Here is a 60,948-nt window from a genome sequence, read left to right as displayed (position 1 = left end):
TTGTTCCACCATGGAAAGAGGAGAACTTTATTCTAGTTTAGTGGATGAACATAGAGGGACTACACCTGGATCTCTGTGTTTAACAAACAATTGTGTTAAACATCAGGAGTCATGAGTTTGCTCAAAACTAATGACTTGGAGTGAGTTCAATGAGTTTATAGCCAACAATTCTCCATCAGCAAGCACATCCTGCAAAAGCAATGATGACAATTTTCCTTTTAAAATGCAGGAACGTTGTGCAGATCCAGGATCAGTGGGAACGGCTGTTTGCTTTAAACGGTTGGGGGGAAAGAGTCGATTTATTGTCGAGTCAATGTTATTTGTATTGTGCCGAATCACAACAAAAGTTATCTCAAGACACTTGACAGGTAAAGCAGGTCTAGAACCACACTCCTTCAATGAATTCACGTATGTGAAGATATTCAACTTATGTGACAAATTCTCATGACAATGAGTCCAGAGAACCTGTCAGCGTTGACATTCCCCTGGTGTCAGTGAAGTCATGTCAACGGACCTGGGGCCTGTAGTTGGTGTCCATCCTTGATATCCTCCAAACAGGTCATCAAACTTGGCCCTCGTCAGCTTGAAGGACAGCTGGAAACGGCCTTTGTCCAGGCACAGTTTTTGGAGAAAGCGAGTTAAGAAGTTTAGAGTTCCAAGAAGCTTCTTCAGTTCGTTCAGTTTGGTCCTGTAGAACTGTTCAATGTGTCATGACTTCAGAGGCTCAAATCCTCTCTAAGTTCTAGTGAGAGTGGAAGAGATTATAAAATGAGAGAAGCAGGGCCCTCACTCAGAGCTGAAACAGCTCAGTTGGGAGAGCGTTAGACTGAAGATCTAAAGGTCCCTGGTCCGATCCCAGGTTTCAGCAGAGGAACAGCATTGACTTTACTTTACAGTGGAGGAACTGCAGACATGAAGGAAACGAACATCTTGTCCTGTGCATTCTTGTGACATTAGAGATGTTTTTGGAGCCTCTTGTTGGATTTTGCCACAGAGAATCAGAGCCAATCAAAAGCCTGGTGGACTTTAACATGGAGGATTGAACAAGTCAAGAAAGCAGCAGTTTGACCTTCACAGGTGTTTGTTTTCCTGTCTAAATGCTGTAGAAAGAGCCTGAGTAGCTCAGACGGTAGAGCATCAGACTTTTAATCTGAGGGTCCAGGGTTCAATTCCCTGTTCAGGTGCTATGGATGTTCCAGTGTTTGACAACATGGTACTGGATGAAATTTAGTGTTGAACAAACTGTCATCATCAAAAGTAGAAGTGTTCTTGTCTTTCCACTGTGAGACTGTTGCTCGAAAAGTGACCAATAATAATTTCATGATGCATGCAATTAACAAAACACCTACATTAATGGTTGCAGGGGGGCTGGAGCCTATACCGGCATCTACAGGTGAGAGGCAGGGTTCACCCTGGACAGGTTGCCAGTCCATCACAGGGCCAACAATACAGAGATGAAAAACCATTCACATTCATACCTATGCGCAATTTAGAGTGTCCAATCAGCCTCTTCCCAAATTACATGTCTTTGGACGGTGGGAAGAAGCCGGAGTACCTGGAGAGAACCCATGAATGTACGGGGAGAACATGCAGACTCTACACAGAAAGATTCTGCACCCGAGCCTGGACTCAAACCCAGAACCTTCTTGCTGTGAGGCAACAGTGCTAACCACTGCATCATCATGCCGCCGTGGTCTTATATACTTTTCTCAATTGTGTTTCTGTCATGTCCTCCTGAGATCAAAGACAGAATTCTAGTTACTCTCAAAACCCTGATGACATCATCAGGAATTCTGACTTTGATCTGGAGACTCTTGCTTTAATCTGAATTTGATCTGACTAATGATTTGGTTTCGGCCACCTAATTTCTCCTGATGGACTGGTGACCTGTCCAGGGTGAACCCTGCCTCTTGCCCAATGTCACCTGGGATCGCCCCCCCCCCCCCCCCCCGTGACCCTTCAAGGATAAGAATAGAAAGTGGATGGAGGGATGGACTTAACACTGAAATCAGCTGATCTGATCCACATTCTAATTCTTCCTTTCCCTCTTTAGGAGTCAATGAGAATAGTAGTGTATATAATAATGTATATACAACCTTGTAATATCTTTCCAAAGCTTTGAGTATTTCATCTTGTTTCTACTTGTAGTTTTAGTGTCTGGATCTTTTCTTTTTATATCCTGCTGTCTGCTCTTTGCTTTTGGAGCTTCCTTCAACAACTACCAAGCCTCCTGGGTACTGTAGGAAACACGGTCAAGTTCTTCTTACTTTTGCAGTAACGTCCTGCTCACATTGATCGGTCTTCATTTTGACTCCTCCCACTGCCACAATGACCAGCCTTTATACACTTGGTGACTGGGGCCCTGGTTGCTGCAGGCCTCAACACCAGCCTGTGGTTGTGAGCAGGGCAGAACAGAACTGACAGTATCTCACATGCAGGACCTGGGTCAGCGCCTGGTGCCAGCTGGGGCACCGCTTTAACCTCGACGCCCTTGAAGATCTTCTCCAGGAACTCGCCTTTTTGGTTCCATCAAGGCCTGTGAGGATGGTGAAGAGTGATCCACCACCAGGCAGCACAGTCAGCAGCAGCCATTTTGTTCCACTAGACTCAAATATGATAGTGAAAGCCTGGTGAGTGCTTGCTAACTAACACTTCCTGTTTTTATTGCTATTCTTCCATGAATGTGCTCATGTTGGCTTGTCCCCAACCACAGTTTCAAAGCCATGATGACATCTTTCATTGACAATCAGACTTATTTTTTTGCTATTTTGACAAATAAGGTTTCAACTGACACGACTGGCCAACGTCCTGGAGTTAATTCAGCCTGTAGAACCAGGTGCTGGTGTAGCTGAGTAGATAACCAATTAAAAAAAAGAAATTGTTTCACATTATATTATTTTGGTGAACCTTCTCAAAACCTGTCTTGCAAGAGTAACTCTTTCAATGTGCCTTTATCCTGTCATGTGATAGATTTTTGGTTATAGATTATTTAGTTCCGCATCACTTGTTACTGGCAGTGTTGCATGTACTGGGAGGAGCCTGCGGCTCTGGTTACACTGTGCCCATGTTGTTGGCTTGAAGGCAGCTCAGCGTTACTGCACATTGTTGTTTTGGAGAGTTCAAGATGAGGAGAACTCCTCAAGTTCAGGACATTTTCTTCCCACGAGTGATAAAAGCAGCCAACCCCTCCAGCACAGAGAGGATGTGAGAGACTGCCACACCTCTCCAGTGACCTAGGATACGATGGCAGTGGTGGGATTTGAACCCACACCTCCTCAGAGACTAGAGCCTTAATCCAGCGCCTTAGATCGCTCAGCCACACTACCTCACTGTGCTATTCAGTGAGTTGTCTTCAATCCCCCTGTCCCTCTGTCTTTCTCTCTGCTTGTCTTTCACCCTCATCTTGTTCCCCATCTTTTTGTCATTCTCTCCCTCCTGCATTTGAAGCTGTCCTTTATTAGTCACAACTGTCTTGACCTCAGGAGCCAAACTCACCAAAAACATATGCAAGTGGCTTTGGACAAAAGCGTCTGCTCAATGAAATTGTAGGATTGTAGACTTCTATAAATGTATAATATAATTGTAGAAATGCTCTCTATCACCACCCCCAACGTCTGTGCCAGGGTCTCTGGCCAGTGGTCAATGGCTCCTATCACCTGCCCAGGATGGATCCAGCTTGCTTGTCTTTGTAATTCTGCACTTATTAGAGACCTGGAAATAAAGGAATGCTGAAAAAGAGAAAATAGGACCTCACACAAATGGGCTTGTGACACAATTTTAAAGAATTGTGTAAATGTGAATCTTTTACAAATGTGTGTGTGAATGTGGTTGTTGTGGCCGCACCTGCCAGCGACTGGTCTGCAAACTGATTCCTAACAGGTCCTAACAACTCCTATCCAAAGTCCTAACACATCCTCACAGTCTTAACAACTCCTACCTGTCAGTGCTAACAGGTCCAAACGGGGGGAGGCAATCGGCTCTCTGGGGCCAGGGGGAAGACAGCCAATCAGCTCCAGGAGGCTGATTGGCTGTGCGGAGGAGGGGGAGGGGGGGCTGTGTTCAGTGGCATTGGCCCTACTGAGAGAACTGAAATTAAAAAAAAACTTTACGAGTGTCGTGCATCGTCCACCCTCGGAGGATTTTATCGTCGGGAGAGAACCATCCTACAAAAGAGTCAGAATCCTTCGTTTCTATTGCCGTTGTCTTGAGGGAAAAAATAACAACATGGAAAAATGTGCGTGTTTCGTTTCAAAAGAAAACGTGCTGATTTTTAGCGCAGAAGAGCTCCATTGTTAGATCTGCATGTGTTGACAGCTGACGTCCAACAGCGATAATATAATATAAACTCTAACATGAATCTGTTGGTCACTGTTAGCGTCAGAAATGCTCTCTCTCTCTCTCTCTCTCTCTCTCCCTCTCTCTCCTCTGCTTATTTGAATAAAGTTCACAACAAACAAATCACTGCGTACTGTAGTCGGTAGGCCGACCAAGACACTACATGTAGCTCTACATATAAAAGTTGGAGAGAAGAGAGGAACACAGCTCCATGTGGCAGGATCACAACATTCACATGGCAGCATCAGAAACAGAGACCAGACACTGAAAACACCTCCAGGTTGAGAGAACGTTGGTGTTTTCTCCTGATGGTAACAGATCCTATTCACCATTGGGGGACATTTACTATGCAAGCTTCCGCCCCTTGATAAGCAGGTGAACATACATCAGTGCTATTAGCATCAAGTTGACATGTAGCATTTGGTTAACAAGGTAGTGGTGTTGATGTGTGGCTTCAGATTAAGTGAGAGCAGGAAGTAGGAGGGCACTTCATTTTCACTCCAATGAACAGTCAGTAAAACAGTCAATCAAACGTGTTGAGAGCCTGCATATTCATAAATCTCAGTATCCCAGTATGGATGGCTAATGTATGGATAGCCACTTCAGTCTCCTTTGTACCTTAATTTCAGCTGAAGGCCTGACTCCAGGCTGCCCCATCCCCCCTTTTATCCTTTTACTTTGACATTTCACCCTTTCATCTGTAGTGCCTAAGCTGGGACATACGGATGGGGAGTGGAGAGGAATCTTGGAGCGGTACGCTGTCAGGGCTCTTAAGTTTTCCACGGGACAGCGTCCAAGAAACAAAAAATGGAAGGCAGCATTGAAGCTAATTGAAGAACATTCCTGTCCACTATACAGACATCTTTGGAGAACCAATCAAGTGCACTTGTGGATATCACAGGGTGAGAAAAATGGAATGATCCAGTTGTAAAGTATCCTGATAACTACATGGTAACTTCTCACTCAAGAAAAGGGTCCGTATGTAAAGTAGCCAGCCTGTGCAAAACGTGTGTCAGTGGAAGAATCAAAGGACTGGCCACACCCAGGGGAGAGGTAAATGGTACTGTCCAGCATCTGGGCTCACCATTGCAGAGTGAAGAGTGCTCTTTAGTTCAGTATTTTATTTTAGAGGTGAGTGAGTAAACAGTTCCATCCCTTATCACCCATGGGTGATACTGATCCTGTGTTGTTACATCCTGGGGGTGACACTGTTTTTCTTGTGTGTTGTATTTTACTTTTGAAAAAACAAAAAGAAAACAACAACAACTTTGTGTGGGGAAAAACAATCATCATCATCATCATCATCATCATCATCATCTACAGGCGAGGGCAGGGTTCACCCTGGACAGGTCACCAGTCCATCACAGGGCCAGCACATACAGACAGACAACCATTCACTCTCACAGTCACACCTACAGTCAATTTAGAGTATCAATCAGCCTCGTCCCCTCTTGATGTCTTTGGACTGTGGGAGGAAGCTGGAGTCATGTGACACCTCTTTGTGGTGAATTTAAAATGTGATGGAATGACAACAATAAGCTTTTATTCCACTCTAACATGCATCACATTTGTGTGTGAAGAGAGAGATGAAGCAGCACCCACTTCTACGATATCATTGTGTAGCAGATTAAATGTATTTACATATTTCAGAGAGCTTCATGAACTTATTGAACTTCTTCCTGATCTGGCCAACATTGGTTTGTCCTTAATGACCTGTTTATTTCAACCCAAACACAACTAGAAACAGTTTGGTCAGTATGTCCCAGCCTGGATTTGAACTCACAGCCTTGCGTTTTCAGCTCCCTGTCTCATCCTTTCCCTTTTCTTTCATCAAGGACAGCAAACATGAGCAGGTCTAGATTCACCTCCATCTTTGGAGGTTGTTGGATTTCCTCCTGAGGACCGTCAGGCTGTTTCCTCACTTTGCTGTGACACAACAGCAGACAGCAACAAGGACTGCTGCAGCGCACTTGGTAAAATCACCATCTGTAGACTGGACCAATATGCTGATGTGATCCTTTGATTAGTTTAGGATCAGTCAGAGATCAAAGACTGAAGGAGGAGATCAATGCTCAGAACCCAGAGATCAAAGACAGAATTCAGACATCAGCAACAGAATTCAGACATCAAACACATACCTGATGGAGGCTCCACCCCCCCCAGAAAGTTTCCATGTAAGTTTTATTGTTAAAGCGCCAAATCAAAAGAGTCAAATTTCTTTCAATTCACATTTTGTCCATTAACTTCATAATCACTCTTCTCAGTCGCCATCTCATCACATGACTAAAGTTTGGGTTCTGTATTGGTGGTAAAATATCCTTCCATGCCCCTCACTAGTTTGCACACAGAAAAGCATATTTTACTGGTTTCAAATCTCTTAGTGTGTTCTCTCACTTAAACCAGCTGTGGCAGCTTTCATTGTGTGATTGATTTTAAAATATAAATATGGAACAGAACCATTGGAATAAGATGTCAGGACATTTGAAGGAATGTAAATCTCCTGTTGAAATGTTGCAGTGTGCAGCTGAGGCTCTCTGGCAGTGGCACAAGGAGCCACAATGGCAGAACCTGGACCCTCCTGGAGGAGAACCACAGGTGAGGGCCTTCTTGGCTCCAGATTGATGGAAATCAAGTGTCTGAGGCTGTTAGCAGCCATGAAGTTGATCTGGTTGGGCACTGGTATTTTTTCTTGCTGCAGCTCAGGAGTGATTCAGGAGAAGAGTTTCAGAACAGCCAAGGTTGGGGACGGGAATTTTAAAATTTCCCCTGGAACCAGACAACCTTGGGAGGTAAAACCTCCAATCATAGCCACTCAGATGCAGCAGCAGAAAGAAGCTGTCATCTACCCTGACAGTCAGAGCATCAAGTCAAGAAAACATCAACCATCTTGGAGTTCCAAACCTTCACCTGTCAGATTCAGCTACTTCTTATTGTGGGACTTGAAATTTGAACACAATGGAATTTGGACAAGGAGTTTTCCTTCATGTCCAAACATCATCGTCCAGCCTCCAACCAGAGGTCCATCAGTTATCATGGGAGCCACATGTGGAGTCTGGATTCTTTTCTAGAATGGGACGGCAATGACAGTCCTGCCAAGTGACATCACTGACATGAATGGATGACTTCAGTCACATGACTGGATGACTTCAGTCACATGACTGGATGACAGTGTAGATGCCAATGTAGAGGTTTGGGAAATAGTCTCTGAGAATCCAGCTTGAACCAACGCCCTCCTTGTTTTTCAAAAACCCAAACAGTGACCATCAGTCTCCCTCCAATCCTGTAATTGGGTTCAATTTTGCTGTTCCATTTTGCAGCAGTAGGTGTCGCTGTGATACCTGGTTCAGTTCAAGAGTCCCAACTCCAGCTCATGTTGGTGACCTCAGTGGCAGGGTAAAATGGCGCTTCAGTGGATCATGTGGATCAACTCATGTCTGTCCTCACTGCTCCACAGGTCTGTCAAATGTTCTGTAAAATAGTTTGAGCCACAGCAGAGATGCTAGATTAGGAGTTGATGGGAGTTGTTGCAGATACCAGTGTCCAAAGTCCAGCTTGAACCTAGTTTGTGCCACTTATTTGTCAAGCTAGCAGAGATTCTTTTCAATGCCAAGCTAAAGTGACTTCTGTCTACAAAGGTAAACATATGTAGAAGGGAGCTGTACAAATTGAGTCCTTTTACCATTTCTTTCCCAGCTGCTTCTGGCGGCGCTGTTGTCACTTCCTGTGACCGTGGGAGGAAAGGGGTCCCCCTTCAGAATATGTTTTATGTCATGTTACTTCCTCTTCAACATGACTTTAGCAGACCAACTCCCTAAATAGCACAGTGAGGTAGTGTGGCCGAGCGGTCTAAGGCGCTTGATTAAGGCTCCAGTCTCTGAGGAGGCGTGGGTTCAAATCCCACCACTGCCATCATATCCCAGGTCACTGGAGAGGTGTGGTAGGTCGGTCATGGCCTCTCTGTGCTGGAGGGTTTGGCTGCTTTTATCATTTGTGAGAATAAAATATCCTGAACTTGAGGTGTTCTCCTCATCTTGAACTCTCCAAAACAACAATGTGCAGTAACGCTGAGTTGCCTTCAAGCCAGCAACATGGGCACAGTGTGTCCAGAGCCACAGGCTCATCCCAATATATGCAACACCGCCAGTGACATCTGCTTCAGTGTAACGGTGACTCTCCAAACTGAAGCTGATCCAGGACCAGCTCAGGAGGAGACATGGAGAACACAGGCTCTCTGATTTAATGCTGCTGTCTATTGAGAGGAACATCCCAGTTGACTCAAACAAGGCTGCTGATGTCTTCAAACCCAGGACCAGAAGAAGAATCCTCCTCTGAGTCCACAGACCTGAGCATCGCTGCTCTGACTACCACGTTACCTCCTGGTTATCAGTGTGAAGTCAATGGTGAGGTAGTCAGTTGTTCCTTGTGTTTTATTCCAGAGGCCTGGTAGTTAAACACTGAATTCAATAATTTTAATTATTTACTTGAAGTTTCATGCTGTTTTGCTGGAAATGTTTGACAACTTCTTGCATGTTGGTGCCCCATCACACACAACAGGTGCACTTGTACTCTTTTCACCTCTGACCCACAAACATTCATAGTCTTCCAGTGAACGTCCAATTATCTTCTGAAATCAGTGATGAATCTTTCCCTGCTGAGACTCATTATCTCTGACTGTGACTAGCATGTGCTAGCAGAATACAGCAGTCCTTCTTCATTATCTGTCTTTGTCTCTGACCAGCTCTCCTGCTCTCTTTCCTCCTACCAGTCAAAGCAGACATCTTCACCTACTGATCTTGGATCTTCTGCCTGTTCCTGCCTGGTAAAAGAAGGAACCAGCACCTGGTTCTACAGGCTGAATTAACTCCAGGACGTTGGCCAGCCGTGTCAGTTGAAACCTTATTTGTCCAAATAGAGAAAAAATAAGTCTGATTGTTAATGAAAGATGTCATCATGGCTTTGAAACTGAGGTTGGGGACAAACCAACAAGAGCACATTCATGGAAGAATAGCAATAAAAACAGGAAGTGTTAGTTAGCAAGAACTCACCAGTCTTTCACTATCATACTTGATTCTAGTGGAACAAAATGGCTGCTGCTGACTGTGCTGCCTGGTGGTGGATCACTCTTCACCATCCTCACAGTCCTTGATGGAACCAAAAAGGCGAGTTCCTCAAGAAGATCTTCCAGGGGGTCCAGGTTAAAGCGGTGCCCCAGCTGGCACCAGGCGCTGACCCAGGTCCTGCATGTGAGATACTGTCAGTTCTGTTCTGCCCTGCTCACAACCACAGGCTGGTGTTGAGGCCTGCAGCAACCAGGGCCCCAGTCACCAAGTGTATAAAGGCTGGTCATTGTGGCAGTGGGAAGAGTCAAAATGAAGACTGACCAATGTGAGCAGGACGTGACTGGAAAAGTAGGAAGAACTTGACCATGTTTCCTACAGTACCCAGGAGGCTTGGTAGTTGTTGAAGGAAGCTCCAAAAGCAAAGAGCAGACAGCAGGATATAAAAAGAAAAGATCCAGACACTAAAACTACAAGTAGAAACAAGATGAAATACTCAAAGCTTTGGAAAGATACTACAAGGTTGTATATACATTATTATATACACTACTATTCTCATTGACTCCTAAAGAGGGACAGGAACAATTAGAATGTGGATCATATCAACTGATTTTAGTGTTAAGTCCAGTGACATTGGGCAAGAGGCAGGGTTCACCCTGGACAGGTCACCAGTCCATCAGGAGAAATGAGGTGGTTGGTATCATGCAACCTAAACTAAAACTTCAGTTAGATCAAATTCAGGTTATAGTAAGAGTTCAACACTAAACTTCATCCAGTACCGTGTTGTCAAACACTGGAGCATCCACAGCACCTGAACAGGGACTTGAACCCTGGACCCTCAGATTAAAAGTCTGATGCTCTACCATCTGAGCTACTCAGGCTCTTTCGACAGCATTTAGACAGGAAAACAAACACCTGTGAAGGTCAAACTGCTGCTTTCTTGACTTGTTCAATCCTCCATGTTCAAGTCCACCATGCTTTTGATTGGCTCTGATTCTCTGTGGCAAAATCCAACAAGAGGCTCCTCTAAGAATGAAGAAAGAAGGCTAAGAATGCACAGGACAAGATGTTAGTTTCCTTCATGTCTGCAGTTCCTCCACTGGAAAGTAAAGTCAATGCTGTTCCTCTGCTGAAACCTGGGATCGGACCAGGGACCTTTAGATCTTCAGTCTAACACTCTCCCAACTGAGCTATTTCAGCTCTGAGTGAGTGCCCTGCTTCTCTCATTTTATAATCTCTTCCACTCTCACTAGAACTGAGAGAAGATTTGAGCTTCTGAAGTCATGACACATTGAACAGTTCTACAGGACCAAACTGAATGAACTGAAGAAGCTTCTTGGAACTCTAAACTTCTTAACTCGCTTTCTCCAAAAACTGTGCCTGGACGAAGGCCGTTTCCAGCTGTCCTTCAAGCTGACGAGGGCCAAGTTTGATGACCTTTTTGGAGGATATCAAGGATGGACACCAACTACAGGCCCCAGGTTCGTTGACATGACTTCACTGACACCAGGGGAATGTCAACGCTGACAGGCTCTCTGGACTCATTGTCATGAGAATTTGTCACATCAGTTGAATATCTTCACATACGTGAATTCATTGAAGGAGTGTGGTTCTAGACCTGCTTTACCTGTCAAGTGTCTTGAGAGAACTTTTTTTGTGATTTGTCACAATATAAATAACATTGACTCGACAATAAATCGACTCTTCCCCCCCAACCGTTTAAAGCAAACAGCCATTCCCACTGATCCTGGATCTGCGCAACGTTCCTGCTTTTTAAAAGGAAAATTGTCATCATTGCTTTTGCAGGATGTGCTTGCTGATGGAGAATTGTTGGCTATAAACTCATTGAACTCACTCCAAGTCATTATTTTTGAGCAAACTCATGACTCCTGATGTTTAGCCACGTTACCGGTCTTCCCCATGACGGGTCGGTGGCAGCACTCGTCTACGTTCTCCCGCAGACTTTCTGCGGTTCCATCTTCCAGATTTTATTGATGAGGATTGTTGGTGGATGAGAGAATTGAAAATTTCTTACTGCAGTTTGAGGTTTGTATGATTGAAACTGTGTAGATTAGTGTTAAGAAGTTAGCTGGTTTGGATAAATTCAGGTATGAGCCACCACACTGAATCAGGCACAGGTATGACGTTCACCCTGACATAGAACATCAACAGCTTAACATTGTTGGCAGGACTCCAACCTGAGCAGGGAGACCCTAATGGATTTCTAGTCCATCGCCTTCACCACTCAGCCACAACCACATTGACACACATTTGTAGAGGATGGATATTCACAAAATTATCTTAATTTCTGTCACAAGCCCATTTGTGTGAGGTCCTATTTTCTCTTTTTCAGCATTCCTTTGTTTCCAGGTCTCTAATAAGTGCAGAATTACAAAGACAAGCAAGCTTGATCCATCCTGGGCAGGTGATATGAGCCATTGACAACTGGCCAGAGACCCTGGCACAGACGTTGGGGTGGTGATAGAGAGCATTTATACAATTATATTCTATATTTATAGAATTCTAATATCCTACAATTTCATTGAGCAAATGCTTTTGTCCAAAGCCATGTACGTATATCACATATATAGAATATATATGTTACTCTTTTATCTACGTATTAACCACAAAATGCAGTCAAATGCCAGTAAATTCTGAGTATTTATTCATTATTTATTGTTATTTATTATTTTTGAATCCATTTTCACTGTCACTCTTCTGTTCATTTTCAGTTTGATTCATAAAAATGAACAAACTTTGATGTGTTTTCTTCTCTTGTGTGTCAACAATTTTGGATTTGGAATCTCCTGACAAACAGACCACATGACCAAGATGAAGTGTTTTTGGTGAGTTTGGCTCCTGAGCTCAAGACAGTTGTGACTAATAAAGGACAGCTTCAAATGCAGCTGTGAAGCCTCATTGTCAGCTGGGAGGAACGACAGGTGTCTCCCTCTAGTGGCTCCTCACAGCAACACGAGCCTCATTTCATTCACATGCATCCACCACCTCATTACCAAAGGCCAGTTGGGCCTCCACAGACAGGTGAGTTTCAAGTGTTGGACAAAGGTCTTTAAGATGTTCTTATTAATTCTATAACATCTGAGATTAAAATCTATGGAATTACGACCAACAAGCAGTCAAACACCTGATCAGATGCTCCTTCATGAGGCTGAGAAGAATCAATCTAAACTGGGATGAAGAAAATTAATTGAGAAGAGAAACCTACTGATTGGATGACATGGACCCACCTGATCCATGTCAGCCTTGTTGGAGCAGAAAGAGGTGGATCAGAGGAATCAGTGGATCAAGACTCAGGTGTCAGATGAAGAATCTCTTTATTCACAATGGAGTCAGAGAAATCTTCCAACGTGAACGTGACAGACCATTTTATACCAAAGACAGGCTGTGTGTGTGTGTGTGGGGGGGGGGGGGGGAGACGGGACAATGGCTTAAGGGAGCTCCAGGTAACTGGTTTGAACTGGTCCCTCATCTCTGTGAGTAGAAACCATCTGAGGTGGAGGGTGAAGATCTGCTTTGTCCTCCTGATCTCCCAGGAAAGCCAGTATAGATGTTGAGCTTGGAGGAGTTGATGGCCTCCTTCATCTTCTTGTTGGAGATGTTTGCTAAACTCAGCACCACCACAGATCAGAGGAAAGTCCACTTGTCAGCTGGACACTGGAGTTTCTAGTGACCTGCAGGATCTTAGTTGTGGTGGCAGCAGGCCTGTTCTAAGAGCTTTGCTCACATTCATGATCAGGCTTCATAATGGTTCTGGACCACTGAGTGATAGGAGCTGATCCTGGAGCAGCAGAAGACAAATATAGAGAAGAAAAGACAAAAGACAGAGAGAAATGAGGGAGAGAATGACAAAAAGATGGGGAACAAGATGAGGGTGAAAGACAAGCAGAGAGAAAGACAGAGGGACAGGGGGATGGAAGACAGACAGACAACCAACAACAGCAACAGCAACAGCAGCAATAATAGTTTTGATATTGTCCTGTTATTGATGTTTTCATGTGAAAGTGGCATATTTAAGATAAAAGACACTGTTAGAACAGAAAGATCCATAGAACCCACCAACCAGAGGTGTGTCTGGTACAGATGTGGAATTATTGGCTCACACAATGTTGAGGCAACTGGGAAGAAGACAAACAAAAAAGGCTTGTGTGATTCAGACATTCATCAAAAATGGTCCTGTCGAACTGTTCAATGTGTCATGACTTCAGAAGCTCAAATCCTCTCTAAGTTCTAGTGAGAGTGGAAGAGATTATAAAATGAGAGAAGCAGGGCCCTCCCTCAGAGCTGAAACAGCTCAGTTGGGAGAGCGTTAGACTGAAGATCTAAAGGTCCCTGGTCCGATCCCAGGTTTCAGCAGAGGAACAGCATTGACTTTACTTTCCAGTGGAGGAACTGCAGACATGAAGGAGACTAACATCTTGTCCTGTGCATTCTTATGACATTCAAGACATTTTTGGAGCCTCTTGTTGGATTTTGCCACAGAGAATCAGAGCCAATCAAGAGCATGTTGGACTTTAACATGGAGGATTGAACAAGTCAAGAAAGCAGCAGTTTGACCTTCACAGGTGTTTGTTTTCCTGTCTAAATGCTGAAGAAAGAGCCTGAGTAGCTCAGACGGTAGAGCATCAGACTTTTAATCTGAGGATCCAGGGTTCAAGTCCCTGTTCAGGTGATGTGGATGTTCCAGTGTTTGACAACATGGTACTGGATGAAGTTTAGTGTTGAACGAACTGTCATCATTAAAAGTAGAAGTGTTCTTGTCTTGCCACTGTGAGACTGTTGCAAGAAAAGTGACCAATAATAATTTCATGTGGCATGAAATTAACAAAAGACCACAAATAACACTGGTCAAGTTAATTTTATTTATTTTGCGCCAAATCACAACAAAAGTTATCTCATGACTCTTTACAGGTAGAGCAGGTCCAGTACCAAACTCCTTCAATGAATCTACACCAACAATTCTCCATCAGCAAGCACATCCTGCAACAGTGGTGACAAAACCTTTTAACAGGCAGGAACATCAAGCATCAAGGTGATACCTTCCAGGGTACCGATCTCATGAGATAAACTTGTAAAGTGTCATGAGATAACTTCTGTTGTGATTTGGCACTTTATAAATAAAATTGACTTGACTTGACTTGGAAGTTAGAATTAAATTTAAAGTAGAAAAATCTTCCCTCTTCAATCCTGTCACTCAGTGTTGTAAACTGTTTCAAACAAATTCTACTGTTCAACGGTTCAAGAGTTTCTAATGAAGCTGAATGTGCTCTCTTTTACTTTCCTCAATTGTGTTTCTTTCATGTCCACCTGAGATCAAAGACAGAATTCTAGGTACTGTCAAAGCCCTGATGACATCATCAGGAATTCTGACTTTGATCTGGAGACTCTAGCTTTAACCTGAATTTGATCTGACTAATGTTTTAGTTTAGGTTGCATGATACCGACCACCTCATTTCTCCTGATGGACTGGTGACCTGTCCAGGGTGAACCCTGCCTCTTGCCCAATTTCACCTGGGACCCCCCCCCCCCCCTCGTGACCCTTAAAGGATAAGAATAGAAAGAGGATGGAGGGATGGACTTAACACTGAAATCAGCTGATCTGATCCACATTCTAATTCTTCCTTTCCCTCTTTAGGAGTCAATGAGAATAGTAGTGTATATAATAATGTATATACAACCTTGTAGTATCTTTCCAAAGCTTTGAGTATTTCATCTTGTTTCTACTTGTAGTTTTAGTGTCTGGATCTTTTCTTTTTATATCCTGCTGTCTGCTCTTTGCTTTTGGAGCTTCCTTCAACAACTACCAAGCCTCCTGGGTACTGTAGGAAACATGGTCAAGTTCTTCCTACTTTTGCAGTCACGTCCTGCTCACATTGGTCTGTCTTCATTTTGACTCCTCCCACTGCCACAATGACCAGCCTTTATACACTTGGTGACTGGGGTCCTGGTTGCTGCAGGCCTCAACACCAGCCTGTGGTTGTGAGCAGGGCAGAACAGAACTGACAGTATCTCACATGCAGGACCTGGGTCAGTGCCTGGTGCCAGCTGGGGCACCGCTTTAACCTGGACCCCCTGGAAGATCTTCTCCAGGAACTCGCCTTTTTCAGTCGAAACAGCATGAAACTTCAAGTAAAGAATTAAAATTATTTCATTAACAATGAGGTCTCTGTAATAAAACAAAAGGGACAACTGACTACATCACCATTTCTACCTCTTTTTAACAGACTCACATTTCAAAACAATCAGGTTTATTTTGCTCCTTTCTTTCAGCAGAGAATGGTTTTGTTCCATCAACCTCTGGGCTCTGGGCCCAGCACACTTCCTCTGCTCCACTCTGCTCTACCATTCATTGAACAGGCCTTGATTGAGGAGAGCAGGATTGTGACAAGAACAGGAATGTGAGTGTTGAAGGTTTCACAATTTTCTCTGAAGCAGGCCTCAGCAGGTAAAGATTCATCTCTTATTTCAGAGGAGGATTTGAAGAATTCATTGTTGCTGAACTGTTTATGCTTCAATTTCTGGACGTTCACTGGTGGAATGTTTGTGGGTCAGAGGTGAAAAGAGTACAAGTGCACCTGTTGTGTGTGATGGGGCACCAACATGCAAGAAGTTGTGTCTCCTCAGAGACTGGAGTCTTCATCCAGCACCTTAAACCGCTCGGCCACACCACCTCACTGTGCTATTCAGGGAGTTGGTCTGCTAAAGGCATGTTGAAGAGGAAGTAACATAATGATATTAAACTTATTCTGAAGGGGGACCCCTTTCCTCCCACTGTCACAGGAAGTGACGACAGCGCTGCCAGAAGCAGCCAGGAAAGAAATGGTAAAAGGACTCAATTTGTACAGCTCCTTTCTACCTCAGCAGGCCACGCTAGCAAACCCCCTTTTGTTTGGTTTGGTTGTTGTTTAGTGACTGTGGATGAACACACAGGAGAAGTTGTGCATGAATTGGTGTTCCCTGTTCACTTGAATATATGCAGGAGTATGAGGTGGAAACAATACTGTTTATTTTTGTTCTTATTTCAGAACTGTTGACACAACGGTGTCAGATTAAAGCATCTTCCCCTTCCAGATGCTGGTCTCCTTCTGGTGTCCTGACTGACACCCATCTTGTGTTCTGGATCCACCTGAACGAAGCAGCTCCAGATCCCTGAACTCCCTTACAGGGAGAAGAAAATGGATGGCTGGATGGAAGTCCCCCAACTGTGGCTGTTCTGAAACTCTTCTCCTCAATCACTCCTGAGTTGACACTCTGAGATGGGAAACTCTGAGTATCTGGTTCCAGAACAGCTGATCTGAGTTGCTTCCATCAACTGTGAGTACGTTCACCTTGAGTTGCACACGTGCACAACCACGACAAAATGCCATCATCAATGGAGCCCCGACACCACGAGTCACCATGACAACCACGAACAAAATAACAAGTTATTTCACACCAATTCATTGAAACAAGACCTTCCTATATTTATGGATCCATCACAAATATGAGCCTTCCCAGTCTGTCAGGTGGTAGAATTCAGTCAGCACCAATAACAGGAGAGTCAGAGTTTAGAAACCAAAGACAGACATTAAAGTCTCTCTGATAAAACAAAAATATAGTGAAGTATACTGGAAAAGAATATTGCAATATATTAAATATGATATTTCCATGGAGGGGCAGTTTTACATTTTTATTCTTGGATGCATTTATATTTTAGAATCAGAAAGGCAGTTACAATGACATCATCAAGAAAAAACCTGGTGCTGACAAAGGTGAGGTGAACAATTTTCACAATCAATCCCAAATTTAGGCCTGAAGTTAGAAAATAATATTAGCTAGCTAGCTAACGTTAGCTAGTTAACGTTAGCAAGCTGGCAATATTTAGCACCATCAAATAGTTCAAACAAGGTCAACAGCTGTTATAATGATGGTCACATGATTTCACCTTCCTCCTGTGTGACCTGTTTGGAGGTTTTAAATGCATCAAAGAAGCACATCAATTTGTTTATTGCTTTTTGACTTTGTCAGGAACCTCCAGTTCAACAAAATAAAGCAAAAACATTTTTGTCACTAAATTATAAAAGAGTAAGTATCGGTTTTGACCCAGTGATCAAAATAAGACCACAAAGCAACAATTCGAGCCAAACCTGAAGTCAGAAGTGCACTGTCAGCAACCCACTGACAGCAGCTCCTCTCCCAGTCATGGGAGCTTCAGGGGATTCTCATTTGGCCTCGTTTTCCCATCGACCTGCACAACAACAAAACAAACAAAGACGGCCATGTCCAGTGTGGTCCTGGATATGACGACTGGACTGCAGGGTCCCAGTATCACTGTGACAATTCTTTTACCAGCTATGACCTTGGACAAGAACTTCTCAGGAGGAAACTTATCATGGTGGCACAGTGAAGAAAACTAGACCTGAGCTGCCTGCTGAAATCTTGCAGGTGAAGGACAGAGCTCCACCTCTTTGACAGACACCACCACTGTTGGCTCATGTTGTCAAAAAATGAAGTGTGTCACACACATCTAAACACACACACATACACATGCATGTTCTTTCACACAGAGACTTTTCCTCTGTTTTTGTTTTTTACTGGTTTTGAACCAGTAGTTGGTTTCTGTTGGTTTGATCTGCTTGACTGGTTGTTGTTTGTTTGACCTTGCAAATCCATATTTTGGGTTCTGGCTTGTTCTGCTTTTCATTTTGTGTTTGTATTAAAGTTCATTTGCTGAAAAAGAGACTTTTTTCCTTTTTGTTGAGGTCAATATATGAGGGTCGAAACTGACCCATAACACCATGGATGTTACAATAGTTAATAATATTAAAATGAATAATAAATAAAACCAATCCATGTCAGAGATGTGTTCTAACACCCCTGAGTAATGGTCAGGAAACACAACAACCTTTTGTTTATTTCTATGATTTTCTTGAGGTTCATTTTATCATTTTTTTAACTGAAATCGAGGGTTTACTGACTAAAAAAAGGTCTCTCTATGTTGGCCCTGCGATGGACTGGCGACCTGTCCAGGGTGAACCCCGCCTCTCGCCCGTTGACGCTGGGATAGGCTCCAGCCCCCCCGCTACCCTTAATGTGTAGGAATAAGTGGAAGATGACAGTGGATGGACTATACTATACTAATAAGTACTGACAATGAAAATTAAAACAAAATCGCTGTTCACTATAAGCTGACGAGTAAAAACGTGATGAAAAGGATGACGGCGGCCGGTCGGACTCTCAGGGTTACAACCATCCTTAATGCCTTGATTTCTTTTCTTTTGAACCAATAAATCATCTCAAAACAAATTTGAACTCTCAGTCCGACTTTTTGATTGGCGGCCCCGACCCCACACCCGCCCCGCCCTCCGTGGTGTTTCAGTGCACGTTGCAGAGACGCTGTGTAGACGAGCAGCAGACCTTCACCTGTGGCGGCAGCGTGGAAAGTTGGAAGAAAAAGACGAGCGGATTTATGGACGCATTTCTGTTATCATCCTGCTGAACAGAAGACGGAGTGTGTTGTTCCTGACAAGGATGGGGAGCGTTGTGGATCTTAGATTAGTGGAAAAAACACGACCAGTTTGAAAAGACACATGAAGGCCCGCCATCCCGCAGCTGGAGCTTTACTCTTGTGGCTTGTCAGTCAAATACAGAAAATAAACAAGAACTTGCACTTTTTCTAACAGGCTTCTGACGTTTCATTATTATGATCATGATCCTTATTGACAAGAGCAATGTGCTTCAATCTCAGTTTAAATGACAGTTTCATGTTTGCTTTGTATGGAGTTTTATAGAACATCACATATCCCTTTGCAACATCTCAGGAAAATGAAACATTGCTTCAGACTAAAATGAGACTAAAACTTAAGACAAAAGACTGAATTTAAACTAAAACTTTTCTAAACTAAAAGGCTAAGATGGGAATTTAACTGAATCCAGTCTTCGATGACTGACGATAACTAAAACGAAAGGAAAAATTCTTGTCAAAAAGAATCTCTGCTAGCTTGACAAATAAGTGCACAAACTGGGTTCAAGCTGGACTTTGGACACTGGTATCTGCAACAACTCCCATCAACTCCTAATCTAGCATCTCTGCTGTGGTCAAACTATTTTACAGAACATTTGACAGACCTGTGGAGCAGTGAGGACAGACATGAGTTGATCCACATGATCCACTGAAGCGCCATTTTACCCTGCCACTGAGGTCACCAACATGAGCTGGAGTTGGGACTCTTGAACTGAACCTGGTATCACAGCGACACCTACTGCTGCAAAATGGAACAGCAACATTGAACCCAAGTACAGGATTAGAGGGAGACTGATGGTCGCTGTTTGGGTTTTTGAAGAACAAGGAGGGTGTTGATTCAAGCTGGATTCTCAGAGACTATTTCCCCAACCTCTACATTGGCATCTACATTATCATCCAGTCATGTGACTGAAGTCATCCAGTCATGTGACTGAAGTCATCCAGTCATGTGACTGAAGTCATCCATTCATGTCAGTGATGTCACTTGGCAGGACTGTCATTGCCGTCACATTCTAGAAAAGAACCCAGACTCCACATGTGGCTCCCATGATAACTGATGGACCTCTGGTTGGAGGCTGGACGATGATGTTTGGACTTGAAGGAAAACTCCTTGTCCAAATTCCATTGTGTTCAAATTTCAAGTCCCACAACAAGAAGTAGCTGAATCTGACAGGTGAAGGTTTGGAACTCCAAGATGGTTGATGTTTTCTTGACTTGATGCCCTGACTGTCAGGGTAGATGACAGCTTCTTTCTGCTGCTGCATCTGAGTGGCTATGATTGGAGGTTTTACCTCCCAAGGTTGTCTGGTTCCAGGGGAAATTTGAAAATTTCAGTCCCCAACCTTGGCTGTTCTGAAACTCTTCTCCTGAATCACTCCTGAGCTGCAGCAAGAAAAAATACCAGTGCCCAACCAGATCAACTTCATGGCTGCTAACAGCCTCAGACACTTGATTTCCATCAATCTGGAGCCAAGAAGGCCCTCACCTGTGGTTCTCCTCCAGGAGGGTCCAGGTTCTGCCATTGTGGCTCCTTGTGCCACTGCCAGAGAGCCTCAGCTGCACACTGCAACATTTCAACAGGAGATTTACATTCCTTCAAATGTCCTGACATCTTATTCCAATGATTCTGTTCCATATTTATATTTTAAAATCAATCACACAATGAAAGCTGCCACAGCTGGTTTAAGTGAGAGAACACACTAAGAGATTAGAAACCAGTAAAATATGCTTTTCTGTGTGCAAACTAGTGAGGGGCATGGAAGGATATTTTACCACCAATACAGAACCCAAACTTTAGTCATGTGATGAGATGGTGACTCTGATTATGAAATTAATGGACAAAATGTGAATTGAAAGAAAATGCATTTCTTCAGTAGACTTTGATCCAACATTTGTAGTTAGATTTTGGTGGCTGCTCCATGTTGGAGGAAACCAGGCCAATGTTGGAACGTCACAGGGAAACTCGTTTGCCTCCTCTGCTGCCAGTTCAACCCACTTTGGCAGACGACCACTCACTCCCATCAGTGGAGAGCAGCTTCAACTTGGTTTGGAATTTTCCATTGTGGATGCATAGGAATGTGGAGAAAACATCCTTTGTTAAAAGTGGGATTTGAACCCACGCCTCCAGGAGAGACTGCGACCTGAACGCAGCACCTTAGACCGCTCGGCCATCCTGACAGAAACTTAAAATCGCAGACTTCAATATCAAATGAATTAATTCATTGACAAAGTAGAATTTTTCCACAGGAGCGACTGGCTCCTGAGTTGTTGCATTTATTGTTAACATAAAACACACAGTCTGTGTTCATGGCAGTAAGAAATGAATTTCATTTTTCTAAAGGACAAGAAATGAACCAGAACATTAGAACCTCATAATATCTCTTTATCAGTTTGTTCCATGGGACACATTCCAGACAGGAAGGTCCCCCTGAGACTTGAACTCTGATCACTGATTCAGAGTCCAGAGTGCTCACCATTTCACCATGGAACCAAACACAAGGAGGAGTTTCCTCAAAATACAACTTGACATCACCTGCAATCCAAACTGTTGATATTTGGAGGTTCATCTTGCTCTTGTTCCAGACTACATTGCTAAAAGAAACATGAACCACAAGGAAATCATGGAACTCCAGATTTATTCAGGACTTTCTAACGACATCGTATGACCTGTGAGCAAAGACTGGCCACGCCTTCCTTAATTTATCAGTTAATTACTGCTTCAACAAACATGCCACTTAATTAAGTTACCAGAATTTCTCTCATTGAAAAACCCACCAGCCTGATTTCTTGACATGACATGAAAAATTCTCAAAAACACACAGTTGGGGTCCACAGATACAAGGTTAACCAGGAGGAATCCTGCTCCTGAACCATGGATGGAACAAAATCCACTGGAAAACTCAGCAATTCCTGAGTGCCACATCCATCCAGGAGCTTGGGTCTCCACTTGACTGTGATGATCCATGAGATCCAAGGAGGACAGAGGAAAGAAGGATCTTGTTGGAGATCTCCTACCTTCTTCCTACAAGTCAGAGGTTCATAACCTCACTTGTTGGTGGTGCCCTCAACCTGCTGAGAGCATCACTTAGTTAACTACAGAGAAACATAGCAGCTCTTCTGAAGGTTGCAGGAAACCTGCTGGAACAGAGACTTGGACTCAGGTCACTGGATTCAAAGTCCAGGGTGCTAACAGGTCCACCATGGCATCTGGGCTTTACTTACCGTGTAAAAAGGACCACAGTGGTCGTCTGGTTTTAATTTTCACAAACAAATACGGTTTAAAACTTGTAGACAGTGACACAGGGCTCTTATTCGAAGGGCCATGGGATGTGAAATATCCCAAACCTCTGAGATCAGAGCGCTCACTTTGAACTCAGGGTCCTGACTTTGGGGGTTCTTCCTTTGGTCTTCAAATACTTGCGGTTTTTATTGGCATAACTTTCAACTTGCATGCAAAAAGAGAATCACAGTCAACTTAAACCCAGCAGACAGTGTTTATTTCTAATGAATCAGACAATCGCACAAATGAGAATTAAAGGAAAAACAAAAAAAAAGGTTTAAAAAAAATCATTCTCCACTCTGAAGCTTTTGAAAGTTCATTTGAAGGTTTAAAGGTGGTGGTGAGGAGGACACCCTGATCCTCCCTGTCGTCACTGCCAGGATTCTTTCTTCTGGTGCTGTGGTTCTTCTGATGAAGGGCGGCATGATGTTTGCTGTCTCAGGCTCCACCAAATGTCCTCTTCAGGACGCCACAATGTGTCCTCTTCAGTGCTCCATCTTCCCTGCATCGGAGACACAAGGGTTTCTCCTGGTGCCGACCCTATCATCCTTCTACCGAATGGTGAGGCGATGGATCCTCAGAGGACGCTGGGATCCTTCTTCTCATCAGTGCCACAGTTTTTCATGGAGGGAACAACAGGAGCTTTTTAGTCATGTTTTGCTTGGTGTTTCCTGCACAGATCATCAGGATCTGTGACGCCATCTTGTGATAGTGGGTCATCATCTTGTTGTGTGATAGTGGATTCATTTATCTGCTATTTCAACACATTCAAGTTCATTATCCCTACATGTCAAAATACATTTGGTGTGGAGTTTTACTTTCTGGCCTCAATCATAATGTGTGCATTTATTCTTCATGAACATTTCTCAGCTTTGTAAGTTTATGATATTTTTTCTTCCTCTGTTTTCTATTCCATTGTTGTTGATGATTCTATTGCAGGTTTGAGTTCCCTGTTGACTGAAGCAGAAACAGGAACCAAAACCTGGAGGTGGTCAGAGCTCCAAGTTGGGACGCTGATATTAAAGTAGGAGATGAACACATCCAGGTTAGCCATCACTCTCAGAACCTGCTACTTTACCTCTTCAGAATGTAGCAGCATAGCATAGCTTCCTCTCACCAGTTAGTGGCCCACTTTGATGTCTGGTATATGAGGTTAAAGGTTCTTTACAGCTCTGAATGAAGGGTTTATAAAGTGTTAACAATTCCATGAATAACACAAGCATTCAGTAATCCTTGATAAAAGGAGACTCACCATCAAGTTGGACAAGTTGAAGAACAAAAGGACTTCTCCACGATCACATTTATCCTCTCTCTCTCTCTCTCTGCGTGGACACAACAAATGAGCTGGTTCAGAGACACGAGGCAAAAAAAGCTGGATGAACTCTTCTTCATTCCAAAAATGACTTCACCCTTGAACACTGACGTCAGGTCATTTTATAGGGTCCTCCATTTTTTCATTCATGTGACGTTGCACATTGGGAAATAATTAATGATAAAAAAATAATATTTTGATGAAAACTATATTTGATCAGGAAAACTACATTGGGTCAAATAAATCCATCGTTAGTGACAGTGTTACTAATTTTAACTTTAGTGCTCTGGTGCTGATTGCCTCATTAAGATCTTCATGAAGAAATAAACTGAGATTTGTAAAAAAAAATTTTTTTTTTACAGAGTTGGCAGTTGTCTGAGCATTGAATCTTTCTTTGTGTTGAGAACAAACCCTCAAAGCCTTCATGTTTCAGTTTGCTTCACAGCTAACAGACAAACACCTCTTAGCCTGGTTCTGGTAGTCCAGGTTTAAACACCAACACAAGGATTTTATGCTGATTTCTTCACATGCAGCTGAAATCTAGACTTCAAGTGTTCATGTGAGGTTACAGCTTCATGCCTATTTAGTTTTCAACAAATATTAAGTCACTTTAATGCATTGAGCTCACTAACGAACTTTAGTCTCAGTAGCTGAATCTGTTAGGGGGAAGGCAGTGTGGACCGGCAGGAGCCTCCTACAAAATGCAATGGAGAGAAGAAATCCTGAGGAGTCGCTATGAGATTGAAGTGTTAAAGACGTGGCTCCTTTGGTGGTGATAGGATTTGAGCTATTGACTCTATTTTTAGTTTATTTCAATGTTATTGCAAACATCAGCTGCTCACTTATCAGCTAGCAAGTAAACAACAGTATTGTTCAGTGTGCTAGCTGAAGTAGACCGAGCGGTCAGTTGAGTCTTTATTTCCATGTGTGCTCATGGTAGCAGGGGTTTAGATTTCTAAATGTAACCCTTTTACCACCGGCTCCAATATTAAAACCCACCTTAGGCTTACAGGGAACACTTTAACTCATTTCAAATATCTTGTATGGTAAAAGTCCCATCTGGAATAATTAAAATCAATCTAGGGCAATGTATGATTCTCACTCTTAAATATTCAAATGCAGGCTATGGGGAGTACACTTGACCTTTAAACTCTGCTGTAAAGCTTCAGTAACAACACACAAATTCAATGAAACAACACAAGATTTCAGTTTAGAAAATGTATTAAAGGCTCGCAGAAAAACACATTCAAACCTTGAATAAACAAGACTATAGAAAATAAAAAGAATCCCGGGGTATATTGTTTGTCTTTTTTTCAACTGTCTAATTTTATTTCGAGTGCAGTCTGTTTACTTTCGTTGGCCCGCTTTAGTTGGAGCTCATGATGGAAACCTTTACCAGATCCCCCCCCCGTGTGTCGGTGACGTCAACAATACCGGACCGCAGCCGATGAATCCCTCGCTCGTTGTGGCAGCAACCGTCCCGCTCGCAGCAGCCCGCAGCAACAGACCTCCGTGACTCGGCAGCAGCGGCACATCCTCCGTTAACGACTCTCTCCCAAGGCGACTATCCGAAGCTCCTGTCCCGTCCGTGCAGCGGCGTCTCCCTTCAGCGTGGACAGCGTTAGCCTAGCTCCCGCTAGCTTCTGTAACTGGACTTGCCTGGTGCTCAAAACACAATCGGTGGCGGAGAATCCGACTCACGCACTCCGATCACGTCGGTCAATTACAGTTCACAGTCCGTTACCGATAAAAACTCCTCTCCGACGACACACAGTCTCCAAACTCCAATAACGTTACGCAATTCACACGATTCCTCGCGCGCGTTTCTCCCGGAAGTGTAAACACTAAAGGTCATGAACTCACGCACATAACCTAATTTAATAGAATTACTTTAACATTTTTTAACGACATTCACACCCCATGAAATTATGTTTTTTTTTGAAAGTTACTAATTTTAAACAAACAAATATTTATGTAAATTTTAGCTTAACCATGAACTGGCATTTTGTTTTTAACTTATTCGTATGAAAATCATGACATAAATACCACTGATTTATCAGAGTATTACATAAACCTAGGATTAAATTAAAGCTGCAGTCAGCGTTGTTTGGGCCTGAGCCTCCTCCCGCCCACCGGGGCCGAGTAGCAGGGGTCGTCCTGAATCCAGTGATGAATTTTATGAAAGCGGTGGGACTTGTACATTTACAGCAATTGCTTGCAGTGTACTACCAGATTTCAACAGTATCACCCTGTTTATAAAAATACAGTACTTTGCCGTTAATTCTAATAGGAATCTGTTAAATTACACCCCATGACTGTTTAACAGAACTATGCTGTAATGCTAAAATACAGTACTTCACTGTAAATAAAACAGTATCATGCAGTATCTTTGCCTTATGGACGCAAGGAGAATCTCCTGAGCTGCACGTGAGGCCAGAGCCTTGGTTTTCGTCATCCATCTCAATCTCAGTCATTTGGTGAGTAGCGATTGCATTTATTGTAGACACTGGCGCAAAGTCTGTAGGCCAGTGGAGGCTAAGTGAAGTTTCCAGTTTGTGTGGCGACACACACGAGTGGGGGGAGCACTTATTAAAATATAATATAGTGACCAAAGCCGGACAACGGCACCTTGGGAATTTTGACCAAGGAAATAGTTAACGTAGCGACCAAAAGGCACTCACAGGTTCATTTACTAATTGGCAGGAGACGTGGTTCCATGACAAAAATATTTTATTGTAAACAGGCCAGCAGATTAAAAAGAACAAGAATAAATCTAAACAAGTCTGGAGCTTACCAGTGGGGGTGAGGGATCCCAAGGCAGAGGACACCCTGATCAATTGGGACATCACATTTAAAAACATGATTAAAGCAAAACAGGGGTGCACAGCACACAAGAGGCAAAGCGACGCCAGGACCGTGAGCTTCCAGTACCTGAAACGAAATGACAAGAATTATAATTTAACTCCAAAACTAAAAAAAACAAAAAACAAACTCAAACCACAATTTACAAATTAATTTGAGAAACAATATTTAATTATTAAACACAAATTAGCAAGGAAAAATAATACAATCCAAAATAACCAGAAACGAGTTCATTTCTCCATTGCTAGACCAGGGAGCTAACAGATAGCCGTTCAGCAGCTTGCTGCACCCTGAAGCCCAAGCGGAGGAATGGGAAACAATGCAGATCCAAACCTTCAGAGCACCATGAAGTACAGTTTAGTGGCGCCACACGGTGGACATCAGGATCTGGCAGACTCTGGTTAAACAAGGTGAATTACTGAAACAACCTCCAGTTCAACACACAGCAGATTCCACTTCGTTAACACAGAAGTAGAGCACTCCAGTGAACACAGTAAACAGTGAACAAACAAACAAGCAAAACGTGTAGATGGCCAGTAGGTCGCAGAACAGGCTAGTAGCAGAGCAGGTTAATAGCAGAGCAGGAGCCTGTCACAAAGCAGGGTAGTCTGTAGCAAAACAGCCAGAGCAAAGCAGGGTAGTCTGCAGCAAAACAGCCAGAGCAAAGCAGGGTAGTCTGCAGCAAAACAGCCAGAGCAAAGCAGGGTAGTCTGCAGCAAAACAGCCAGAGCAAAGCAGGGTAGTCTGTAGCAAAACAGCCAGAGCAAAGCAGGGTAGTCTGTAGCAAAACAGCCAGAGCAAAGCAGGGTAGTCTGTAGCAAAACAGCCAGAGCAAAGCAGGGTAGTCTGTAACAAAACAGCCAGAGCAAAGCAGGGTAGTCTGTAGCAAAACAGCAGCCAGAGCAAAGCAGGGTAGTCTGCAGCAACGTGCATGATCAGCATGCAACACGAGCTACAGGGAGCTACTGCTACATACCAACACAGACGTTGGTGAGAAGGCAGACGTGAGGCGGTCAGAGGCGGAAGCGAGGTGACCAGGAAGTGGGAGGACCCCGGACCCCAAGAGCAAGAGATTGACCAGGTAGATGCTGCCCCTATTTATAGAGCAGCGCCACACACTGGTTGGCTAATGATGGTACAAGCCAAGTCAGGCATCACCAACCAGTCTCACTGCGAGGATGGGACCTCTCATCCTGCCACATTTGCATTGATAATTACACTCCTGCACATCATGCTAGCCAGATTTAGCAGCTAGCCAAAATGTTGAAAATGCTTGCAAATTCATCCAAAAAACACAGAGAGTTGACTTTACTTTTTACATCTCAAGCCTCCACAAATTAATGTGTGCGACATCTGTATTTTGCCTGTGAATTCATGAAGCTTTCTGATAGTCTGAACCATTTTACAGTACACACAATATACGTGTCACACAACAGTTAAGTCGGTTCATATTAAGATGAGTGCACACTGACTGTGTTTACATGCAATTACGTTCCTCCATCTTGTGCTAGGCTACTGCTCTGGCATGAGTCTGTCTGATGGCATGATTACAGTGTAGTTAAGGCCATAGATCAGAAGCTGTGGTTGTATTTGTTTAAAAAAGAGTGGTTTTAGCATCGTTCAAGTGCCTGCTCATTTGTGTTGATTTTTCTTTGTCTCTGATATTGCCTACAGATGCAGGAGCCTATTTTCCAGCTGCCCTGATCCTAGTAAGTACTTGCCTGTCCATCACATTTCACAGTTAATCAGTTATTTTTTCAGACCTCAAACATTGAAATAGACAACTATGTTATCTGGTCAAAGAAGCTGTTTTTTTCTTCTTCTTCTTCTTCTCTTCTCTTTTCTCCCTCTTTTCTTGGATCTCCAACACTACACCTACATGTATATATTTGATGGCTTATAATGTCTCATTCATCTGAGTGAGTTCCAACACTCCTTTTTTAGGCGCTTCATTGGAATAAATCCTGAGAGTGTCTGCATGTTTTCCCTGTGCTGGTTCTCTCCAGGTACTCCAGCTTCCTTCCACAGTCCAAAGACATGCAAATGGAAATGCAACTCTAAATTGACCGTAGGTATGGCTGTGAGTGTGAATGGTTGTCTGTCAATATTTGTTGGCTGCGGTGGACTGCGATGGACTGCTTACCTGTCCAAGGTAATGTCCCTTCTGGGATAGGCTCCAGCCCCACCCTGTGACCCTTAACAGGATAAGCGGAAAAAATGGATGGATGGATGGATGGATGGATGGATGGATGGATGGATGGATGGATGGATGGATGGATGGATGGATGGATGGATGGATGGATGGGTGGGTGATCACTCACAGGACTGTGAGTCTCTCACTCTGACCGCTTCATGCTATGGGACTTACACTGACGTAACCTGATTAGCTCAGTCAGTCGAGCGTGAGACTCTTAGTCTCAGGGTTGTTGGTTCAAGCCCCATGTTGGGTGTTGATCTTAAACACCACTGCTTGTCCTCTCAGTTTTGAAAGCTTTGTTTGTAAATTGTCAGAAAAATCAGTGAATAAACAATACAAACTTAGGCTTTGTCAGAAATTCCATGCTTCCAAACTAACCAATATGAAAAAAACAAAAGGTGAGACTTTTTCGTGCGTTCGAAAAATTTGTATGCGCTTCATTGTATCCGCTTTCTATACTTCCATGCATCCCAGCTTATTTCTGTTAAGGGTTGCAGGGGGAGGCTGGAGCCTTTCCCAGTGGCTTTCAGGTGAGAGGCAGGTTTCACCCTGGACAGGGAGCCAGTCCATTGCAGACAGAATACCCACGCAGGCACGGAGAGAACATGCACACACCACACAGAAAGAACCTGTGCTCGAGCCAGGACTTGAACTTGCTTTGAGGCGACACTGTTAACCACGGTACCAACGTGCCACCCATTGACTGTAACACATTGTAAACAATATACACTCTTGTTATCATACGACATGTAGCCGTGTACAAAAATCAAATAAATTACATAGCATAAAAAGCATAAAAAGATGTGTTAAAAAGTTCAAAAATAAATAGAGTTCATAATCGTTAAAATTGGTTATAATGTGAGCAGGTTAAAAGCATAAATATAATATGTAACATTTAAAAAGTAAAACTATTTACAGTTAAAAAATAAATTCATCAAAAGGTCTTTAAGTTCTCTGAGTCTGTAAAAGATCAGTGATCTGAGAATAAGGAGAGGGGAAGAAGCCGAGTTTATATGTAACCTCAATTGTTTCCTGTCAATCATTTCATTCCTGTTTTATCTTTGGGTGTATTAAGACCGCAAAAGCCAATCAGAGGAAAGCTACTGTGTAAGGGGTGGGACTAGTGGCGCAGGTTTGTGAGGTGAGTAGTTAGCGCGCATGGGGAGAGAAACAGAGGCAATAATCAGAGAGCTGAGAGGGGAGGCATCGTTTGTGTGGAGAGCATTTAAGTTTATTTTGGAGGTCGACGACTGGTGGTCCTGATGTAAACTTCTGTGTGACCTTCGAGAGGTGAATATTTATGCCTGTATTTGCGCTTTATCTCACTGTTATAGTGAAAAGAGACTGGGTGTGTACATGGTTAGCGACGTGCTAGCTAGGGATAGCATTCCATGTTAATGTGCCTGCAAATCGTAGCTTTAGCGTTGTAATATTTTTGGAGCGAAAGTAAAGGTAATGCGAATTCGACACGAGATAATGTGAATTCGACACGAGATAATGTTTGATAATTGTGGCTAAATTAAGATAATATGCTTGAAGGAGACGGACACTGGAGAGAGAGAGACGGGTTTCCATCAGATGGCTCTGCTGTTCTGCTGTGCCCTGTCCTGCTGTGTTTTCTTCTTCGTGACTTTCGCTGTCCCGCCATTGCGTGTGAGTGTTTGGATTGTGACTGCCACCACCATTGCCATTACCATTCAGACTGTCATCCTCCATTCCCGTTCTCCCCCTTCTAATAAAACCCTGGATTTGTGAGGACTAACATACACATGCACTTGCTTTTATTGTGTGCTCAGCTGCGAGTGAAGCGGCCATTACAGTTGTGAAGCCCCGACCGCACACGAGCTTCAATAAACAGGCCTGAAACAGGTAAAAATCAAATTAAAGGTTTTTCATATGAATGTGTGTGTGCCCACAGGTAAAATATTGAGTTTTAGTTGTTGTAAATTAAAGAATACCGTTTTAGAAAGTAACTTAAGGATTCTGAAAGGGATTAAATATGATGTATATTAAAAAAAAGAAAAGGGTTATCTTTTGTAGAGGAAACTGTTTTTTCCTTACAATTGAGGTGTTAAGGATGAATTGAGGGTATTTTATGTGAAACTATCTAACTAAAAAAGATTTTTATTTTCAGTGGAACGAAAGCTCAGAACCAAGAAAGACACTGTTTGTTTTGTTTTGAAAATCCTCTTCCTCATTGTTAATAATTTTGTTCATTGTATTTTTATAATACGAGAATATATTCAATTTTTATTTCATCCATCTCCGTGAACAAGTACCTGTGAAGGATTAATTTGCAATTCTTTTAACTTCAGCTTGAGGAAAGGGCAGCTTTGAGTCTTTAGGGACCAGCATGAACGAGCTTCCCTCACACACCTTTTCTTGAAGCGCCTTTCTGCAGCTTTGAAATTGAATTTCATGCAGCGTGTAATTTGAAGTAGACAGATGGCAGATGCAGTACTTTTCTCTCGATGACATCAACATTCTTTTCTTTGTATTGACAGGACACCTATTTGGCGTGTGAAAAGACCGTGAGGCTGTTGCACATCACTTTTTTTCTGAGATTGTAAAGTGAGTGAAATGGATATAGAACCCATGTGTGTAAGAGTCAAGGGCTTACGGCCATCCCGCTCTGAACACGCCCGATCTCGTCTGATCTCGGAAGCTAAGCAGGGTCGGGCCTGGTTAGTACTTGGATGGGAGACCGCCTGGGAATACCAGGCGCTGTAAGCTTTTTTGTTTCTTTGTGAGGAAAGGGCAGCTTTGAATCTTTGGGGACCAGCATGAACGAGCTTCCCTCACACACCTTTTCTTGAAGCGCCCTCCGCAGCTTTGGAATGGAATTTCATGCAGTGTGTAATTTGAAGTAGACAGATGGCAGATGCAGTACTTTTCTCTCGATGACATCAACATTCTTTTCTTTGTATTGACAGGACACCTATTTGGCATGTGAAAAGACCGTGAGGCTGTTGCACATCAGTTTTTTTCTGAAATTGTAAAGTGAGTGAAATGGATATAGAGCCCATGTGTGTAAGAGTCAAGGGCTTGCGGCCATACTGCTCTGAACACGCCCGATTTCGTCTGATCTTGGAAGCTAAGCAGGGTTGGGCCTGGTTAGTACTTGGATGGGAGTCCGCCAGGGAATACCAGGTGCTGTGAGCTTTTTATGTTTCATTGTGAGGAAAGGGCAGCTTTGAATCTTTGGGGACCAGCATGAACGAGCTTCCCTCACACACCTTTTCTTGAAGCGCCCTCCGCAGCTTTGGAATGGAATTTCATGCAGTGTGTAATTTGAAGTAGACAGATGGCAGATGCAGTACTTTTCTCTCGATGACATCAACATTCTTTTCTTTGTATTGACAGGACACCTATTTGGCGTGTGAAAAGACCGTGAGGCTGTTGCACATCACTTTTTTTCTGAGATTGTAAAGTGAGTGAAATGGATATAGAGCCCATGTGTGTCAGAGTCAAGAGCTTACGGCCATGCCACTCTGAACACGCCCGATCTCGTCTGATCTCGGAAGCTCAGCAGGATCGGGCCTGGTTAGTACTTGGATGGGAGACCGCCTGGAAATACCAGGTGCTGTAAGCTTTTTTGTTTCTTTGTGAGGAAAGGGCAGCTTTGAGACTTTTGGGACCAGCATGAGCGAGCTTCCCTCACACACCTTTTGTTGAAGCGCCTTTCTGCAGCTTTGAAATGGAATGTCATGCAGCGTGAAATTTGAAGTAGACAGATGGCAGATGCAGTACTTTTCTCTCGATGACATTAACATTCTTTTCGTTGTATTGACAGGACACCTATTTGGCGTGTGAAAAGACCCTGAGGCTTTTGCGCATCACTTTTTTTCTGAGGTTGTAAAGTGAGTGAAATGGATATAGAACCCTTGTGTGTAAGAGTCAAGGGCTTACGGCCATACCACTCTGAACACGCCCGATCTCGTCTGATGTTGGAAGCTAAGCAGGGTCGGGCCTGGTTAGTACTTGGATGGGAGACCGCCTGGGAATACAAGGTGCTGTAAGCTTTTTTGTTTCTTTGTGAGGAAAGGGCAGCTTTGAGTCTTTCGGGACCACCATGAGCGAGCTTCCCTCACACACCTTTTCTTGAAGCGCCCTCTGCAGCTTTGGAATGGAATGTCATGCAGTGTGTAATTTGAAGTAGACAGATGGCAGATGCAGTACTTTTCTCTAGATGACATCAACATTCTTTTCGTTGTATTGACAGGACACCTATTTGCCGTGTGAAAAGACCCTGAGGCTGTTGCGCATCACTTTTTTTCTGATGTTGTAAAGTGAGTGAAATGGATATAGAGCCCATGTGTGTGAGAGTCAAGGGCTTACGGCCATCCCACTCTGAACACGCCCGATCTCGTCTGATCTCGGAAGCTTAGCAGGGTTGGGCCTGGTTAGTACTTGGATGGGAGACTGCCTGGGAATACCAGGTGCTCTAAGCTTTTTTTGTTTCTTTGTGAGGAAAGGGCAGCTTTGAGTCTTTAGGGACCAGCATGAGCGAGCTTCCCTCACACACCTTTTCTTGAAGCGCCCTCCGCAGCTTTGGAATGGAATGTCATGCAGTGTGTAATTTGAAGTAGACAGATGGCAGATGCAGTACTTTTCTCTCGATGACATCAACATTCTTTTCTTTGTATTGACAGGACACCTATTTGGCGTGTGAAATAACCCTGAGGCTTTTGCGCATCACTTTTTTTCTGAGGTTGTAAAGTGTGTGAAATGGATATAGTGCCAATGTGTTTCAGAGTCAAGGGCTTACGGCCATACCACTCTGAACATGCCCGAACTTGTCTGATCTTGGAAGATAAGCAGGGTTGGGCCTTGTTAGTACTTGGATGGGAGACCGCTCGGGAATACCAGGTGCTGTAAGCTTTTTTGTTTCTTTGTGAGGAAAGGGCAGCTTTGAGTCTTTGGGGACCAGCATGAGCGAGCTTCCCTCACACACCTTTTCTTGAAGCGTCTTTCCTTTGCTTTGAAATTGAATGTCATGCAGCGTGTAATTTGAAGTAGACAGATGGCAGATGCAGTGCACTGGACTTCTCTCTACTCCTCTCTCTCCTCCTATATGTGTCATACATAAATTATACTCATAGGTATTACTAACTTGTCTCCTTCTCAGGATCCTTTTAGGCTCCTCTCATTCCAGATCTGGGTGCTGCTGGAGGAGGCTGCAGAGCTGAAGAGGCTCAAGCTGCCACCCGTAGCTCCACCTACTCACATCACCGTCTGTCCATCAGTCTCTCTCTCTCTTTTTCTCTGTCCCTCTCTTTCCTTCTACATATCCGTCTTCCTCCATTATCTGTTTTGTTCCTGTTCTCTTTCCCCCCAACCGGTCAAAGCAGAAGGCCGTCCCCATTGAACCTGGATCTGCTCGATGTTCCTGCCTGTTAAAAGGAAGGTTTTTGTCGCCGCTGTTGCAGGATGTGCTTGCTGATGGAGAATTGTTGGGTGTAGATTCATTGAAGGAGTTTGGTACTGGACCTGCTCTACCTGTGAAGTGTCATGAGATAAGTTTTGTTGTGATTTGGTGCAATATAAATAAGATTAACTTGACCAGTGTTATTTGTGGTCTTCCGTTAATTGCATGCCACATGAAATTATTATTAGTCACTTTTATCTCACATTTGACCTGCAGCTACAGTCTCACAGTGGCAAGACGAGAACACTTCTACTTCTGATGATAACAGTTTGTTCAACACTAAACTTCATCCAGTACCATGTTGTCAAACACTGGAACACCAGCACAGCACCTGAACAAGGACTTGAACCCTGGACCCTCAGATTAAAAGTCTGATGCTCTACCGTCTGAGCTACTCAGGCTCTTCCTACAGCATTTAGACAGGAAAAGAAACACCTGTGAAGGTCAAACTGCTGCTTTCTTGACTTGTTCAATCCTCCATGTTAAAGTCCACCATGCTTTTGATTGGCTCTGATTCTCTGTGGCAAAATCCAACAAGAGAATCCAAAAATGTCTTGAATGTCATAAGAATGCACAGGACAAGATGTTAGTCTCCTTCATGTCTGCAGTTCCTCCACTGGAAAGTAAAGTCAATGCTGTTCCTCTGCTGAAACCTGGGATCGGACCAGGGACCTTTAGATCTTCAGTCTAACGCTCTCCCAACTGAGCTGTTTCAGCTCTGAGTGAGGGCCCTGCTTCTCTCATTTTATAATCTCTTCCACTCTCACTAGAACTTAGAGAGGATTTGAGCTTCTGAAGTCATGACACATTGAACAGTTCTACAGGACCATTTTTGATGAATGTCTGAATCAAACAAGCCTTTTTTGTTTGTCTTCTTCCCAGTTGCCTCAACATTGTGTGAGCCAATAATTCCACATCTGTACCAGACACACCTCTTGTTGGTGGGTTTTCTGGATCTTTCTGTTCTAACAGTGTCTTTTATCTTAAATATGCCACTTTCACATGAAAACATCAATAACAGGACAATATCAAAACTATTATTGCTGCTGTTGCTGTTGTTGGTTTTTGTGTCTGTCTTCCATCCCCCTGTCCCCCTGTCTTTCTCTCTGCTTGTCTTTCACCCTCATCTTGTTCCCCATCTTTTTGTCATTCTCTCCCTCATTTCTCTCTGTCTTTTGTCTTTTCTTCTCTATATTTGTCTTCTGCTGCTCCAGGATCAGCTCCTATCACACAGTGGTCCAGAACCATTATGAAGCCTGATCATGAATGTGAGCAAAGCTCTTGGAACAGGCCTGCTGCCACCACAACTAAGATCCTGCAGGTCACTAGAAACTCCAGTGTCCAGCTGACAAGTGGACTTTCTTCTGATCAATGGTGGTGCTGAGTTTAGCAAACATCTCCAACAAGAAGATGAAGGAGGCCATCAACTCCTCCAAGCTCAACATCTATACTGGCTTTACTGGGAGATAAGGAGGTCAAAGCAGATCTTCACCCTCCACCTCAGATGGTTTCTACTCACAGAGATGAGGGACCAGTTCAAACCAGCTACCTGGAGCTCCCTTAAGCCATTGTCCCCATCAGCTAACATCTGGATCTGGACCTGCACCGGTGCTGATTTGTGTCTTGAGTTCCCAGAGTTTGTTGAACCAGAGAGGCTTCAACTGGTGACGGTCGTGCAACCAAGTGTGAAGGTGAGCCTGCATTGTCTGATCTGGAGCTAACAGGGGAATTAGCAAGTGCTCTGACTGTTCTAGAGTTGCTGCTTAGTTGAATTTGAATTTATTTGTTGAAATGTTCCAGTTTCTATGAGGTCAGGGAAGATTGGTGTGGATCTAAAGGTCCCTGGTTGGATCCCAGGACATTGTTTTGGCTCATTTGAACATTTTCAAACCCTCGTTGCTCAGATTTTACATGAATTTGATCATGACTTTTGGACAAATGTTTTATGTATGAATTAAATAATCACTTCAGTTATGAATTTAGTGAGTCACCCAGACTTGGTCAATAACAAAAGTTAGTCTGGTTATTATTCAGTTTCCAGTCAGTAGGGACACACACACACGCACACACACACACACACACACACACACACACACACACACACACACACAGCCTGTCTTTGGTATAAAATGGTCTGTCACGTTCACGTTGGAAGATTTCTCTGAAAGAGAGATTCTTCATCTGACACCTGAGTCTTGATCCACTGATTCCTCTGATCCACCTCTTTCTGCTCCAACAAGGCTGACATGGATCAGGTGGGTCCATGTCATCCAATCAGTAGGTTTCTCCTCTCAATTAATTTTCTTCATCCCAGTTTAGATTGATTCTTCTCAGCCTCATGAAGGAGCATCTGATCAGGTGTTTGGCTGCTTGTTAGTTGTAATTCCATAGATTTTTATCTCAGATGTTATAGAATTAATAAGAACATCTTAAAGACCTTTGTCCAACACTTGAAACTCACCTGTCTGTGGAGGCCCAACTGGCCTTTGGTAGTGAGGTGGTGGATGCATGTGAATGAAATGAGGCTCGTGTTGCTGTGAGGAGCCACTAGAGGGAGACACCTGTCGGTCCTCCCAGCTGACAATGAGGCTTCACAGCTGCATTTGAAGCTGTCCTTTATGAGTCACAACTGTCTTGAGTTCAGGAGCCAAACTCACCGAAAACATATGCAAGTGGCTTTGGACAAAAGCATCTGCTCAATGAAATTGTAGGATTATAGAATTCTATAAATGTAGAATATAATTGTAGAAATGCTCTCTATCACCACCCCCAACGTCTGTGCCAGGGTCTCTGGCCAGTGGTCAATGGCTCCTATCACCTGCCCAGGATGGATCAAGCTTGCTTGTCTTTGTAATTCAGCACTTATTAGAGACCTGGAAACAAAGGAATGCTGAAAAAGAGAAAATAGGACCTCACACAAATGGGCTTGGAACATAATTTTAAAGAATTGTGTAAATGTGAATCTTTTACAAATGTGTGTGTGAATGTGGTTGTTGTGGCCGAGTGGTGAAGGCGATGGACTAGAAATCCATTGGGGTCTCCCTGCTCAGGTTGGAGTCCTGCCAACAACGTTAAAGTGTTGATGTTCTGGAGGAGACAACATCTGATCTTTTTAGATCCACGAGTCAAAGGTTTTCTTTAAAGTGCTGCAGCAGCTGAGGATGAGGGAGAGACAGAATTTCAAACCATCTTTGTGAGGACATTTTGAAAAATGATGACATTTTGCCACAGTTATTATTGACTTGGAACACTGCAAAAATATCCCTTCTCCAAAAACCCTTCGCTTCAACTTTGTACCCAAGTTGTCTCCTCATCAGGCACCACAGTGTCCAGGATGTTCAGTCAAAAAGTCATTAATGATTTTAAAAATGTCCATCAAACACAAAATAAGGCTTCAAATAGGTAAAATCACCATCTGTAGACTGAACCAATATGCTGATGTGATCCTTTGATTAGTTTAGGATCAGTCAGAGATCAAAGACTGAAGCAGGAGATCAATGCTCAGAACCCAGAGATCAAAGACAGAATTCAGACATCAAACACATACCTGATGGAGGCTCCACCCCCCCCCAGACAGTTTCCATGTAAGTCGTAAGTTTTATTTTTAAAGCGCCAAATCACAACAAGTGTTATCTTCTTTTTATTCTTTTTATTAAAGATTGAAGCTCCATACAAGACAGAGTTTGTAGACAAGAACATCACAGCCTGGGAAGCTTTCACTTCTTTTGATGGACAGCTTTGATTTCAGGTTCTACCTCTGTAAAATTGAAAGTAAAGTAAATGAAGCACCTGTGAAGGTAAAACTGATGATGTCATGACTTGTTCAGTCCTCCAACGTTAAAGTCCAGCAAGCTTTTGATTGTCTCTGATTCTCTGTGGCAAAATCCAACAAGAGGAAACAGAAAATCTTGAGGTTGTCTCACTTTTTTTTTTAAAGAAACTCTGCATAGGACAGTGATAGGATGCTTGTTTCCTTGGATGAAAAAGTCTGGTACTCTCATCTTCTTAAACATTTACTTGTTCAATCAGGACAAGAGAATCTGAGCTTGGATGTCATTTTGTAGTAAGAGGTGAATTAAACTTGTAAACATCAGCTGGTGTTCACTCTGATGATGTATCGATGGTTTGTATTCTGCCTTCTGTAGCACGATGCTGCTGGGAAGAAGCCTGATTATGTCAGAGTTGTGTTCAGTGGCTCCTGCTGGGTCCATTTCTGAAAAATAGGCTCCAAAGAGTTCAGGTGTTTAAAAGCTCAGGGTTGCTGTCAGCAGACGAGGTGGCCGAGTGGTTAAGGCGATGGACTGCTAATCCATTGTGCGCTGCACGCATGGGTTCGAATCCCATCCTCGTCGTGAGCGACTCTGGTTTCTACTCCAACATTATGGAATTACTGTGAGGCTTTTAACTGACACAGATACCAGTTGGGTCAACTTCCCTTTCACAACCTGACCAAAACAACTCTGACACCCAGAGCTCACATGTGTCAATCACCTCTGTAGAAGGTCCCGCCCCCACAGAGCTATAAATCCTCCCATTAGTGAAGAAAACTGAAGACACCTCTTGGATGAGAGCTGAAGCATCTTCAAGAAACCTGAAACAGTTCACTTGGTATGTTTAAATAATTCTACAATTTCTATAAGCTTTTGTCCAAAGCCACGTGCATGTATCACATGTATATAATATATATGTGATACTCTTTCATCTACTCATGAACCAAAAATGCAGTCTAATACCAGTAAATTTGTGCAGAAAAATGTCATTTGTGCTCCTTCTTTTATTTATTTGTTTATTTAGTATTTTTTTAATGTATTTTCTTTCAATTCACATTTTGTCCATTAACTTCATAATCACTCTTCACAGTCGCCATCTCATCACATGACTAAAGTTTGGGTTCTGTATTGGTGGTAAAATATCCTTCCATGCCCCTCACTAGTTTGCACACAGAAAAGCATATTTTACTGGTTTCAAATCTCTTAGCGTGTTCTCTCTCTTAAACCAGCTGTGGCAGCTTTCATTGTGTGATTGATTTTAAAATATAAAGATAGAACAGAACCATTGGAAGAAGATGTCAGGACATTTGAAGGAATGTAAATCTCCTCTTGAAATGTTGCAGTGTGCAGCTGAGACTCTCTGGCAGTGGCACAAGGAGCCACAATGGCAGAACCTGGACCCTCCTGGAGGAGAACCACAGGTGAGGGCCTTCTTGGCTCCAGATTGATGGAAATCAAGTGTCTGAGGCTGTTAGCAGCCATGAAGTTGATCTGGTTGGGCACTGGTATTTTTTCTTGCTGCAGCTCAGGAGTGATTCAGGAGAAGAGTTTCAGAACAGCCAAGGTTGGGGACTGAAATTTTCAAATTTCCTCTGGAACCAGACAACCTTGGGAGGTAAAACCTCACATCATAGCCACTCAGATGCAGCAGCAGAAAGAAGCTGTCATCTACCCTGACAGTCAGAGCATCAAGTCAAGAAAACATCAACCATCTTGTAGTTCCAAACCTTCACCTGTCAGATTCAGCTACTTCTTATTGTGGGACTTTAAATTTGAACACAATGGAATTTGGACAAGGAGTTTTCCTTCAAGTCAGAACATCATCGTCCAGCCTCCAACCAGAGGTCCATCAGTTATCATGGGAGCCACATGTGGAGTCTGGATTCTTTTCTAGAATGTGACGGCAATGACAGTCCTGCCAAGTGACATCACTGACATGAATGGATGGCTTCAGTCACGTGAATGGATGACTTCAGTCACATGAATGGATGACTTCAGTCACGTGACTGGATGACTTCAGTCACATGACTGGATGATTTGAAAATTTTGTTGTTGGCCTCTGGACCTTTTTTAAATCAGTAGTTGACCACAGGTAGCTTAGCCAACTGTTAACTAATTAACTTTTAGTCCAGACAAAGAATGTGGGTTGACAGTTATTCATACACAGTCTTTGGTTTCAGATGCAGCCTCAACTGAGACTCCTGGTTCAGAGGATGGGTTTGTTTGCTGTCAGGTTGCCACCTTTCAGAAATGAAAATCAGGGACGCCCACCACGGCTCCTGGGGGCCATGACCACCAGGGGCCTGACTCCCATGAGGTGGGTGCCCACAGCAGTGGTGTGTTTTATTTTGTAGGTGTTATTAGTCAAGGGGTGATCAAGAAAGCAATTCCTCCTACTTAAAGCTTGAAATGCTTTATCACCAATAAACACATTCTTTATTGTTCAACACTGAACTGCACAATTAAGTTTTAAAATACAAACTCAATAAATGGAGAACTTTATGTGACTTAAGTTCATAACACATCAGCAGGTTTCCCTCCCTTCTTTTTCCAAGTCTCCTTCTTGTTCCTCCTTGCAGCTCTGGGGAACTCTTGGTCTCTCAAAGCCCTGTTGGAAAACTCTGAACAGGACTGCTCAAAGTTGAGAGTGATCACTCCTTTGAGCTCCATGGAGCTCCTGTTCCTGCAGTCACTCCATTTCTGCTTTTTATTTTGTGTTTGTATTAAAGTTCTATTGCTGAAAAAAAAGAGAATTTTTTGCCTTTTTGTTGAAGTAAATATATGAGGGTTGAAACTGACCCATAACACCATGGATGTTACAATAGTTAATAATATTAAAATGAATAATAAATCAAACCAATCCATGTCAGAGATGTGTTCTAACACCCCTCAGTAATGGTCAGGAAACACAACAACATTTTGTTTATTTCTATGATTTTCTGGAGGTTCATTTGATCATTTTTTTAACTGAAATCGAGGGTTTACTGACTAAAAAAAGGTCCAGAGGCCCACAACAAAATATTCCAATCAATATTTCCATGGATAAGGAAGCCTAACAAGGTAACCGGGAGATGGGAAACAACTTGGATGATAGAAAATTGTTTTTAGTTTATTTTACAGCTGATTGAAGACGAGGGTCAAAACTGACCTGTTAACATCAGAGATGGGAACAGAAAGCTAACACAAGAGGAAGGTTGAAGCTATGAAAAAGGAGTTTGATAAAAATCTTGAACTGACAGTAGAAATATCCTTTTGTGTGTTTACCTTTGTTGACAGAAGTCACTTTAGCTTGGCAGTGAAAAGAATCTCTGCTAGCTTGACAAATAAGTGCACAAACTGGGTTCAAGCTGGACTTTGGACACTGGTATCTGCAACAACTCCCATCAACTCCTAATCTAGCATCTCTGCTGTGCTCAAACTATTTTACAGAACATTTGACAGACCTGTGGAGCAGTGAGGACAGACATGAGTTGATCCACATGATCCACTGAAGCGCCATTTTACCCTGCCACTGAGGTCACCAACATGAGCTGGAGTTGGGACTCTTGAACTGAACCTGGTATCACAGCGACACCTACTGCTGCAAAATGGAACAGCAACATTGAACCTAAGTACAGGATTGGAGGGAGACTGATGGTCGCTGTTTGGGTTTTTGAAGAACAAGGAGGGCGTTGGTTCAAGCTGGATTCTCAGAGACTATTTCCCCAACCTCTACATTGGAATCTACACTGTCATCCAGTCATGTGACTGAAGTCATCCAGTCATGTGACTGAAGTCATCCATTCATGTCAGTGATGTCACTTGGCAGGACTGTCATTGCCTTCACTTTCTAGAAAAGAACCCAGACTCCACATTTCCTCCTATCTATTATTGTGTCCCATCCTCCTGGTCCTTACTCTGAATTCTCAGAGTTTATATCCAGTTCAGTCCTCAAAACAGATGAAGTCATGAGTGTTGATAAATTTCCTTTTCTCCACTGATTATATGTCAAGGTTTGTGTGTGGGGGTGGAGCCTATCCAAGCAGCCTTCGGACAAGAGGTGGGGTTCATCCTGGACATGTCACCAGTCCATCACAGGGCCAACACATACAGGCAGACAACCATTCACACTCACAGCCACACCTACGGTCAATTTAGAGTATCAATCAGCCTCGTCGCCTCTTGATGTCTTTGGACTGTGGGAGGAAGCTGGAGTACCAGAGAGAACCCACACAGACACAGGGAGAACATGCAGACTCCACACAGCTGGGGCTCGAATCTGGAACCTTCTTGCTGTGAGGCCACAGTGCTGACCACTGCACCATTGTGTCCCCTGAAAATGCCACCAAATCGTTTGGATTGTCTATAAAATGAAGTACACATGAACATGAAGCGGTTTTCACAGGGCTGGTGGTGCAATGGATAGCATGACTGACTACTGTCAGAAGATTCCAGGTTCAACTCCTGGCTCGCTCACTTAAAATTTTATACTCAGAAGCTTTCACACCTGAAGTTTGAACCACTGCTAAAAGTCCCTGAAATCCTCCAAGGTTTCCTCCTTGTCTGCTGTAAACATGAACACATGCATGGATCCTGCTACCTCTCACATGTTAAGCTGGCACTTGACAGTGACAGCAGGAGAACAAGAAATCCCAGTGTGTCATCAACATTTCCTGGAAACTAAATGACAGAAGCCAGTGGCGGCTGGTGAAAAAAATTCTTGGTGGGGCTGGTGTGCCAAAAACATTTCCGTGCCTAGTCTAGTATAATCATTCAAAAAGAGCAGCCGGACAATTATTAAATGTTTTAAAATAGTATTTACTTTCCTTCTTAAAATTGACAGTTTCAAAGACAAAAAAAACAACAACAATTTACAACTACAGTCAATTTTATGAGATCAAATATTATACAATGATGTTAACTTTACAGAAGGTGATTTGAGCTTAATCTATACAATACAAATCAACAATGTGTGTGTGTCTCTCTCTCTGTCTCTCTCTTTGTTCATCTGTGTCTGTCTCTGTCTCCTTCTCTGTGTCTCCGTCTTTGTGTCCTTTTCTCTGTGTCTCTATCTCTGTTTGTTTGTCTCTTAGTGTGTCTGTCTCTCTCTGTCTCTCTCTCTTTGTGTCCGTCTCTCTTTCGCTCTTCGTCTACCTGTCTCTCTCCCTCTGTCTCTCTGTCTATTTGTTTCAGTCTTTCTGGGTGTGTGTTCGAATTCAGCAGTCATTTGTACAGGAACTTTGCTCGTCTCTCTTTCTGGGAGGCAAATTTCTCAATGACCCTGGTGTTGAAACCAGGAATGTTTCGTGTCAGTTTTTTCTCAGTGGAGAGCATAGCCAGAGCGTTGAGCCGATCTTGTGCCATGGTATTTGTAAGAAAAGTTTTTATCCTCTTCAAAGTGGAGAAGCACCTCTCAGATTCTGACGTTGTCATTGGTGTGGTGATGAGGATGTTGAGCAGACTTACAGTTTCAGTGAACGTGTCTTGAAGGTTATTTTCCATCAAAACCTGATAGAGAGCCAGTGCACCACTGCAACTCTGAAACTCTTCGTTCCCGTAGATCAGAGACAGCTCTGTTTAAAGTCTGGCCTTGTCCAATGAGGGATAGGCTTCCACTGTGGTTTTCAGTGCTGAATCTGGGAACTTTCGGCTGTGCTGTGGGAACAGGTCTCCTTGCAGGAGTGTGGCGCTGACAAGATGCTTGGTGAAACTAAATCTCTCCTTGGCATGGCTCACAATGGTGTCACATACCTATGCAATGATATAATTATACAAAATAGGAATTATTGCATCTTCACTTGTCTTAATACATTGACCTGATGAGCTAGCCTACATTATGTAATAAACATACTGTAATGATTCACATCATCATAAAACAATATACATTTAAGTCTGGACCACTGTATCATATGGCCAACATCTTATTTTGATTTTATTTAATAATGTGATTCAAATCACACTAAAAAGCAAGTTCTTACCTCCAGTGCCAAATGGTGCAGTGTGTCTTCTCCCAAGGTTCTGCGTCTCTTTGCGGGTGGCTCCTGAGCAGGTCCCCTGAACTCCTCATCCTCAGCCAGAGTAGGCACATCCTCCCTGACCCAACACATAAGTTTCATGAGTAAGTTCTAAAAACTGGTTAGGGATACATTAACAAAACCAAAGGTGGATGTCATTACTGTCAGTTATATTATACAGATAAATCAATTCTTTAAATAAGATGATATATAAGCATTTAAGTCTACATATACAGAGAAATTGAGGTTAGGCTACAAATTAATTAATTTAGCATACCTGATAGCCTGCATGTGGTCAATGAATGTCTGGGTGACTCCTGCCATGTAGACAGCATCAATGTTTCTCTTCTGCAGCTGGTTGTAAAGGATGTCCACATGTGGCATGATTTTGTGGAACAGGGCCAGTAAAAAACAAAAAGTTTCATCTTCCAGCATTCTCACATAGCCACCAGCTTCTCTCTTTGTCTGGCTATCAAACCCTTCACTGTTCCGGATAGCCTGAAAGCAATTCACCAGATCCTTCTTGTGCTCATAAACTGTGTTAACACGACTGTTGAAGTTCCAACGTGTTGATGATGCACTTGGAAGTCGGTGCGCAAACTTCTCATCAAGCACTGCAGTTCTCTTGCTTGACTTAGAGAAAAGAGAAGCAAATCCCCCCATGTCAGAAAAAAAGTGACTGATCTGAGGGATGTGGGAGGTTGCTTGCTGCAGTATCAGGTTTAACTGATGGGCATAGCAGTGAACATAGTGAGCGTTTGGATAGATGTCTTGTACCTTTCGCTGCACTCCTCCTTTGGCACCCCTCATCACAGCTGCCCCATCACAGGCCTGGGCAATCAGCTTCTTTTCTTGTCCCTCAGAAAGGATGCTGTGCAGCCTCTCCAATAAGGCACTGGCTATTGCATCCGCACAGGTGTTGGGCAGTTTCAAAAATTCAAAGAACCGCTCTTGAATATTGTGGCGGTCGTCAATGTATCTCAGAACTAAGACTAACTGACACTGTGTTGAAACGTCAGTAGTTTCATCAGCCTGGATCGCTAAAAAGTCTGCCGATTTAACTTCATCCAGGATCTGTTCTCTCAAAACTGCCAGCATACAGTCCAGGAGCTCGTTCTGTACTGTCTTCGAGGTGCCTTTAAAAACGGTTGCATTTTCAAGGTGCTCCCTCAAGTCCCGATCAATGGATGCCATCAAGTCAACTGGACCTCTGAATATTCCAGCGTTGTCAGAGGAATCACTTTCGTCATGTCCCCGCAGAGCCAGTTCAAAAGCACCACGGAATTTAACAGTTAATTATCTTAGATAAGATGTTACGGTTCTTATCTACGTCATCATTGTGCTTCCTTACAGCGATGCGGTGACTGTCATCGAGCTGCGTTGCTATGCTAATCTTCCCAAGAACCGCTAGCTTCACGCAGTTTTCCATGTGAATTTTCGCTCTTTCGTGTTTCTTAATCCGCTCGGAGAGGTGCTTTAGGTCAGTGATTCCTGTCTGTGTCCATGCTGAATCACACCGGTCACTCCTGAAAGGGATGTAGGGGAAGCAAAAAAGTGCGTTGGCTGCTCCACAACCCGTCAGCCACGGCTTGCGCTGAAACCAGCTCCGGCAAAAAGTCCTGTTGTAGGACTGCTGGATGTTGATTTCAGGCTTGTCCGGTCCCAGCTCCTTAACGCGGATTTTTTCCGCCATGGTCCTCCTCGCAAAAGGGACATTTAAAAGGGATCTCACCGAATTTGGTGGAAACTGCTGCTCTTGAACTTCGATCGTTGTTGTCGCCATTTTCTCTCTCACTCACTTCTCGCGGTATTTTTTTCGTAGGGATTCGGAAATCTGGGAATCTCACTACGCAAAAAGAATATCGCGGGCTCCTCAGCTAGCTTTAGCAATCCAAACCTTCACGCATTTTACGTTGGCGTAGGGGCGACTTTTCCAGCGCCCCTACGCCGTTAAATTTGGCGATGTTGATTGGCCAATTATTCATTATTTTTCCCTAGCAACCATACAGGATTGGCTAATTAATTGCAGGTCTGGGGCGCTTTGACGAGCGCCCCTAAAGACAAATTATACAGTCTATCAGAGTAAATTCACTATTAATTGAATGAGTCAGTTGGCGTAAATGTTGTGTAAATGACCCATATTGCATGTAGACACACACAATTAAGTAAGGCTGACACTGACGATACAAATTGTAAACATATGCACATATATATGTATCAATACATGTAGGGATTTTCCTCTCCACAGCTGGTGGGGCGGCGCCCCAGCGCCCCCTATGAGCCAGCCGCTACTGATACTGGCTTTACTGGGAGATCAGGAGGACAAAGCAGATCTTCACCCTCCACCTCAGATGGTTTCTCCTCACAGAGATGAGGGACCAGTTCAAACCAGCTACCTGGAGCTCCCTTAAGCCATTGTCCCCATCAGCTAACATCTGGATCTGGACCTGCACCGGTGCTGACTTGTGTCTTGAGTCCCCAGAGTTTGTTGAACCAGAGAAGATTCAACTGGTGACGGTCGTACAACCAAGCGTGAAGGTGAGCCTGCATTGTCTGATCTGGAGCTAACAGGGGAATTAGCAAGTGCTCTGACTGTTCTAGAGTTGCTGCTTAGTTGAATTTGAATTTATTTGTTGAAATGTTCCAGTTTCTATGAGGTCAGGGAAGATTGGTGTGGATCTAAAGGTCCCTGGTTGGATCCCAGGACATTGTTTTGGCTCATTTGAACATTTTCAAACCCTCGTTGCTCAGATTTTACATGAATTTGATCATGACTTTTGGACAAATGTTCTGTTTATTAATTAAATAATCACTTCAGTTATGAATTAAGTGAGTCACCCAGACTTGGTCAATAATAAAAGTTAGTCTGGTTATTATCCAGTTTCCAGTCAGTTAGGACACACACACACACACACACACACACACACACACACACACACACACACACAGACACACACACAGCCTGTCTGTGGTATAAAATGGTCTGTCACGTTCTCTCACATTGGAAGATTTCTCTGACTCCATTGTCAATAAAGACATTCTGCATCTGACACCTGAGTCTTGATCCACTGATTCCTCTGATCCACCTCTTTCTGCTCCAACAAGGCTAACATGGATCAGGTGGGTCCATGTCATCCAATCAGTAGGTTTCTCTTCTCAATTCATTTTCTTCATCCCAGTTTAGATTGATTCTTCTCAGCCTCATGAAGGAGCATCTGATCAGGTGTTTGACTGCTTGTTAGTTGTAATTCCATAGATTTTAATCTCAGATGTTATAGAATTAATAAGAACATCTTAAAGACCTTTGTCCAACACTTGAAACTCACCTGTCTGTGGAGGCCCAACTGGCCTTTGGTAGTGAGGTGGTGGATGCATGTGAATGAAATGAGGCTTGTGTTGCTGTGAGGAGCCACTAGAGGGAGACACCTGTCGTTCCTCCCAGCTGACAATGAGGCTTCACAGCTGCGTTTGAAGCTGTCCTTTATTAGTCACAACTGTCTTGAGCTCAGGAGCCAAACTCACCAAAAACATATGCAAGTGGCTTTGGACAAAAGCGTCTGCTCAATGAAATTGTAGGATTGTAGACTTCTATAAATGTAGAATATAATTGTAGAAATGCTCTCTATCACCACCCCCAACGTCTGTGCCAGGGTCTCTGGCCAGTGGTCAATGGGCTCCTATCACCTGCCCAGGATGGATCAAGCTTGCTTGTCTTTGTAATTCTGCACTTATTAGAGACCTGGAAACAAAGGAATGCTGAAAAAGAGAAAATAGGACCTCACACAAATGGGCTTGTAACATAATTTTAAAGAATTGTGTCAATGTGAATCTTTTACAAATTTGTGTGTGAATGTGGTTGTTGTGGCCGAGTGGTGAAGGCGATGGACTAGAAATCCATTGGGGTCTCCCTGCTCAGGTTGGAGTCCTGCCAACAACGTTAAAGTGTTGATGTTCTGGAGGAGACAACATCTGATCTTTTTAGATCCACGAGTCAAAGGTTTTCTTTAAAGGGCTGTAGAAGCTGAGGATGAGGGAGAGACAGAATTTCAAACCATCTTCGTGAGGACATTTTGAAAAATGATGACATTTTGCCACAGTTATTATTGACTTGGAACACTGCAAAAATATCCCTTCTCCAAAAACCCTCCTGTTCAACTTTGTACCCAAGTTGTCTCCTCATCAGGCACCACAGTGTCCAGGATGTTCAGTCAAAAAATCATTAGTGATTTTAAAAATGTCCATCAAACACAAAATAAGGCTTCAAATAGGTAAAATCACCATCTGTAGACTGGACCAATATGCTGATGTGATCCTTTGATTAGTTTAGGATCAGTCAGAGATCAAAGACTGAAGCAGGAGACCAATGCTCAGAACCCAGAGATCAAAGACAGAATTCAGACATCAGAGACAGAATTCAGACATCAAACACATACCTGATGGAGGCTCCACCCCCCCCCCACAGTTTCCATGTAAGTCGTAAGTTTTATTTTTAAAGCGCCAAATCACAACAAATGTTATCCTCTTTTTATTCTTTTTATTAAAGATTGAAGCTCCATACAAGACAGTTTGTAGACAAGAACATCACAGCCTGGGAAGCTTTCACTTCTTTTGACAGACAGCTTTGATTTCAGGTTCTACCTCTGTAAAATTGAAAGTAAAGTAAATGAAGCACCTGTGAAGGTAAAACTGATGATGTCATGACTTGTTCAGTCCTCCAACGTTAAAGTCCAACAAGCTTTTGATTGGCTCTGATTCTCTGTGGCAAAATCCAACAAGAGGAAAAAGAAAATCTTGGGGTTGTCTCACTTTTTTTCATAGAAACTCTGCATAGGACAGTGATAGGATGCTTGTTTCCTTGGATGAAAAAGTCTGGTACTCTCATCTTCTTAAACATTTACTTGTTCAATCAGGACAAGAGAATCTGAGCTTGGATGTCATTTTGTAGTAAGAGGTGAATTAAACTTGTAAACATCAGCTGGTGTTCACTCTGATGATGTGTCGATGGTCTGTATTCTGCCTTCTGTAGCACGATGCTGCTGGGAAGAAGCCTGATTATGTCAGAGTTGTGTTCAGTGGCTCCTGCTGGGTCCATTTCTGACAAATAGGCTCCAAAGAGTTCAGCTGTTAAAAAGGTGAGGGTTGCCATAAGCAGACGAGGTGGCCGAGTGGTTAAGGCGATGGACTGCTAATCCATTGTGCTCTGCAAGCATGGGTTTGAATCCCATCTTTGTCCCAAGTGACTCTGGTTTCTACTTCTAGATTATTGAATTACTGTGAGGCTTTTTTTTTTTTTGGAACTTATTTTTTATTTAACATACATACAGCACAGATAGAACATGACAGAGATGCGCAGACAAATATTCCAGACAAGTGTTCAGATACTTTTCCAAGATACACATGAAAAAAAAATAAATAAATAAAAAAATTTTAAAAAATGTTGATGTTTATAATTCCAATACTGTTTTCACTGGTGCCCATCTTTCAGCAAACTGTCCTGTTTTCAGCTGTAACCTTGCTGTGATTTTTTCCATGATGTATACATTTTTTACTCTATTCCTCCATTGTGATATGTTTGGAGGTTCTGGCTTTAGCAAGCAGGCTGTTATTGTCTTTTTAGCGATCAGAATCAAAATCCTCCACAAAGCAATCAGGTTTCTGTCTGTCAGATTCTCAGGTGGTATGCCAAGGATAAACATTGCTGCGTCCAAAGCAAAATTAATGTCCAAAATTTGCCCAATCTCCTTCCGACCATTCTCCCAGAAGTTCAACAGCTGTGGGCAATCCCAGAATATGTGCGTAAAATCTCCTATTAACTGACATCCTCTCCAACACAGTTCAGATGTGTTGCTATATTTTGAAGTCTTAGATGGAGTGTTGAAATATCTCATCTTCACCTTCCAGTCAAACTCCCTCCACATTGGGCTGCTTGTTAATTTGTGTCCTGCTCTGAATGTTTCCTCCCAATTTTCATCTGGTATAATCGTATTTGTTTCTAATTCCCATTTTTCCTTAACATCCAAATTGTTGTCCTTACATTCATGTTGTAGTACTCTATAGATTTTTGATATTAACCCCTTTTTAGTCTCCCCCTCCAAATACGACAACAGCAATTCCTCCAGCTTAGATGGTGTTCTACAAATATTTTCCCACTCTCTGTGCTTCTGAAGGTAGTGTCTTCATTGTAGAAATTTGTAGAAGTCATGGTTCGGTAAGTTAAACTCTTTTTTAAGTTGCTCAAACGACTTCATATACTGTCCATTGAAAACTTGTGCAATATAAATTAACCCCTTACTTCTCCATTTGTTGTACCCTGCATCCATAACAGATGGTAAAAAGTCTGGATTTCCTGCTATTTTGGTGATTCTACTTATTGAGTTAGATATTTTCAGTTTTTTTCGCACTATTGACCATACTTTTATTGTTACCCTAATCCAGTCATTACGCAGCCCCTCTTTTTTCTGCATCTTCTCTTTCAAAAACGGGAGTACCTCCAAAGGTGTTTTCTGACAGGAATTTTGTTCCATTCCCACCCACATTGTGTCTGTCTTCTTCGTGATCCACGTAATAATCGCTCTAAGTTGTGCTGCCCAATAATAATTTTTTAGACCAGGTAAATTTAACCCTCCCTTCTCTTTTGGGCAAAGAAGGATTTTGTATTTGATTCTAGCTTTTTTATTTTGCCAAACAAATTTAGATATGATTTTGTCTAACATCTTAAAAGTTGAACTAGAGACCATAATTGGCAGTGACTCGAACAGAAACAACAATCTGGGTACAATGTTCATTCTCACTGTTTCGATTCTTCCCACCATCGACAGGGGCAATATCTCCCATCTGGCCAAATCCTTCTTTATTTCTGTAATCAGTTTTCCATAATTTTCTTTAAATAGCTGTGATATAATGGGAGTAATAATGATGCCAAGATATCTAAACCCTGTGGTGGTCCATTTGAAATTGAACTTTCCCTCTAATTCAGTTGGATATTTGCCTGAAAGCATCATTGCTACTGACTTAGATTCATTAGTTAAATAACCTGATGATTCTCCATATTCATTCAGATTGTTCAATAAAGCTGGTATAGTTGAGGAGGGTTCACTTAGATATGTTCATATATCGTCAGCAAATAAAGATATTTTATGCTCCACTCCCCCTTCATCTCTTATTCCCTTAATATCCTTATTTTGTCTTATTGATTCGGCTAATGGTTCAGTACTTAATGCCAACAGCAATGGACTCAGACAATCCCCTTGTCTGACCCCTCTTTTGAGGGGAAAGAAATCTGAACAGCATCCGTTAACTCTAATCCGTGATTTGGGGTTTTTATAAACCAATTTTACCCAATCTATAAATGTTGAATGAAACCCAAAAACTTCTAATGTCCGATATAGGAAGCTCCATTTTACCCGGTCAAATGCCTTTTGTGCATCTAAACTGAGCATCAAAGCGGGTTGTCTGTTGTTTTTAGTACATGATATAAGATTTAATGTTCTCCTAATATTGTTAGCTCCTTGTCTACCAGGGATGAACCCTGTCTGATCTGGTTTGATTAATTTTGTTATATATATCTGTATCCTATGTGCTAAAATATGAGTCAATATCTTCAGATCACTACATAACAAGCTGACAGGCCTGTATCCTTCACATGTGGTTGGGTCCTTTCCTTCTTTATGTATGACTGAGATAATGGCTTCTGACCAAGATGTTGCTGGGTCACCTGATGTCAGGGCATAATTAAATCCTTTGAAAAGGGCTGGTGTAATCTCCTTCGCAAAACACTTATAAAATTCTCCCGAGAGCCCATCCGTGCCAGGGGATTTATTATTTTTAAGTACCTTAATTGTATTAGCTATTTCCTGTACTGAGATTGGCCTAACCATTTCAGATGCCTCCTCTGTTAATACTGACGGTAAGTGCAATCTTTTGAGGAATGCCAGTGTTTTATTTTCTAGTGATTGCGAGTCAGGGTCATCATATAGATTTTTATAATATTCTGCAAAGGCTTCTGCTATCTCCGTTGGCTTTATCATATATTTTTTAGAGTTAGGATGTCTTATTTTATTTATCGTCCTATTTGCCTGGGCTTTTCTAAGTTGAAATGCTAATAATCTGCTGGCTCTATTCTCCATCTCATAATATCTCTGATTCGTAAACCTTAAAGCCCCCTCTGCTTTGTAAGTTAATAGTTCATCGAGCCGTTGTTTGATTTTTTTCAGTTCGATAAGTGTTGAGTTACTTGATGTTCTTTTGTGTTCCAATTCCAACTCTCTAATTTTATTCTCTAACATATTTTGTTGCTTTAATCGGGCCTTTCTCATTCTGGAAGATATCTCTATTATTTTCCCTCTAATAACTGCCTTCCCCCCGTCCCATAAAATTGAAGGTGAAACTTCCCCATTGTCATTAGTTTGAAAGTATTCCTTTAAATTTTGTTTTAGTTCCTTGACCACACTCTCATCTGATAACAGAGATACATTAAGTCTCCAGTATTTGAAAAAAGATTCATTACCCATATCTACCGTTAGCGTAATAGGAGCATGATCACTTATAGTTATGGTGTCTCTGCCACAGTCCAGCACTTTATGCATATGTTGTTGTGAAACGCAGAAAAAATCTATCCTTGAATAACTCCCGTGTGGGTTTGAGTAAAAAGTCAAATCCTTCCCTCTAGGGTTATTTCTTCTCCATGGATCAGTAAGACCTCGCTCTCTTATGACATTATTTAGTACCTTCAATTTTTTTTGACACTTGGTCCCTGTTCTGGAGGCAATCTATCCAGCTTACCATTCTGCACTGTGTTAAAATCACCCCCAATCACTATCATCCCTTTCCCATTGTTGGCAATTACGTTGGCTATATTTTTAAAGAATGCCGCATTTTCCTCATTTGGGGCATAAACATTTAGTATGGATATTGTCATATCGCTTATGGAACCAACCATCATTATATATCTTCCCAGATGATCTTTTATCACTTTCTCTGTATGAAATTGCAGGGATTTATTTATTAATATGGCTACTCCCCTTCTTTTTCCAAAAGAAGCATGAAATACTTGGTTTACCCATTCCCTTTTCACTTTGTTACATTCGTTGTCATCCAGATGTGTTTCTTGTATCAAAGCTATTGAACATTGCATTTTTTTCAATTGACTCAGTATTTTCTTTCTCTTTATGGGGTGATTCAACCCATGGACATTATATGACACAAGGTTTAGCCTACTCATATTTGTTTAAGTGGAAACCCAGTAACTTTACATCTCTTATTAACTAATATAACTGTGCAAAAAGTAGCACAGCGAAAAAGACAAGTCTGCATCTCCTCAAGAACTAATACACAATAACAAGAAAAACAAGACTCCCAACTGTCCCCTGACCAGAGAGTTGTGACGAAGGCCCTCTGGTGGTTCGCACTATGTGCACTTGCAACTTCTCGGATGTTGTGTAAAGTTGCCATTTGCTCCACAAAAGCAGTGATTTTGCTCCAAAATAGAACCAAAACAATATTTTGTCTGTTGTTTTTTTTTTTTTTTTTTGTTATAAGTAGTAAATTACCTCTTAACCAGCTCCATTTGTCTTCGTGTATGTCCTTTTTAACAGACACTTTTATTGATCATGTATATTTCAGGGCATCCTCTTCGTATGAAATACTTCACTTGATAAGGGCCCGTAGATCCGTCTCTGTGATGTTTGGCTGCTGTCTTCTCCCCCTCTGTCCCGTCATGATGGTCCAGCTGCCTTGCGCCATCACTCTCTGTAGTCTCTCGGTCTCGTCCTCCTCCTCCACCTGAATCCCCATATTCCTCAGCATGGGTGCAGCATCCATTAATGTGGCAAACGTCTTTGTCCCGTCTTCCAGAAAGACTTTCAGCTGTGCAGGATATGGAGATTGTGCCTTCACGTTCTTCTCCTTCAGTTTCTTTATAACTTCCCTTACTTGTATCCTCTTTTTTTGTACTTCATTTGTGTAATCCTGGTTAAAGTAGACGTTACGTCCCTCATACGTGAGCTTTTTCTTCCATGCTTCTTGAATCAGCCGTTCTTTCACCCTGTAGTTGAGGAAGCGAACAATTATTGCTCGCGGGGGGGCCGTGTTTTCTCTCGGCTTCGTAGTCAGTGATCGGTGCGCTCTCTCGAAATGAACCGCCATTTTATCAGGGAAGTTCATTGAGGACTGAATAAAATGAGTCACAAATCCTAAGGTGTCGTTTTTCTCAGCACCCTCTGGGATTCCGTGTATTCTTATGTTGTTTCTTCTTGACCTTGATTCCAAGTCCTCGCATTTCGCGGACAGCCTTGCCTCGTGTTGAAGTAGAAAAGTGACCATTCTTTCCAGCCTCGCCGTCCGGCCTTCCGTGTCGTTAATCCTCTCTTCCATCTCATCTGACCGCTGCTCCAACTTAGCCATTTTCTCCCCCATTTCAGCTATTTTAGCTTCTAGTCTTGCTAAGGCTCCTTTGTTTTCCGTCACCGCGTCTGCATGTTCTTGGCGTAGTTTACGGAGCTCCGCTAATATCATCGATACCTCGTCTCCGGACATCGCCATCCCCGGTGCGGCGCTCCGCGCTCCGCCAGCGCCTGTATCATTCGCATTTTCTTTCTTAGCTGACTTCCCTTTTTTGTCCATTTTATTTCTCTTATCTTTAGTCTCTGATTATCCGCGTCCTCGACCCCTTTCTGCTGCTAATATCATGTTAAAGAGCTATTTTTACATTAGTTTTCTCTCGGAGCAATTCTCCCTCGTGTCTTCTACATCATGGCGTCACCGGAAGTCCCTTCACATGATTTTCATTCAGAAACAATAGAATTGTCAAATACCACAACAGTTTTCAGCTTGCTGGTAAACAACACACACACACACACATACACACACACACACACACACACACACACAAATAGTTTGTGTTTGTGAGAAGATAAAAAAAATCTTCTGTGCGTCAATGAAGATAAACTGTTGAATATCAATCCTCTACTCATGCTCATGGGAGTGTAGTTGTTGTGGCCGAGTGGTTAAGGCGATGGACTAGAAAGCCATTGGGGTCTCCCCGCGCAGGTTCGAGTCCTGCCAACAACGTTAAACTGCTGTTCCAGAGGAGACAACATCTGCTCCTACTGTAGGTCCATGTGTCAAAGGTTTTCTTTCAAGGGCTGTAGCAGCTGATGATGAGGGAGAGAGAGAGGATTGGTAGCATGTTGTCTTGTCTCAACCATTCTGGTGTTGACCAAAATCTTTGTTGATACTCCAGTGGTGGTGAAGGTGATGGAAATGTTCCAAGTGGGACGGTTCCATGTTCAACCAGTTTCATCTGGAACTGAGGTGGAGCTTAGGGTTACGTAGGAATTGGTTTGGTTTAGTCCCTGGGAATGTCAGTTGGTGTGTGTGTGTGTGTGTGTGTGTGTGTGTGTGTGTGTGTGTGTGTGTGTGTGTGTGTGTGTGTTTACATGCAGACTTTCCCTTGTGACAGCTGATTTGGTTTGGAATCCATCTTAGTCAGGACATTTTGAGAAATTCTATCATGTCGTTGTAGTTATTTTGATTTACAACACTGGAAAAAAAATCCCCTCCCCTCCAAAAACCCTCCTCTTCAACTTTGTACCCAAGTTCTACAATTCTACAATTCTACAATTTCATTTAGCAGACGCTTTTGTCCAAAGCGACGTACAACACAAGCAAGAATTTAGACTTAATTAAGGAAAAGTCCATAGGAAGCGCAAAAGTGCTTCAGTTGTGATTTGGTCACAGGTACCGCCATCTAGTGGCAGAAGAAGTGTCGCCCCCCCCCTCCCTTTTTTTTTTCTTTTTTTTGACAGACATACAACATCACACAACACAGTTAGTGCTACATAATCACTTAGTGCTGGGTCTTGGACCCTCTGACTTATTCTACCCCACAGCACAAAGAGGAGAAGAGTCAGGTCAAGTGCCTCGGTGCTCTCTGAACAATTGAGTCTTCAATTGTCTCTTAAAAGTAGAAAGGGACTCAGCAGAACGCACAGAGTTGGGTAGTTTGTTCCATCATTTGGGAACAACAGAAGAGAAGAGTCTGGCTAGAGATTTGGAGCAGCGCTGGGCTGGAAGCACCAGGCGTGCTGCTGCATTCTGGATCATCTGCAGAGGCTTGAATGAGCATGCAGGGAGGCCTGCCAGAAGAGAGTTGCAAGGTGTCTCCTCATCAGGCACCACAGGATCCAGTAGGTTCAGTTAAAACAAGTCATTAGAGATTTAAAAAAATGTCCATCAAACACAAAATAAGGCTTCAAATAGGTTTCCAATTTTACTTCATGTTGACACATTTTGTCCATTTAACATCAGGACTGCTCCCAGATCGTCTCCATGACCTCATCCCAGCACCAGAGACTTTGCTGTGACACAACAGCAGACAGCAACAAGGACTGCTGCAGTGCACTTGGTAATTGGATGCACTGAAGTCATCCAGTCATGTGACTGAAGTCATCCATTCATGTCAGTGATGTCACTTGGCAGGACTGTCATTGCCGTCTCATTCTAGAAAAGAATCCAGACTCCACATGTGGCTCCCATGATAACTGATGGACCTCTGGTTGGAGGCTGGACGATGATGTTTGGTCTGGGGGGGGGTTAAGATGGTGGGGGTTGTTTCAGTTCTAGTGCTGAAGGCTTTCGCCATGACAGTCAGACTCTCATCTGTCCTTCATGTTCCCTCAAATGTGCAGTGTGGACCTCACACACTGAAATTTAGCCTGAAAACTCTTTATGAAAAGCAGGTGACTCAGAGTCTCTGTGGCTCAATTGGTCAGCGCGCTCGGCTGTTAACCGAGAGGCTGGTGGTTCGAGCCCACCCAGGGACGATGAACAGGTTCTACTGGTGCTTAGGACTCTGTTGATCAGCTGCTGAGTTGCTACTTGATGTCAACATTGGTCTGTTTCATCCTGAGTAGTTTGATCATAGCAGAGTCGTTGCATCATTGATCTGAATGTGGACGGACAGATTGACCCTCCACAGCAGACGCATGTGACAGATCTCTTGATGAGACACTTTGTGGTAAAGCCAGATTCTGCCAGTCCCACTGACATATTTCAATCATACATGTTCAGAGATGTTTTGTTTTCCTGAATACATTCATTATTTTCTGATCACCTTGTGGATTTTTCATCATTCTCCTCATTACCATACTTTAGGTTGCAGTATGTACACCTTAGTTAGTCTTGGGTTTCAGAAATCATACAGCATACAAATAATAGCAGGTTGAAACATATTTATTTAAAAGAATTTAACATGGTCACACACACACACACACACACACACACACACACACACACACACACAGCCTGTCTTTGGTATAAAATGGTCTGTCACGTTCTCTCACATTGCACAACAACAAAACAAACAAAGACGGCCATGTCCAGTGTGGTCCTGGATATGACGACTGGACTGCAGGGTCCCAGTATCACTGTGACAATTCTTTTACCAGCTATGACCTTGGACAAGAACTTCTCAGGAGGAAACTTATCATGGTGGCACAGTGAAGAAAACTGGACCTGAGCTGCCTGCTGAAATCTTGCAGGTGAAGGACAGAGCTCCACCTCTTTGACAGACACCACCACTGTTGGCTCATGTTGTCAAAAAATGAAGTGTGTCAGTTTTTGACACACACGCATCTAAACACACACACACACACATGCATGTTCTTGCACACAGAGACTTTTCCTCTGTTTTTGTTTTTTACTGGTTTTGAACCAGTAGTTGGTTTCTGTTGGTTTGATTTGCTTGACTGGTTGTTGTTTGTTCGACCTTGCAAATCCATATTTTGGGTTCTGGCTTGTTCTGCTTTTCATTTTGTGTTTGTATCATGTGAAAGTGGCATATTTAAGATAAAAGACACTGTTAGAACAGAAAGATCCAGAAAACCCACCAACCAGAGGTTTGTCTGGTACAGATGTGGAATTATTGGCTCACACAATGTTGAGGCAACTGGGAAGAAGACAAACAAAAAAGGCTTGTGTGATTCAGACATTCATCAAAAATGGTCCTGTAGAACTGTTCAATGTGTCATGACTTCAGAAGCTCAAATCCTCTCTAAGTTCTAGTGAGAGTGGAAGAGATTATAAAATGAGAGAAGCAGGGCCCTCACTCAGAGCTGAAACAGCTCAGTTGGGAGAGCGTTAGACTGAAGATCTAAAGGTCCCTGGTCCGATCCCAGGTTTCAGCAGAGGAGCAGCATTGACTTTACTTTCCAGTGGAGGAACTGGATTGATGTTGAACATAAAAGTGACCCAGCTGATGGCGGCGAGCTGGTCGGTGGTGTAGTCAGAGAGCTCCCAGAACGGTCCGACATTTCCCCTGTTATAGAGAACCTAACGAGTTTATACCTGTGAACTCTTATGGGGAAATACCAATTGAGAAACGCTAAGACCACAACGAGTCCAAACGGTGAGGAAAACGAGCATATGGCGACAGGAGAAGTTGATTCAGGTGCAGCTCCCATGGACGCCCTACAAGCTAGCTTAGATGCTATCCGCGCCGACATAAAAGCAGGACACCAGGACATGAAAAAAGAATTGAGCGGATTTTGTGAGACAATCAAAAGAGATTTGAGAGAAGAGCTCAGAAACTTTAAAGAAGAAGTTAATCAGAAACTGAGCGAGATCGGGGCAGAACTCAAAAACACGGAGGTTAGGATGGAGGAGGTGGAGACGCGAGTGGCCGAAGTGGAGGAGTGGAGTGTGACCGCGAGGGACTCGCTTCTCCGGGCTTTGGAGGAGCAAGAGCGCATTGTGTCTAAACTAACAGATTTAGAAACACGCTCCCGCAGAAATAATCTCCGCATCTTCGGGATCCCCGAGGGAGAGGAGGGAAACGATGCATGTGAGTTTCTGGAGAATTTCATTAAGTCGGAGCTGCGACTCCCTGACATTGACCTCAAAATACAACGTTGCCACCGGTCACTCGGACCAAAACCACCACCGCAAGCAGCCCCGAGATCCATGATCGCATATTTCCTCGTGTATAAAACCAAGGAACTTGTGCTCAGCAGCGCATGGAAAAAAGAGAGATACAGATCAAAGGGAAGAGAATTTACTTCGACCATGATTACCCAGCAGAAATCATCAAAAAGAGGAAGGAATATGCGCCTTTGAGAAAAGTGCTGAAAGAACGTGGACTCAGATTTCAAACACCTGCACCCGCTAAACTCCGAGTTTTTTTAATGATGGAGGACCCACCACATACAACAACGCGGATGAAGCGACGAAGGATATGCTGAAAAGGGGGATACTAACAGCTGACGAAGGAACCGACGCGAGCAATACACCCGACCAGAGCCGGCCCGAGGCATAGGCAGTATAGGCAAATGCTAAGGGCGCCGTCCATCAGGGGGCGCCAGAAGGGGGATATATATATACTGTATAGCAAAGCCTAACAATAACCTAATAGAAATGATTTTCCCTTTTCCCTAAGTCGCGCCCCCCCCCCCCCCCACACCCCACGCGCGCGCCCCCAGTCCCCCCTCCTCCTCCGACTAATAACACCTTACCAACCTGCTCCATGGGGAACGGTCGTTTTTTGATACGTAAAAAAAACATGTCAAAACGTCCCAAACTGTCTGGTGCCCAGGGGAGAAAAAAAAAGGAGAGAAGAGGAGGAAAAACGCGATAAAGACAGAGGTAATGTAAATGTAAATGTTACAGTTAAGATGATGTCATGATATTATTTTTCTGTCGCGGAATGATGGATAATAACGTCATTAACCATCAGCATAGGATACCCAGATAGCGAGACTACATTGAAATCTCGGTCAACTATAAATCGATACAGTTGACCGGGAAATAAATATGATTGAAATTTCATCGATTTATAGTTGAGCGGGAATGCTTTCAATGACTCTTTGCTATCTTGGTAGTTAGCTTATCAATAAATAGCCAGCTAGCTGTTCATCTTGACATCAGCTTATGTTATGAAAGGGTCTGAGCTGTTATGAAAAATAGTAATGTAACAACATCAACCTTACCTTCCTCAGGTAAATGTGTAAATATGAGATTTATTCAGCAGGCGTTATAATGTTAAATTTGCTTACATTCTGACGTATCGTTGGCTCACGTTTTCCCAGCTTGTAATAGTTCATCAAATTGCTGTTAATTTCCATCTCTTTTATATATTATAACTGTAAGCCTAGCTGTTTGTTAGTTCATATATTCTTAAGTGTGTTTATAGTGGTAAACTTTATATCAAAGTGCATCATCAATGTTAAGAGGAAAACATATATTATACTGCAGTTTACTGATACCTTTTCTTCTGCTAATTAGCATTTTACTGACATGACAATAAAACTGATATCATTAGTAATATATAAATTACTTATATCATTTGCACCTCTGAAAAAGTGCACTGTATATTACACAGTATAGTATAGTCTACATGCATGCATTTCTTAGGATTTTCATTTATATTATTTCATTTTATTTTATTCCATGAAATGTGTTATCAGACTGCTGTTTCCTACTCCTCTTCTCTTTTCAGATGCGCTGCTGCATTTATCTTATTAACTTATTTAATGATAAATTAAAAAACTTATCTGAGATCTTCTATGATGCAAGAAGGTCTCAGTGGACTTGCAATCATTAGTATTAACCATGTGGTCTCAAATCAGTTGCCTTATGATGATGTTGTCGATGACTTTGCTGCAAGGAAGACCAGGAGAGTAAAGCTGTAGCAGGTTGTGACTGAGGAGCTTGAATAGTTTAAGCTAAGGTAGTCACAGAAAACACCAATAGAGATCTTTGTAAGATCACCTTTTTATATATAGTTTTAATAAATCCTAGTAATTTTGTTGTGCACACTGGTTTCTTTATGCACTTTTGTACACTTTCTTATTTATATTGTAGTTAAGTTAATTTAGGTCACTTGTTAAGACTGTTTTTTGGGAGTCCTAAATCTAATACTTTATGCAAGTTATTTATGTTATATTTCATATATTCAGTTAATTTTATTTTTGTATTTATTTCATACTTACTTTTTATATTGAGTATTTTGAATGTGAAATTTCTTTATTTAAATAAAAAAAAGTCGAACAAAACTATTTAGTTCCTTGTGAGTATATGTACACTAGAAGTTGAATTTACTGTGATGCAAGGGGGCGCCACCTAAAATCTTGCCTAGGGCCTCAAAATGGCAAGGGCCGGGCCTGGGTGGTTGTGAGAACTGCAGGGAGAAGCTGAGACCTGG

At 42.8% G+C, this 60,948-nt stretch overlaps 1 long non-coding RNA gene, 9 other non-coding genes and 5 pseudogenes across 10 annotated transcripts; 13 read left to right on the top strand and 2 right to left on the bottom strand.

The window, feature by feature from the left end:
* The first annotated feature begins 795 nt into the window (after nucleotides 1–795).
* On the top strand, nucleotides 796–868 carry trnaf-gaa (transfer RNA phenylalanine (anticodon GAA)). Its single transcript has one exon. It is a non-coding gene; the product is annotated as a tRNA-Phe (tRNA).
* Nucleotides 869–1,111: 243 nt separating this feature from the next.
* trnak-uuu (transfer RNA lysine (anticodon UUU)) lies at nucleotides 1,112–1,184 on the top strand. The gene has a single exon. It is a non-coding gene; the product is annotated as a tRNA-Lys (tRNA).
* A 9,016-nt stretch (nucleotides 1,185–10,200) lies between these two features.
* Nucleotides 10,201–10,273, bottom strand: trnak-uuu (transfer RNA lysine (anticodon UUU)). Its single transcript has one exon. It is a non-coding gene; the product is annotated as a tRNA-Lys (tRNA).
* Nucleotides 10,274–10,519: 246 nt separating this feature from the next.
* trnaf-gaa (transfer RNA phenylalanine (anticodon GAA)) lies at nucleotides 10,520–10,592 on the bottom strand. Its single transcript has one exon. It is a non-coding gene; the product is annotated as a tRNA-Phe (tRNA).
* A 3,101-nt stretch (nucleotides 10,593–13,693) lies between these two features.
* trnaf-gaa (transfer RNA phenylalanine (anticodon GAA)) lies at nucleotides 13,694–13,766 on the top strand. The gene has a single exon. It is a non-coding gene; the product is annotated as a tRNA-Phe (tRNA).
* Nucleotides 13,767–29,757: 15,991 nt separating this feature from the next.
* Nucleotides 29,758–30,689, top strand: LOC147265105 (uncharacterized). The gene is made up of 3 exons (XR_015112655.1): nucleotides 29,758–29,853; nucleotides 30,103–30,216; nucleotides 30,360–30,689. It is a non-coding gene; the product is annotated as an uncharacterized LOC147265105 (long non-coding RNA).
* A 488-nt stretch (nucleotides 30,690–31,177) lies between these two features.
* On the top strand, nucleotides 31,178–31,296 carry LOC147265104 (5S ribosomal RNA). Its single transcript, XR_015113256.1, has one exon. It is a non-coding gene; the product is annotated as a 5S ribosomal RNA (ribosomal RNA).
* Nucleotides 31,297–31,606: 310 nt separating this feature from the next.
* LOC147265103 (5S ribosomal RNA) lies at nucleotides 31,607–31,725 on the top strand (annotated as a pseudogene).
* Nucleotides 31,726–32,036: 311 nt separating this feature from the next.
* LOC147265102 (5S ribosomal RNA) lies at nucleotides 32,037–32,155 on the top strand (annotated as a pseudogene).
* Nucleotides 32,156–32,466: 311 nt separating this feature from the next.
* On the top strand, nucleotides 32,467–32,585 carry LOC147265101 (5S ribosomal RNA; annotated as a pseudogene).
* Nucleotides 32,586–32,895: 310 nt separating this feature from the next.
* LOC147265100 (5S ribosomal RNA) lies at nucleotides 32,896–33,014 on the top strand (annotated as a pseudogene).
* Nucleotides 33,015–33,325: 311 nt separating this feature from the next.
* On the top strand, nucleotides 33,326–33,444 carry LOC147265099 (5S ribosomal RNA; annotated as a pseudogene).
* Nucleotides 33,445–38,261: 4,817 nt separating this feature from the next.
* On the top strand, nucleotides 38,262–38,343 carry trnas-gcu (transfer RNA serine (anticodon GCU)). The gene has a single exon. It is a non-coding gene; the product is annotated as a tRNA-Ser (tRNA).
* A 16,396-nt stretch (nucleotides 38,344–54,739) lies between these two features.
* Nucleotides 54,740–54,821, top strand: trnas-aga (transfer RNA serine (anticodon AGA)). The gene has a single exon. It is a non-coding gene; the product is annotated as a tRNA-Ser (tRNA).
* Nucleotides 54,822–57,864: 3,043 nt separating this feature from the next.
* trnaf-gaa (transfer RNA phenylalanine (anticodon GAA)) lies at nucleotides 57,865–57,937 on the top strand. The gene has a single exon. It is a non-coding gene; the product is annotated as a tRNA-Phe (tRNA).
* Nucleotides 57,938–60,948: the final 3,011 nt, after the last annotated feature.

This window comes from Aulostomus chinensis, chromosome 4, assembly GCF_037954235.1.
Source record: "Aulostomus chinensis isolate RoL2024-O1b breed Wild chromosome 4, RoL_Achi_v1.0, whole genome shotgun sequence".
Taxonomy (NCBI): domain Eukaryota; kingdom Metazoa; phylum Chordata; class Actinopteri; order Syngnathiformes; family Aulostomidae; genus Aulostomus; species Aulostomus chinensis.
This window is presented reverse-complemented; position numbering and strand designations above follow the sequence as displayed.